The sequence below is a fragment of the Dioscorea cayenensis genome, chromosome 19 (genome assembly GCF_009730915.1).
Source record: "Dioscorea cayenensis subsp. rotundata cultivar TDr96_F1 chromosome 19, TDr96_F1_v2_PseudoChromosome.rev07_lg8_w22 25.fasta, whole genome shotgun sequence".
Lineage (NCBI taxonomy): Eukaryota > Viridiplantae > Streptophyta > Magnoliopsida > Dioscoreales > Dioscoreaceae > Dioscorea > Dioscorea cayenensis.
This window is the reverse complement of record NC_052489.1, coordinates 22,416,655-22,486,973: the sequence shown is the minus strand read 5'-3', so window position 1 is coordinate 22,486,973 and position 70,319 is coordinate 22,416,655. Positions and strand designations below refer to the sequence as shown.

Genomic DNA, 70,319 nt, shown 5'->3' with positions numbered 1-70,319 from the left:
GTTGATATTTCTCCTTGTCAGATTATTTCTCTCTCTATTTCTCAAATTAGATCCTTTTAAAATAAATCTTTTTAATATTATTAATCAAATACATAGAATTAGGCTTAGAGTAATTTAGGTAGCTTATACTCTCTTATCATTATTTTTTTTTGTTCACTATAGCGTGTACTTGCATTCAAAAAATCCCACAACATTCGTTAAAAAAAACTTGCCATCAAATAAAGAGAAATTAGTCGATACAAATGAGACATCTATCTTATATCCAAAGATAAATTTTAGGAGATTTTAAATGTTAAATTGCATTGGTTTCTCTAAATTTCTATGCTAGATCTAGAAATTGAGCTTGATTTAGACAGCTTTTTTTCTCTATAAGAAAATGAGCGCCTATAATTACTAGGTGCTAATTTTAATGTTATGTTTAGATTGAGGGTTGAGGAACGAAAGTAAAAAAAAAAAAACATTGGAGAGTTTAAGTAGAGTCAAAGTTAGCCATCCCTTTGTTTGGATAAATTTTTTACTTTTATGAAGAGAAAGGAAGCGTTAACTTTGATTCTCCGAATTCCAAAACCTCACTTTTTTTGGCCTCTCTATTTGGGGTGCTGGGGGAGGAAGAACCTCTTAAAAATTTTATAAGTTTTAGAAGAACCTTAATACCCGCAATTTTTTTGATTAATTATATAACATTACTTTATAAAGTTCTTCTTCCACTTTTTCAATATAATTTTATTGTAATTAAAGTTCACTAGGCACCAATCATCTTGTTTAGAAAGTAAGCTTGTTACATTGCATTTTCGATCCTTATTGTTAATTCAATATATCTTGCATCGATTTGATCTTGTGTTTTGATTTTTCTCTCTTTACTTATCAATGTAGATCACACATCTATATTGTCTTGAACATTGCTATATCACTAGATTTCTCTTTTTTAGGCAATCATTATTATATTGTTTTTGTTATTATGTGCTTTTTAATTGTTTATGGTCAGCATCACATCATTCTCATATGTTTTAGGACTTTTGTTTTACTTGTTAATATGCAAAATATCTTAAAGAAAATATATGCAATCATATATTTGTTTATTTGTTTATTCGCTTATTTTGTTTTTCAAGTCAAACAAAAAAAAAATATTACTCAATTAAAGATCCAACTCATCACCGCTTCTATATTATAAATATACAGTTATAAATAATCCTGCCGAAATAATAGAAATTAGACCTAAAACAATTCCAAATAGAAAAAACTTCACTCATTTTGAGTCTTTTTGTTTTGAGGAGGTAAAAATATATGTAAGATCTATCTCTAAATATTAATTGATAATTGATACGGAAAGGAATCATACATTACTCATAATTTTGGAGTAATAATTTCAATGTTTATAAAAAAAACTACTTAAAGTGTGAATTTGTTTAAGATATTGATAATGTATGTGTTTAAATATAAATAAGTAATTTTTATTTAATAACAAAGGTATAATTTGTAAATTACATTATTTTATATCTTTTCCTTTCCTTTCTCTTTCCCTCCTTAACCAAATTGACAAGGTGTACTTAACAACCTTTCTTTCCTTTCCCTTTGTAAAACTTGACTATCCAAATAAGGGCTCAACTCTTCTTTTCATTTTCCTTACTTTCCCTTCCTTTCTTTCTCTTTCTCTTCCTTTTCTGTCTTTTCTACTTTTGGATCCAAATGCTATGTAAGAATTAAAAATATAATAAATTCTGATGAATAAGCATTTTATTTACCTGTTTTAATTATAGTTTTTGTTTGCATCAAATACTACTTTATTCAATTACTTAGACAAGATTTTCTAAATAAATTGATTGACATAGAACATGTATTTGGAACTTGATATGAATTATTTCAAATGAAGGAGGGACATAGTGAGCCTCCTATGAAGGGTGAAAATATGACTATTATCAAGTTTTGGCGGGAGAAAACATGCACCGAGTTTGTCGAGTTGGATGTCTGACATGTCTTTTACCCTTAGTCATCTCAAAAATTATCCTCCATTACATCATCTAACTAGACTATTGATTAATCATAGGATGGTAGTTAGCACCTTAAGGGGAGTTTTGTTGCTATGGAGAAAAATTAGTACTCTTAGTAGAGTTGTTAGTAGAGTTGTCAATGGGCCTCAGCCCAGACGTGGAAACTTGCATGATTCCCCGCTCTATCGGGACAAGGGACGGGAATAATTTTTGGGGATTGAGGTCAGTGCCCGGTACGGAACATACTTCTCCCGGTACGGGATATAATTTAATTAAATTACTAATAATTAAATGAACATTACCAAAAAAAAAATTAAATAAAGTTGTAGCCTTATTTATCATGTATTGGTGTTGGGCCTTCAACATAAACACCATATAAGGAATGTGTATATTGGTGTTGGGCCTTTAACATATCCACTGCTAACATTTTCAAATGTATTTCTTGATTCAATTATCAAATATTTCTATGAGATTTTTACCACGTATTTTATAAATTTTATTTTAAATAATAATAATATTTTAGAAAATTAATCTAAATAAGGGAATCTCCGAATAAGGATAATCCCCTAGGAAGGAAATGGGAAAAAAAATTATCCCTGTATTCGGGTTTGGAGACGAATGGCCTTATAAATTCAGGACCATGGCAGGGGAATATATTCTCTGGTAAATCCCCGCAACATTAACTACCCTAAGTCTGAACAGATAGTACTTTAGATGCAAGCTATGACAAGTTTTGTTTTTGATTTGTTGATATTTCTTATTAAATAAATTTATTGGAATAAAAATTTGATATGTATATATGGATTAATGAATTGAAAAATTATTTTATTTTATTTTATTTTATATTTCTATAATCTTTAAAAGCAAATTAGAAACGAATTAATTAGAAACAGCTAATTAATTGTTTGAAAACCTTTTTTTTTTTGAAAAGTTTTTATATTTATAAATGGATTGGAAATAATTCTATTTGTATAGTTGAAATTGGATTTAAACAGCTACAATTGCATTTTTTTTTTTTTTTAATTGAAATTGTTTTCATTCCATTTCTATATTTTAAAATTGAATTATTTCTATTTCAAATCCATTTAAATTCTATAAATTAAATGATCAACTTGATTTTATTACAAATTGTATAAACAGAGTTAGAACAAAAATAATTCAAATCTAAATTTCACTCAAAATTTGTTTTCAAATTATTCAACTTTCACATTTCAAATATGGTCTAAATCCTGAAATGAATTACTATTTTTTATTCCATTATCAAGGATCTTCGTTAAAATGGATTTAAATAATATTGAAAGTTAAAATGGATTTAAATAATATTGAAACAAAAAATCCTGTCTAGCTACAATATTTATCTGACTCATTTGTACTCATTTAAATTCCAACCAAACTAGATTTTGGTTGCGTATATTATAATTCTAAATAAAACATTTACCACTGATAATTGCCAACAAATTTCAAAGATTTTTGTTAGCTTCTCTTAATTAATAAATCATTTTGTTTGTTTTCAAATTAAAATTATTTAAGTTTTTATTTTTACTCATTTCACACTTTTTATAGATGAGAGATAATTTAAAATTAAGTAGAGAGATATTTATGAAGAATGAAGTGTAATCCAGATTAAGCTACTCTGACTCCATCTTAGTAGCTTAATTCTGATTAAGAAATATAAGATTTTTTTTTTACCCTTTTCACATATATTTTTTTTATCCTGGTCTTTTTTCTTGTTTCAATTCTTACTTCACCATCAACAAAAGGCCCAAAATCAAAACATTAAATTAGAAGCTAGAGGTGGTAATGGGGATAAGAATCCCCAATCCCTGCGGGGACTCGACCCGACGGGGACGAGGATTCCCCGAGTCCCTAAACAAGGCCGGAGGCTGGGAATGCCCTCCCCACTCCGTAGGGATCCCCGACCCGATTAATACATATATATATATATATAATTTTTTTCAACGATAAAAAATTCAAAGGCCTAAATAATGATATAAAAAACTCTATATTAAATTTAATTAGACTAACCACATAAACTATTTATTTTAAACTATTAACAATTAAAATTAGATAGGAGAGGTTTTATATAAATTCAAAATTCTAAGTACATTTGTTAAGTCATTGTATTTGATTGTAATGGCATACTACCTACTTGTATGAATTCCAAATTTTATGTTTTGTTTTATATTAACAATCATTTGGAGAATTTTTTTAAGTTTTTAAATGTTGGTTTGACAAGTTTATTGAGCTCGTTGTTGAGTAGTTGATGTTATTATATTTTTATGTAAATATCTATGTAGAGTAGTTTTCATGTTCCAAAATGTAATAATATGTTTGCAAATAGAGAATCCACGTGGGAATCTCTGTGGGGAGAGGATCCCCGTGGGGATGGGGAAACAAATTTCCCCCATCTGGGAATCAGATATGGGGAATCCCCGTCCCCGCCAATGACGGGGATGGGGATGGGGATGGGGCGGGGCCTCCCCACCCCCACCCCGCCTCGTTACCATCCCTATTAGAAGCTCTTCAATCTTTGTGATTGATTGTTTATGAGTTTTTACTCTTTTATACCATTATTTTGTAATTTTTTTAATGTTTTCCAAAGTATTTCTTTTATGGTGAAAGAATGATAATTATGCAGATCAATCAAATATAAATAGAACCAATAGTCACAGTCTTCTTCTTGGAATATCAAAAATCAACAATTGCTATGATGTTTGTGTTTACAATTATTAAAAATATGAATTATATTAAGAATATATATGTTATAAATGTAAAAATAGTAATAAGAATAGAGAGCCAGAGTATTTACCAAACACCCAAAAACCCTGAAGAATTAGCTTCTTCTTCTTTCTTCTTTTATTTCTCTCTTTTCTTTCTCTTCTCTTTTCTATATCTCAAAATATACAAAATGAGGGGGTATTTATAGGGTTACAAGAGTTGAATGAACGGCCAGGATCGATTCGATCCGACGGTCCAAAATACCCTGGTTGGTGGAATAGTAACAGTACCGGCGGCTGCTACAGTACCACATGGGCGGCTGCTACAGTGTTGCGGCTGCTACAGTGATATCTAGAAGTTACTATAGTAATGCCGGCTGCTACAGTGATGAATTGCTACAGTAGGCATCCATTAAAATATTTGTTTATAACACTCCCCCTTGGATGCCTACGACCAAAGGATATGCCTCGTTAAAACCTTGCCAGGAAAAACCCAGTGGGATAAAAACCTAGCTAAGGAAAAAGAGTACACTATCCTTGGTACATTTGAGGGTTACTGCCTCATTAAAAACCTTGGCGAAGGGAAAAAAAAAGAGTACAGTCTCCCTCTCAAATAAATAGCTTTTAATTTATATCAGAAGTACTTACATCCTTAAGTCTTCTCATCCCGATTTTGTATATAAGTCTTTGGTGAATGCACTTAGGAAGTGATTTTGTGAATAGATCAGCTTGATTCTCACTGGATTGAATCTTTTGAACTTCTATAACGCCTTCTTTCTGGAGATCATGAGTGTAGAAAAATTTTGGTGATATATGCTTCGCTCGTCACCTTTAATATAACCTCCTTGTATTTGAGAAATACAAGCACTCGTTGTCTTCATAAATTCATCGTAGCATTTGTTGTTACTCGATGGTAATTTGCAGGATGATCAGATATGCCCAATCATAGATCGTAACCATTGGCATTCACGACTTGCTTCATGGAGAGCTAGAATTTCAAAGCATGATTTGATGAAGTAGTCGAAGAGTTTGTTTTTGTGGAACGCCATGAGATAGTCGTACCATTGTAAGAAAAACATGTATCCGATCCCGAGATCGCCCTTTGTGAGGATCGACGGATACCCAAAGATCAAGAAAAACCTGTGAGGTTGGATGAAGATTCTTGTCGATAGAATAAACCCAGATCTGTAGTTCCTCGTAAATAACGTAGCACATCTTTTATTCCTTTCCAGTGTCTTCGTGTCGGTGTAGAACTGTATCTTGCTAGAAGATTTACTGCAAAAGCTATATCTGGTCTCGTATTATTTGCAAGATACATTAATGCACCGATTGCACTTAAATATGGAGTTTCTGGACCAAGAATGATCTCTCCTTCTTCCGTGGGCGAAAATGGATCTTTCTCGAACATCAAGAGTTCTGGACGACCATCATGCGTACTCGATGGATAAGCCTTCTCCATATTGAATCTCTTCAAAGACCTTTTTCTCAGATAGGTTGATTGATGCACAAATATTCCCGAGGATAAGTGCTCGATTTAGTATACCCTAGACGTAATTTGGTCTTTCCCAAATCTTTCATTTCAAATTCTTTTTCTCGGATATGATCTGCATAGCTGCAATTTCGTAAGAAGTACCTACAAGATTTAAATCATCCACATATACTCGCTATCACAACAAAAACCGTTAGTATAACTTTTTAATAAACACACATGGACATATATTATCATTTTGGTACCCTTCTTTTTATAAGATATTCACTCGAGACGGTTATACCACATCCGTCCAGCATTGTTTTTAACCCATAAAGAGATCTCTCGTAATTTAATAGAGTATAAATGATGATTATTTGTAATGTTTGTTTTTTTCTATATCCTTCGTGGATTTTTCATATATATGTCATTTTTCAAGTAATCCATACAGATATGCTCGTGACAACATCCATCAACCGCATATCTAATTTATTACTTCTCGCCATGGCAATTAAAAAAATCTAAAAAGTAATTCCATCCATTACAGGAGAGTATGTCTCTTCATAATCAATACCATGCATTTGAGAAAAACCTTGAGCAACCAGTCTTGCTTTGTATCTCATAATTTGATTATTTTTCATTTCTTTTTCTCACAAACACCCATTTATAACCGATCGGTTTTATCCCTTCCGGTGTTGGCACTATCGGCCCAAACACCTCACGCTTTTGATAGGGAATTTAGCTCACCGGATAGCTTCTTTTCCATTTTGGCCAATCATTTCTTTGTCGACATTCTTCAATGGATCGTGGCTCGGATCATTATCGGTATTTATTTCTATATCTCGTAGCCACATTGTAGATGAATATATCATTTATTTCGGTCTCATGCCGATTCAATATTTGACCATCATCTACATAGCAAATTGAATTTTCAACATTTTCAGAAATATCATCCCCATTGATTCTTCATTAACTTGTTCGAGGGTTTTTATAATTTCCTCTCCCTTTTCACATGGGAGATCCTTATCTTTATTTTTTCTCGCTTCCTTTTTCTAGGAGTCGAATCTTTGGCACCAATTGGTCTTCCACGCTTTTTTTGTCGTGGTTTATTTTCTACTTGATTTTCTTTCAATGGATTCTTAGGAATCTCAATTCTTGCAGGAGCATTGGCAGCTGGTATATATGATTTGGTTACCATTTTAGTATCAGTGAATGCATCAGGTATTTCATTTGCAATAATTTTGCAATTTAATGATCCTTTGAACTTCAAGTTCACATTCATTGGTACGAGGATCATATGTATGTAATCGTGATGCATTCCAATCAATTTCTTTTTGGCTCATTTTTGAGTAATCATTTCTCCCCTAATGAAGGGAAGACAGATTCATCAAAATGACAATCTGAAAATTTTGCAGTAAATACTTCCCCCGTTAATGGTTCTAAATATCGTATAATCGAAGGGGAATCATAACCAACATATATACCAAGTCTGCGTTGTGGACCCATTTTTTGTACGATTTGGTGGTGGTATTGGCACATATACTGCGACAACCAAATATTCTTATATATGAAATATCAGGCTCTTTACCCATAACAAGTTGGTGTGGTGAATATGAATTACATGCAGTGGGTCGGATCCAGTATTAAAAGTCGCAGAGATGCAAAAATAGCATGACCCCACGCACTTATAGGCGCTTTCGTCCCTTAATAACATCGATCGGGCAATAACTGGAGTCTTTTAATTAATGACTCCGCTAACCCATTTTGGGTATGTACATGAGCTCACCGGATGCTCAACATGTATTCCAACCGCCATACAATAATCATAAAATGATTTTTGATGAAAATTCACCAAAGCATTATCAAGACGAATTGTCTTTATGGGATAATCTGAAATTGTGCTTTTAAGCCCCGATAATTTGTGCCAATAACCTTGCAAATGCTACATTCCTTGTAGACGTAGTGAAATATGGGACCATCTAGTCGATGCATCGATTAAAACCATAAAATACCTAAATGGTCCACATGATGGATGTATTGGTCCACAAATGTCTCCTTGTATTCTTTCTAAAAAAATTTAGGAGATTCACCAGATCACCTTTGTTATAGAAGGTCCCGGTTATTAGCTTTTCCCATCGAACATCGCCGAACATGCATATTCATTATGTGTTAGGATTTTTATAATCCTTCAGATAGGGTGTCCATGAGAACTAGTAATAATCCGGCAGCAACATAATAGCACCCTGGATGTCCAAGTCTTTCATGCCATATTTTAAATATCTCTCGGGTCATTAACCTTCCCGGGTTAATACCGTATGTGATTCCATCACTTTAATACGTGTAAAATATAATCCTGAGGATATACAGGGAAAACTTTCAAGTACACGTTTTTGGCATGAAATAACTTGTGTAATATAAAGATATTCTTTTTCCTTCCTTATCAACCGCCTCTAAATGATATCCATTGAGACGTATATCTTTAAAGCTTAAAAAGGTTCCTTCTAGACTTAGGGGAATAGAGAGCATTTTTTTCATCCGCAAGGATGTTCCATTTGGCAACATCAATGCCGCTTCTCCGTAACCTTCAACCGTGTCCGATGACCCTCGCTATTGTGGCTATATATGCCTTTTCTCATTGATAAGGATATAAAAATATTTTTTTCTTGTCAAAAATAGTATGTGTTGTCCCGCAATCAATAATGCATTCATCATCACCATATTCTAACAAAAACAAAAAGAAAAACATAATTTAATAAAAACATAAAGACATATTACAAACTAGTCTATAAGGAAATCGACATATCTAAATATGTATTTTTCAGCTACATTTAAATTATTTATGGAATTATCCTCAATTGGATCAACTATGGGGTTGTCAGCAAAATTTGTCTCAATATCTTTACCTTTCTTATTTTTAAGTGATTCTTGGTAAAGTTGGACAAAAATGTTTAGGGGTCCCGCAAATTTCGGACCAACGACCTTCCGTGCCACAACGATAGCATGTATCTTTCTTTGTCTCTAACCCCATCTTGTGGCTTTTGTTGCTTCGCTGATGTACATCAATTCATATCGCTGGTCCGATATTATTTCGCCCCCCACCACGACCGCAGTAGTCCTCGACCACCATAATTTCCTCGCCCACCGCGGTTTTTTAAAACTAGCACCGCGACCACGCCCATCTTCTTTGCCCAAAAATTAATTTCCGCGCAAAGGTGCCGATCCGTATGGTCGAGATTGATGATTCTCGCATCAACAATTCATTGTTTTTGCTCCGCCACAAGGAGACAAGAAATTAATTCGGAGAATTTTTGTAAAAATTCTTTTCTCTATATTGTTGTTGTAATATAACATTTCGTGCGTGAAATGTTGTAAATGTTTTCTCGAGCATCATTCCTTCTCACATCGCTTTCTCCACGAGACGTAAGCATCGAAAACAATTTTTAAATAGCTCGGAATTATATTCTCGCACGCTTTTAAAATCTTGAAAACCCCGAGGCTTGACCAATCATTGCGTGCTTTTGGGCAAGTAGACCATTCCGAGATGTTCAAATCTCTCTTCGTGGATAACCACAATTCCCTCGTGGATCCTCAATGGTCAAGTATTCATTCTTCGTGCCATCATCAATATGATGCCTTATAAATATTAAGGCCTTCGCCTTTATTATCACTAGGCTCATTGTTATTAGCCCTCAATAGTTTTTACTCGTGTTTCTTGCTTTCGATGGAGCTTGATATCGAGGCTCCGGGATATATAATCGCTCCCCGAGATTTCAAGGGCCTCAAATTCTCTTTTTGCAATATTTGCCATTTTTTTCTTCAAAAAAATAATAATATAGCATGTAATTAGAATAGAGAGTATAGAATAAAATATAAAAGCATCTATACTCGCTCATATATACTAGTACTCGCTCATGTATAACACTATTCATATATACAGTACTGTTCATGTACGATACTATTCATGTATACTAGATCTTGTTCATACACCGCAATTATCGCAAAGATTGGGAATTAAAAATTTGTTTGAAAGTGATTATAAGTTAAAAAGGGAAGAAGAAGTAAAAAAATAGTGGAGAGAAGAAAAATAGGAGGCCGACGGAGAAAAGTCGGCCCGAGTTGTCGACGGAGAAAAAGCCGCCGAGTTGCCGACGGAGAAACCTCAAGGGGCGTGGAGTAGAGAGAAGGGCTGAGAAGAGAAAAAGGGCCCGACAGTGTTTTTTACCCTGACTTTTGTCAACGATCGCTGGATCGGAGGGTCGCCGCTAAGAAGATGATGCTTGCTAATTTGGATTTGATGGAAAAACCTCATTGTAATAATAATATTATTGTTTTTTTCTTGTTTATTTTTAAAATGTATCGGGCAATATTAGCCTTAGTGGCTTTTAGTACTCGTATGTTTTTTTATGTATGCTTCTAAGAAAATCTTATGTATTGTTGACTGAATAAAATGTATGGTTTGGTAGTATTATATTATCTCGTCGATCCTTCCCCGCATTCAAGTAGTTAGAAATGGATTCCACATATATAACATATATATTAGATGAGTCAAAGAAAAATTAAAATCATATGAGCAAATTCGGTACGATAACGTATTAAGAATATATATGTTATAAATGTAAAAAATAGTAATAAGAATAGAGAGCCAGAGTATTTACCAAACACCCAAAAACCCTGAAGAATTAGCTTCTTCTTCTTTCTTCTTTTATTTTCTCTTTTCTTTCTCTCTTTTCTATATCTCAAAAATATACAAAAATGAGGGGTATTTATAGGGTTACAAGAGTTGAATGAACGCCGCGATCGATTCGATCCGACGGTCCAAAAAATACTCGTTGGTGGAATAGTAATGAAAGACGTGCGTCGCTCATGATTACCACATGGGCGGTCACTACATGTTGCGTACTGCCATGTATGATATCTAGAAGTTACTATAGTAATGCCGGCTGCTACAGTGAATTGCTACAGTAGGCATCCATTAAAATATTTGTTTATAACAAATTATAATATGTTTTGATGAACTTTTCAAACGATTTACGAAAAACCCAAACTCATCTTTCTTTTGGGCAGTCGGTAGACCAAGCTGAACTCTATTATAACTATAACTTATCTTTCTGTTTGCTTTCTCTAAGCTGTTTTTTCTAATCCTCTTTATCGTGTCTCCTATTGCATTTACCAAACCCGACATAAGAGGATTATAATTTTTTGAGGAAAAATTATTCTAAACTATCATGTGGTTTATCTTTTTCTTAAATTCGTACCTGGAGTAGTTTGATTGTTAACACTTTAATACCCTATGGTTTTAACCTTTTTTAAAAAGATACAAAAACATTTAACCCCGTTAATTTTTGCTGATGTGGCATTTAAAAATACATAAATTTACTTTTTTATCCTTATAAGTTTATTATTAAAAACCCAAGATCTATTTTGAAAGATTTATTATTTAAACCTATAATGATAAAAAAAATAAATTCATGTGTTTTAAATGCCACATCAGTAATAATTGACTGAGTTAAGTGTTTTGTCATGTTTTTATAAACAATTAAAACCATATGGTACTAAAATATTTTATAAACAATTATAATAATTAAATCACAGATACTGAATTAAAAAAAAAAAAAAGACAAACTACATGGTAGTTTTGGATAATTTCGTTTTTTTATTAATCCCATTATTTGCAATAGAATGATGTAGAATGAAGGGTAAAAATATTAAATTTAAATGGAAATCCTTAATCCAAATCCCCTCTCATTCCTTTTCCAATCATATATATATTTCCGTACTTTGTCTTATTTCTTCTGTCTATAGAGCTAATGGTTAAAGTTTTTTAGTGTTTAATCCAATCCACCAATAACCACGCAAATTTAACTTATTAAATCATTAAAAGAAAAAAAAAAGTTAAAATGGCATGCTGTGGACTAATCCTATAATATATCTATTATTTTATTATTTATTTTATTTACATAATTCTTGTGACATGGAGACAAATTAGGGCTAGTCTTCATCATCAAATCCTTAATGGTGCCAAAACGGGAGATTTGTCAAATGTTCTCATTCACCTAAAATTTTGTTTTCACTACCTAATATATATACATCCCAAATAATTAGAAACATGAGTTTTGATAAAGTTAGGATCATTTAAATTTATAACGATGTTTTATTAAATAATCAAGCAGATCTCATGTACAAATAGCTTAATGTGTGTGGATGACCAACAAACAAAGACTAATCCACTGCTTTAAAATGATAATAAAGTCCCTTCCAATTATTATGATTTAATTACATTTGTATTGTTAGTTTAACAATAGATCAAGCTCATATCATTATATATATATATATATATATATGGAGAGAGAGAGAGAGAGAAGCAGAAGGAGGGGCTAAGGAAAATTTCTTAAAATTGCATCAATTCTCATCCTAAATTAAATTTTTGAGTTATTTCCCTCTATGATCCCTATATTTTATTTTATTATCACAATGACTTTATAGCCATTATATTTGTTAAAATGGCCCGAGAGCCATTAAATTATGGCCTAAACAGCACATGAGCGTTGACTAAGCTTTTGACTAGGTATTTTAAAAATAAAAAAATAATAATTTTTTGCATTTTAATCCTTCGTTTTTTTTAATTATTAAAATAGTTTATTTATGGTTTTTTAATTGAATTTAAAAAAATATATTATTTTTTCTAAAATTTATTATCTTTTAAAACCATTTATTTTTAAAATAATAATATACTATTAAAATCTATTATTGATATTATTTTATAAATTGTAAATAGATTATCTATTAAAATAATCTATTTATAATTTATAAAAATAATATCAATAATAGTTCATTTAATTTTAAAATATTTATGTATGCATATGATAGGGATGCATGTGTACGTGTTGATCGCGTAATAAAATGTGTATAAGTGCAGAGTATCGGTCCACAAAGAAAGAGGTGAATACTAGTAATGACTCTAGACCCAAAAAATAGCCTAAATGATCGAGTGGTGTGTGTGTGAATAAAAGTAAATGAACATAAGAAAATACGGGAAGTAATAGGAGAGAAATCAAAAGCGATGTCCTGCATAACATCCCTCTAGGGTTATGTTATGAGGCACAAGACAATGGTTGTCTAAACATGTGATCCTATTTCACTACAAGAAAATTATAGTTTAAAAACAACATTTTTCGTTTCTAATCTATTGCTAATGCCATTTAGAAATGGGTTTAAAACGGAATTTATTTGTTTCAAAACCCCTTGTTTCTAATTTAAATAGAAACAGTAAACTGTTCCGTTTCTAAATTTAACAACGGACTAGAAACATAAACCTAACCGTTCCTAACTTTTGAAATTTAAAACGGAATAATTATGTTTGTAATCCGTTTCTAAATGCCGTTATAATTTCATTTCTGAATTTAGAAACATATTTGAAACAAAACTGTTACCGTTACAAAAATTAGGAACAGATTTCAAACGGAATATTTTTTGTTTTATTTTTGTTATGCTGCTTTGAAAACATAACCAATTTTGTTTCTAATCCGTTTCTAAAATTATTTTTTTAAAAAAAAATATTAAAACAAATTAATCCCTTTTTAATATGTTTCTAAAATTCAAGCATAATAAAAAAAATAAAATAAAAATTATATCCCTGTAAATTATACAAAAACCTGCTATGTAAATTTTCTAAAATTAAAAAGACCTACTTACACTACCCAATCTACACCATTTCTAGCAAACACAGATGAAATCGAGGTGTCCGAGTCCATTGAAAGATATGGCACCAGGCCAACAATGACAATAGACACCATCATATATAGTAAGTAGCAAATGGTCAGTGCAATTCCAATACCCAGTGTTAGCAATATCATTGCATGCCTTTAGAAAAAATCTCCAGTAATATACACGGAACTGGAGTTTAACTCAAATATTGCGAATGGAGGCTAGAGTTCAGTGTGCAAATATTTTAGTCTACAAGCGATACCAATAGCTATTTTCATTCGTCTTAGCCAAGAGAATTGGCATCCTCCACCATCTATAATGAATCCACACATATTATTGTTGAGATGATAAAAAGTATCAGTCACTAAAGCAACCATAACAGAATACTCACAGTGAAGATGCTCATATAATGTTCCATTTGATGCATATTCAAAAACAAACATCTTTGAAAATGATTCACTTTCTCTGCAATACCCCAATAACTTGCCTATGTTCTCATTATTCAACCTTGAAAAATTTGCAACCTAAATTAAAGTTCCCTCACACAATGATCAATTTATTTTTTTCTTGCAGAAACGTGTTAAGAAATAATTACCTCATTTTGAAAGCTAAAAATATGTTGTCCATTGAATCTCTGAAATACTAAGTGATTGAACAACAATTTCATAGCTTTCATTGGTTGTTTGGCTTTCACAGAGTAACCTAAAGACAAAAACGAAGGCTGTTAATCAGAGTATAGTTAAAAAAAAATTGAAGAATGACAAGAAATCCTAACAAAAGGCACCCTACATTGCTCAGTAGAACGCAGCTTGATGGACTCTTTATCTTGAAAACAATTCCCCCGAATGTTGAGTCTGTACAAATGATCCAGTAAAACTGAAGAAAGTTTAGTGAAAACAAGCTTAAATTTAAATTGATTTAACACATTGTACCTTGGCAGATACTTAAGACAAGGAGATATCTTCCCAACAAAAAAGTTGCATGAAAATCAGCAAATTTCAATGAAGTTTACCCACATAAACCAATCTGATTATCATAGGAGGGAGTCCTGTCATAGAAATGCACAATATGAAAAAAAAAAGAAAAGAAAAGAAAAAAAGCTAAAATAGATAAATATGGCATACAAACAGATTAAAAGCATCAATATGTTCTAACATTAATGCAGTGTCATCTGCTTCAATGTTCATCATGCACTATCATTAGATTTAATTAAACCATATCAATTCCTACTCACAATTATACTAGTTATCAACAAAAAGCATATTCCTCATCATAAACCATCATAACCAATAGAATAACCTCAAAACTTTTTTCCCTATTCTTCTATTAATGCAATCATGAATTTTCAACTCAAAAGTTAAATAGTTTGAACTGAAAGAAAATCAATTGTGGCCTGGCCTTGCCTCGGTAGTAAATTAAGATTAAAATACACACACACACACACACACACACACACACACACACACACATATATACATATCAATTATTCAGGAGCTAAGGCACAAGAAAGAATTAGTAGTTATTCCACGATCTTCAAAAATACCAACAATAACATGAAGGATCTATCACCATGATCTTCCAAAAAGACGATGCATCTCACAGTTTTCAAATTAAGTGCAATCTAAACAGTTTGGTATTCATGGAAAATTGGCATGAAGATTTGGTAGACCGGCATGAAGATCCAAGCCATTTGAGTAGTTGAAAACCAAAACAAATTTGTCACAATCTATAACCCAAATCAGTCAATCTAATAAACACAATAATTTTGCTTGCGCTTCTAAAAAATGCCAAACAAAATATACAGAAAGAAAGGAAAAAAAACATAGGGAAGAAGGAAGTGTTGAAATTTTACTAGTAAAGCAAGCAAAAAATCCACCTAGCAAAAATCTTTGACGGCCCTAAAAAGCAAAGCATAAATGTCACGATACATTTTTGATGGGTTATCTGAAGATTAAAATGAAAACCTATCCCTAATGCTCTCACTGAAGCTTATAAATCCGATGTTGAACTTGCAATGCCAATTATCAACCAGAACTAGGTATTGGCACACATTAACTAAATAAAGTCGATGAAAACAACGCTAACTCCTAAAAAATATGCATCATCACCGTTAAAAGAACATCCAAAACCCTAGAATTTCAGCAGACACCGGATCGCAGCAACTAATAGCATCAATTGTCAAGGAAAAATATGTTAAAAAAAACTATAAGGATTGTTCTCTAGAAACAAAGGGCATGACATATGCAAGCATCAAAGGAAATAGGGAAATCAAACTAGGGTACCTCGGCGGAGTGGTCGATGGCCACAGAGCTACCGATGATGGGGATTCGACCGGCATCTGTGCAGTACCACCAGATCTTGTAGATGGACTCGAGGAGGAAGCAAGGGGCGACGAGAGGGAGAGGAGACGAAAGGATCGGTTGAGCTAGGTTGTGTAGTCGAGACGGATGTGATCGCTCTCGCTGTGGACTTTATCGAGGGCTAGGAAGCGGTAGAGGCCGTAACGACGGATGAAACGTGAGAGGGTGAGTGACGCTGTGGAGATAAGGTTGAGGACTTGTTTAGTCTAAGAATGCCCAAGTCAACAACATAATGAAAATCTAAATCCTGTTTAGTCTAAGAATGCCTAGGAATTTAGAGGGAAAACAAAGAACACATCAATTTTATTTCAATCCAAAGCTACCTTCATAGCCCGAAAGCTTACAAATAAATAGACCAACAAGAAAACACTAAAAGAGAAATAAATCAGAAATTTTTCAAAAATAGAAAATTCTCGATTGACATCATAGAATTAAAATTAAAAACCAAACATAGTGAATACCAAAAATAACGTCTCAATCAGAGATCCACAGCCCAAGATATGGATGGAGAAAATCTTTCCATAAACTACAAAATTGCTGTTTTCGAGGCCCAGATGATGGAATTTGGCCGAAAAAGGGTGTGACTCATGAGCTTGCATAGCAAGCTCTTGACTTGTGTTTGTTGACCCGTTTTCCATCTAATGGGGTTCTCTGATCACCAAAATTAGCCAATCAAGAAAATTACAAAAATGACCCCGCCTAGGTCATCGCGTCCCACTTGTCCATGTAGGCGCAAGCTAGCTCATCAATCTAGTCCGCATCAGTAAGGTAGGAGAGGGTGGAGGTAGCGATGAGAGAGAGCCCGATGATGGTGTCGAAGGAGCGGCGGGTTGGGGAATAAGAGAGGAGGAAGTGGGAGATCACGGGGACGATGAGGAAGAGGATAAAAAATAGATCCCATGATGTTAGGGTTCACCAAATGCCGCTGCCGGAGTTTTGGTAGAGGCAGAGGAAGTGGAGGCTGAGACAGAAGCTGCAGAGGTCGTCGTAGGTGGATTGAGAGTGGGATTGGGATTGGCTTGGTTTTCTTCTTGGCAGAAGCGGTGCCGATCGAAGGTGGTCCGCCATTGTTAGGGTTTCTAGGGTTTGGAGTGGGAGAACGTTTTGATGGTGAAAAGGCGGTTGGAATAAAATATGAATTTTATTCATATTTTATATTTAAATAAAATATGAATTTTTAAATCCATTTCTAGTCCCTTTCAATTTGAAACAAAGTAGAAACGGATATTTTATAATATTAATAATATTTAAATAAAATCTAAATTTTTAAATCCGTTTTTAGTCCGTTTATAATAGAAAGGGGCTAGAAACGGATATTTAATGATATTTAAATAAAATATGAATTTTTAAATCCGTTTCTAGTCCGTTTTGAATAGAAAGGGACAAGAAATGAATATTTTATAATATTTAAATAAAATATGAATTTTGAAATCCTTTGCTAATCCTTTTATATTTGAAATGGACTAAAACGGATATTTTATAATATTTAATAATATTTAAATAAAATATGAATTTTGAAATCCGTTTCAAATTTCTTTGTATTTCAAACGAACTAGAAACGGTTATTTTATAATATTTAATAATATTTAAATAAAATATGAATTTTTAAATCCATTTTTAGTCCCTTTCTAATAGAAACGGACTAGAAATGGATATTTTATAATATTTAGTAATATTTAAATAAAATATGAATTTTTAAATCTGTTTCAAATCCCTTTGTATTTGAAATGGACTGGAAACATATATTTTATAATATTTAATAATATTTAAATAAAATATGAATTTTGAAATCCGTTTCTAGTCCCTTTGTATTAGAAACGGACTAGAAACAAATATTTATTATATTTAATAATATTTAAATAAAATATAAATTTTTTAAATCCGTTTATAGTCCCTTTTGATTAGCAACGGATTAGAAACGGATAATTAGTAATATTTTAATAAATTAGAAATTGTCGTTTCTAATCCGTTGTTATTAGTAACACATTGAAAACAACATAGTGTTCATTTTTTAAATTAGAAAGGGAGATTTATTCTGTTTCTAATCGGTTGCAATTAAAAAGGGAAGAAATTCCGTTTCTAATGTTGTGTTTCTAAATATGCATGTTCTTGTAGTGTTTGAACTGAAAGGTTTCCAGAAATATACAAACCTTGATTTCTTAGGCGAAGTGTAACTAAATAGGTGCAGAACTGATACAGACATCCACACAATCGTATTAAAACTCTTGAAACCTTATCGTAGACTAATGATAATCTCTTAAGTAGATAATCTCTCCCAATTAGAGAGATTGCCCTTAATCCAAATATATAGCAAAAATCCAATTTCTCCTAAAATCCGCTCCATATAATTGCAAAGAGCACGGAAATTATCATCAATTTACTATGAAGGATTATGGGATACAAAGTCTCCTAGATACATTAACCAAAGGCGTACCCCACTATCTTCTCGAATTGCAGTAAATCTATGCTATGTGAGAATTTCTTCTCGTCACATAGCAATACCAAGTATGATTGCTAGGGCTTTCGCCTCTTTAGCAATCGAATATTCAATCACACAATTAGACTCAAATAGATATGATTGCAACTAAGAAATCAATTAATTAAGTATAGAAGATCCAACAACCAAAGTCAAGAAAATAAACTCTTGAGTTCAAATATACTCAAACATCTACAAATTAGCCTCCATTAATGGAGGGCAAGCATACAAGACAAATAATGGAGGAAAATATGAAAGCATTGAAAACCCCCTTTTCAATCCTCATAATGAAGAATCGTTAGAGAAGCTTCCACGCACGCCGCCAAGATGAGCTCGACAGCTACGATCTTCAATCCCCTTTAATGTAGATCTGAATCCCTATCCAAATCGCTTCTTAGGTGCTAGAGATTCGTCTCTTTTCTTTCTCGACCTCGCCTCCAAGAATCAGCCGCAAAGAATATAAAGATTAAATAGAGAATGCCTTAAAAATCCTCATAAGTTCAATTTATACTCGACTACTTACGGGATGCTTACGGGCATAAGGGCTAGGCCATAAGAGAGCTGGAGAAGATAATCACGAGCCTTACGGGAACTCTTACGGCCGTAAGTCGCGTTCGTAAGGTCTTCTGTATGTGTTGCGGTCCATCTTACGCCCTTAAGCTGCTGAACAATAAGCTTCATTATTCTGCTTCTTGCGGCCGCCCTTACAGGCGTATGTTGTAAACATAAGCTCTTTTGAATGGTCCTTATGGGCATCTTTACGGGCGTAAGCCTTGCTCGTAAGGTCCTCATAAGTATGCCCGCAATGTCTTCTGGAATTGACTTACGGCCATAAGGTCGACCGTAAGCTGCTTGTAAGCCATCCAGTTTGCCTTGTCTGTTATAATGATGACGAGAGAGCTCCAACTTCATTGTTTAAGGTCTGAAATGCTTCTTTCGACTTTCTCTCATCTTTAAACGTTGCCCTAAGTCTGTTAATGCACAACACACTTTATTTAGTATCGAATTCCACAATAAGCTATTTTAATAATTATAAAAAATAAAAGGTCAAAATACAAAAAATTATTATTTTTTAATTTTAAAAATGTCTAATTAGCGGCCCGGGCAATTAGCACATAGATGCTGACTAGACATGATTTAATGGCCCTAGAGTTATTGTTACAATAAAATAAAATGTGGGGTCATATAATTAAGGAAATAGCACTAAATTTTTTTAAAAGATATAAAGCACAATTATTAATTTTAATTTTAATAATTAACGAGGTTCTATAATTTATTAGAAATGAATATATATTAATTTACTACTGCCACTACGTAGTATTATTATTATTAGTAGTAGTAGTAGTAGTTTTACTTTTTCAGAGGCCATAACCAACATAGGTTGAGTTTTATAGCCCAATAGGGGCTCAAACCAATAGAAAACCACATGGACCACAATACCTATTATAAATAAAATTATATATATATATATAAGTCAGTCTATATATATGCTAAAACAATTATATGACAAAAGCTTTGCATACTATATGACTAGGTGCAATGGTGCATGCATGGGTACTTCCAAACTGAGCAGCAAAAGGAGTTCAAGGGATCAGTATCTCTTAGCTGGCTTAAACCCTTTAAACAGTTAAGGTTTGGGTCCTTTTAAAAGGGCCAGGTGCACTGCCATCTCACCATCATGATCATGATGATCATCTTCTGCTCTAGTACTCATCCATTGAGTTGCATGCATGTGGACTTGCATGCCTTCTGGGAGACCACCCATGCATGCTCACCTTCTCCATCATTCTGGCCACCCTTTTGGGAACCTCCTTTACGTGAAAGCTTGGATCAACTTGAGATTCTACTGAGCCACCAACAACATGCAGCCAATTCTCCTTGTCTACACACTGTTATCACTTGTGTTTCATCCGGGCCCAAGCCTGTTTGGCTTGTTTCAACTCTTTCATTATTCTCCTAAATTATCACCCACAAATTTCGGGCCCGGGCTTTTTATATGGTTTTTTTTTGGGTTTGTGCAATAGTCTGTTTTCCAAGTTTTCAGTAAAGTCTTTGTACTGAAAGTGACGCATGATTAGTGTTGTACCTGGATATTTATCTTTCTTGTTTGAATTATAGATCACTTCTTTTAGGGCCTGTGTGTTTGTCTGGTTATGAGGTTTGAGTAATACCTTGTTGAAAGTGATACCATGACCGACTTTGTTTCTTGATGCATATATACTTATTTACATAAACATAATTATAAAATTTTAGTTTTTACACTAACTTTTTTTTTCGGTAAATATTTAAATCTTGTTGTTTCTAGTATATTCATCTAAAGGCTTCTAGGATCTTCTAATTCGAATGTCATCACTTTTAACGTTTTGTACACTTGTTGCTTTTAATTATTTAAACAAACTAAGATAGAAAATGACATACCATTGTTTTTTTTTCTTATGGTTTTGTGTTAAAGTTTATAATTTTTACCCTTTATAACTTCAATCGATCAGTTTCAACCATCACAATCATTTCTAGTGTCTTCTATCGACTTCCATATTTATAGATTTAATTCTTTTAAAATAATTAATTAATTTTTTTTTAAAAAAAAAAAGCATAATGACAGAGCCTAGCTAGCCCGGCCCGTTGGACAATGTTTGAACTAAGTTTGAGTTTCTTGTGTAGACATTGATGGTTATAGTCAAGGTCACACTTATCAGCTGTCTTAACTGTTTGATAGTTCAAGTAATGCCAATTTCAGGTTCAGTTTGGCTTGAATCATTTTGTGGCTTTGGTCATGCACCTACCAGACATGAATTGATGTAATCCAAACCTTTGGCTTGTTTTATTGTATAATATGGCTCCATGTTGAGTTCAATCCATTGATTACTAATCAATCTTCAGTACTTCATTCACTCATTCCATCCAAGTTCTCTTAACTCCATATATATATATATACATAAATATATATGTATGAATATATGTATATATATATATAACAATAGTTTCAATAGTGTCTCTCATTTCATTTTCTAAAATGAACTATTTCAAATGGTTGAAGTATTGTGCATGTGGCCGTTCTTTCAATGCACCTAATTTAATGAGAGGCAGTTGTTATAGTTCAACTATATATCACTTTTACGTTCATAGCACCATTCCTCTACTCATTACCTAATTCAAAACTTGTAAAGGCTAATCTCTACCAAGCCTACTACATATTGTTAATGTTCTAGGAATAAATATATAGTTAATAAAAAGTGATGCTCTTGTATAAATAATGCATAGTAAATAGTACGCGTAAGACCATGTTAAAAAACATTTTTTTATGAAGTTCCATAGATAGTAATCAAGCTAGTGGCACTAGGACTGATAACTTGAGAAAAGAGTTGAGCTAAAAAGCAAGCATCTTCAACCACACATGAGATTACATCAAGAAAAGCAAAAGCTTCACTCTTAGCCTTGTCTCCCTAGCTATAAATTAATTATAGAAATCACTCTTGTTAATCAACATTTAATTAACTGATAAACCATAATATACTCATCATCACAGTTATAAAACATTTTATAGAATTCTCTAATTAGCAAGCAAATAAAATTGCACTGGATCTTTATATTAGCATTACATTAATTAACTCTGCTTCAATTAATTGGAGATTACGTACATGAAATAATGGCAGGCTTGTGGCAAAGTCAAGGCTGTGATTAACTAAGCATCAAATGGGGATTCAAAGCATGCATGCGTACGTACACAGTATTACAAAGTACTTGAAGAGAAGAGAAAGAGAGAGACACAATGATCATCACCTTATTGCTTATCCAGAGGTGGTGATCAGTTTGTTTAAATCTCCATTAATATTTTATGTAGTATATATAATAAATATAAGGGATGGAATTAAGAAGAGAGATAAGTACAAAAGTCACAGCTTCACATGTGAGAGCAACACCAAACACCATCCATCCACCACAATTATTGGAGTGTTTTTTGTCCACAATGTGGCCCCAGGAATCAAAGTCATTTATATATATATATATATATATAGTGTTAATTTTTAACAGTTGTGGGGATTTAAGAGAAATCATATGTGTGTATATATGTATGTATGAATACATACAGCTGCATCTAAAGGATAATGCTTCACATGTTTTCCAGCTTGGAAATTCTCTCAATCTTATTATCATGTATGTACTTTTTTTTTAAAAAAAAATTTTATTAGAAGGTGTGGAAGTTTTGGAGGGAAGTGATCCATGGAAGTCTACTGAAGTAAAATATACGAATCAGTCTTCAATGAAAACAGTTGAAAACTATGACTTTAATAAGAAATCACAGAACTTTATTTTTCAAGAAAGTTAAAATGCTGAAATGGGAGGTTTCGAAAGTTAGATTTCCTGGCTACTTCCAAAAACCAAATGTACGGAAGTGACACTTTGGTCCCCGCCGGCCGGAGGCAATTGAGCACCACTGTCACTGAATGAAGAACTCAAGGAAGGGCAAGGGAAGAGGGTGGGAGATTATAAGGCCGGCCTTGTCTCACCTGGGGCTGGAAATCAGGGATGGAAGTCAAGGAAGTCAAGGAAAGAGAGTGGTGATCTTGAGGCCTTCTCTGTCAGTGGTGAGATCAAAAGATAGCAAAAGGACAAGGGATTCAGATTGACTTCTGTGCAGGGCTCTTATGTTTATTTATTTTTCTTTATTTTTAAAATAAAGTGAACAAGCACTCACAACTCACAAGTCACAACAACCAATGCTGTGAGAATAAAAAAGTTATCCCTTAACCTACGTACTATTTAGCTCTAATTTATTTTTAAAAAAAAATCATAAAACACACACACACACACACATATATATATATATATACACATATCCCGTAATGTTTTTTTTAACAAATAACTAGATGACAAATAGACTGTATTTAAAGGAATATACACAAACATTCATGAAGCACAATCATAAATTCAATAAACACAAGACTCAATTCCAATAAATAAAAAATAGTTAATTAATATAATATTTTTAATTTCAACATAGTGTGTTTCTAATAAATAAAAATCATATTTTATTGTTGTCCAAATCAAACTTTGGATTTAAATGCTTGACTTACCCACATTTTCAAAATAAAAAATCATATATATATATATATATAGTTTATATATATATATAGATCAGATGGTATGTATATAGATTATTGCAGTGAAATATTAAATTGTTTTATTTTTTTATCATAATTTAATAATTTAATAAATTATAACTTAAAATGTTAAAAATTGCACAGGTAAATGATATCGATCACTTCAGATATATTTCACTTGTCGTTTTCTTTATTATTAAATAATAATATGTAGTTGAGTGGACTTAAAAAGGACTATATACATATATGAACAAAAGTGTATCAAACAGCAGAGTTTTGACAAGCATAGTGTTTTTGGTTTGTCTAAACTTATTTGAAGGTGTTTGAACAGTGAATTATGGCATGTAAAGAGAGACACATGATCTATATCAGAATTATTATTAATTTATTATAGTACTAAATTTTAGGTTATTGTTTGAATTGGATATGAGAATTATTTGGATGCTGATAAATTCACTTAATATTTGCATATTATTGACAAGACTTGAATAGAATCTTCTTTTTTAATTTTTTTTGAACTGTATCATATGGGAAATAATTGATAAAAGACAGATCCCATTATTAGTATGTCTCAGTGTTTTTAATTTTTTTAATAATTATTTATTAAGCCTTCCTAATAGATTTACCTTAATTACTAAAATTATATATGGTTGTAATTGAGCTGGTCTTGATGGGGTCAAAGATGATTAAAATTAGTATCTTTTATAGATGCTTCTATGAAAATTTTCCATTTTGCTAAGAACTCTATGATTTTTACTATAATTTCATATATTTGAAATATTTCCAATTTTTTATTTATTTATTTACTGGAAATGAACAAAAAAATCCCTCCAAAGTTCAGGTATTCACAAAAAAACCCCATGACTTTGAGTATTCCCAAAAGATCCTTTCTTTTTCTGACAGGTTATTTTTCAGACCTTTCTGACATAAAGGTGATTGACGTTGACATAAAATAACAGATATTAACTGGGCTGACTCTCAGTTTTTTAAGCGAAAATACCAAATTTTAAGCGAAAACCCATAATTTTAAACAGAAAAGTCAAATTTTAAACGTAAATGTGTTATATGTTAAGTGAAAACTTATGTAGTTAAGTGAAAACACCAAATTTTAAGTGGAAACTAATAATTTTAAGTGGGATGTACATGTTGTAAAATAGAATAAACTAACAGAGTAAGCTGCATTAATTGAAAAGTACATTGTCATGATTGAAAAATAAGCTGTCAAAAAAAGAAGGGACTGTCTGGCAAATTCAAATGTCAGAGGGTCTGTCTGGGATGTTTTGAAACTTTCAGGAACTAAAAAATAATTTTATCATTTATTTATTATCAGATAATAATCTCATTATGTCACATGCTTATTTAAAAACTAATCTATAATTAACCATAAGCTGAGAGCACCAAATGATTTAAAAGAGGTTGTTGGAATAACAATAAATATTTCATGTGCAATAAAAAAATAAATACAAAATAATATAATATGGGAAAACCATTAAAAGTAAATATTATTCTGTCAATCAACAATTAGAATCGCAAACTTATATTAATCAAACATAAAAAAATCATAAAGTTTGGCACAACCAAGACTTATTCCTATAACTAATCTTTAAATCTTTAATCAAGAATCCAAATCTAAAAAACCAAAAAGAAAATCTCTAACACTCATAATAAACCTCACACCAACCCAATCATCTCAACAACAAGACCAAACTTTAACAAAAGAGGAAACAAGAACAAACAACAGCAAAACCATGAACATCAAGATGAACAAAATCAAAAGAAAAGCTAAAAAAAAAAAAAGAAAGAAAATTTAGACAAACATGTCCCTCTTCAAAGCAGAGAAAGAGAAAGAGAAAGAGAAAGAGAAAGAGAGAGAGGATTATGACAAACCTGAGAAACGACATCATTAATCCAAGGGCCTGATCTCAAGAGAGCTAACAAAAGCAGACAACCACTGCATTACTGAAGCACACGTGCTCCACTCTCTTTCTTTATACTATATACTTTTTCTTATATACACTTCATTGTTTATAGTTTTTATAGTTTATACACATACACACATCATCAGTATCAGTATGACAGTATCAGTATCAGTATATCACCTTCTAAACTCTTAGTCTTTCTCTCTCTCTCTCTCTCTCTCTTTCCACTGTGTCTTTGTCTTTGTGTTTGTGTTTGCACGAGAAACAAGAAGAGGTGTGTACAGAGAGAAGGAGGAGGAGGAGGAGTTGTGAACTGAAGTCTAGAGAGAGAGAGAGAGAGAGAGAGAGAGAGAGGAGGAGGAGAGTACGAAAACAATAAAGGAAAAGGGAGGAGCAGGACTGGAAACAGAAAGGAAAAGAAGAGGAGAGGGGGGCCTAAGGCACACCTCTACTTTGGGAAACAAAACGGGAGAAATAAAGAAAGGAAATCTCTATTGATTGAATTCCATTCTTTGTTCCTCTGTCTCTCCATAGTTTTTCTTTCTTTCCTTCTCTGCATTCCTTGTCTGCTTTTTGCTACTTTCCTTCTTTTCTTCTTCTTCTTCTTCTTCTTCTGCTCCTTGTGTTGTTGTTGTTTTTGTTTGAATGAGAGCACATGAAAGAGAAGAAATGGCTGAGAGATGTGTGAGGACTGCTCCTTCTGATAGAGGTGTTGAAAAGGTGTGTTTTTTGTATTTTAATTTTTTTAATTTTTAATTTTTTTAATTTTTGTGTTACTACTCTGTTTTTCATATAAGATTTTTGGGTGTTCAGAGAACAGAGGTTTTTTTTTCATGTTGATGTTAAAATGAGATCTAATGGGCTTAGATTTTCAAAATGGTGAACAAATAGTATCCTTTCAGTGTGCTAGCATTGTTAAACCTTGGTAAGTAATGGAAATCAGAGATGGTGTGTCTGTGCCCACTGATTTTTTTTTTTTATATCTTGAAAAGGCTCTTGTTGCTCTGAAGAAAGGTGCTCATCTTCTGAAATGTGGGAGGAGAGGCAAGCCCAAGTTCTGTCCTTTCAGACTTTCTTCGGTATGCATACTAAATTTTTTTATGCCAAAAAGTAAATGTAAACCAAATGTTGATATTTTCCCCTTTTTTGTGTGGCTTTTGGCTGTTAATCTTTCTTCCTTCCTTCCTTTTGTTTTTTGGTGAATTTTCATTTGAGATAAAAGGTTTACACATGCCTTATGGACAGAACACAAACATTCTTGTGGAAAAAATGTAAAAAAAAAATTTAAAACAGTTCCATTGCAATTTGTGATGTCAAAAAAGGTGTTTAATGATGTTGGTGGTAGTTACATGTTACTTGAAGCAGGCTGGTTAATTGGTCATTCTTGTTTTCAGGATGAGAAACTTCTAATTTGGTACTCAGGAGAAAAGGAAAAACACTTGAAGTTGAGTGCTGTCTCCAAGACTGTATTTGGCCAAAAAACTGTATGTGCAACTTGAATTAGTGAATATTGATTTGATTGTCATTTGGTTTTTATGTTTTCATCAGATGAATTGCTTAATTCTGCAGATAAATTTTCTAAGGCAGCCTCAACCAGGAAAGGAATCTCAATCCTTTTCATTAATATACCTAAATGGCCAACAATCACTTGACCTGGTAATTTTCAATTAATAATCGAACATCTATTTTATGCACTTTTATTTACTGTTATATTAATTTACTTCAATCTTGTTATCCTCTTACTTAGATTTGCAAAGATAAGGAACAAGCTGAAACTTGGTTTCTAGGCTTAACAGCATTGGTGTCTTGTTTTCATCACCCTAGACCTTTGATGAGTCTAAGAAATGCAAGAGATGCACAGAGTTGCATTAATAGCCCAATGGGCTATTCCCGGAGGAAGAACAATCTTGGACTCTTGCAAGATCCACCGAAGCTCTCAAAGGTGTAGAAGAAATTTTTTGCAATTATTTTTTTCAGTAAATCCTGGAAGAATTATTATCATGGACTTTCACCATGTTTTAGTACTGATTTACATTCTCTGCAATAATCTTTTGGTAATTTTCCTTTGAAGGTGCGCAGTCTCTATGGGAGTCCTCCTCGGTCGATACTAGAAAGATACATTTCTGATAGAGTATTGGATTCTCCTGATATCTTTCATTCTTCACGACAAAAATCTTTATCGGATATGCAATTGATTGTGGAAAAAATGGTGCCTCAATCACCTCTTTTGGTCTCAACCAATTTTAAGGATCACAGAGATTTTAGTATTGTCAGAAAACAGAGAATGTCGAGTTCTAGAATACAGGTAATTGATAGTGAATCTAATGCGGCAGAAGACACTGATGTATTGAAAGATGTTTTCATGTGGGGTGAAGGAGTAGGAGGAATTCTGGGTGGTGGATTAAATGGCTTTGAAACCAATGACTCAAATTGTGATTCTGTATTGCCGAAATTAATGGAATCAACCAGAATGCTTGATGTGATGAACATTTCTTGTGGACAAAAACATGCTGCATTGGTTACCAGACAAGGTGAAGTCTTCTGCTGGGGTGAAGAGAATGGTGGGAGATTAGGCCACAAGATCAACATGGGTGTTCCTTCTCCTAAAGTTGTTGAATCACTAAGCAATGTCAATGTGAATTCAATTGCATGTGGAGCTCGACACACTTGTGCATTGACAAATTCAGGTGAAGTTTATGTTTGGGGAGACATCGGTCATGGCATTGGCCTTTCAGGTGAAGGATGCTCAAGAAGCCGGTGGTTACCTCAAAGAATGGCCGGTTTATTGGATGGTATACATGTATCAAAGGTTTCGTGTGGAGAATGGCACACAGCTATTGTTTCTTCGTCCGGGCAGTTATTCACATATGGAGACGGAACATTTGGAGTTCTTGGGCATGGGAATCTACAGAGTTTTCTTGAACCGAAAGAAGTCCAGTCATTGAAAGGATTGCGTGTTAAGGCTGTCGCTTGTGGACCCTGGCATACTGCTGCTATTGTAGAAGTCATGGCTAGTCATTACAAGAGTAATGCTCTCGGTGGCAAGCTATTCACTTGGGGAGATGGCGATAAAGGGAAATTAGGACATGGTGATATGGAGAGAAAGCTTCTTCCAACATGCGTGGCTTCGCTTGTGGATTGTGATTTTCTTCAAGTATCCTGTGGAAGAACGTTAACTGTTGCACTCACTGTTACTGGCATTGTTTTTACTATGGGAAGTGCAATGAATGGACAGTTAGGTAATCCTCAGGTTGAAGATAGATCCATTGCAACTGTTGGAGGTCTTCTAAAAGCTGAATTTGTCAAGGAAATCTCCGCTGGTTCATTTCACGTTGCGGCATTGACAACAAAAGGAAAAGTTTACACTTGGGGTAAAGGTGCAAATGGAAGACTTGGGCTAGGTGATGTTAATGACAGAAATTCTCCGGCTTTGGTGGAAGCATTGGAAGATCGGTATGTGCGGAGTATAGCGTGCGGGTCCAGTTTCACTGCTGCGATATGCTCTCACAAATCGATGTCTAGTAAAGACCAATCCATCTGCAGTGGATGCAAAATGGATTTTGGATTCACTAGAAAGAAACATAATTGCTACAACTGTGGATTTGCTTTCTGCCATGCTTGTAGCAGTAAGAAAGCTATGAACGCATCTTTAGCTCCGAATAAGAGCAAATCCTGCCGTGTTTGTGATCCATGCTTTGTTCAGCTGACAAAAGTACCATATCTTAAATCAAGAACTGAACTTGCAAGCCCAAGATTACCATTTTTATCGAGAAAGGGATTGTCTGAATCAAAGGTAATCAGGCAAGAAACACTATTCTCAGGGCCAAATAGATCGAAAACCAAATCAAATGAAGAAGAAGCAATGAGAACACAAGGCAGCAACAAGCATGATCAAGGTCCAGTTGCACTGTTCATTAGTAGTACTGAAAGATGGGGGCAGGTCCCATGCCCTCCACAATTCAATGAACACAATGGCATCATACCATTTTCTGATAAAGAGATATCTGACATTTCTCATGTTCATGCATGGGGAAGCCCGCTTTCGGTGGAATCTTTTCCTCCAAATGCTACTTCCTTGAAACAAGATTTGAACGTTTTAGATAAGATGCTCACCGAAGAAATTAAGCGACTGAATGCTGAGGTAATCCATAAACAATTCCCGTATACACTATAGCTATAACTTCTTGATACTTTTGATGCTCTTTCATTGTCTTAATGAATTCAGCCATCATTGTGCCATCAAACATTATCCAATATATGTTTTAAAACTAATAGATACCTGATGCTTCTTTGCTAGGCAACGGTGCTTGAACAACAATGCCAATATAGAAGTCAGAAGCTTCAACATTATAAGCGCAGAATTGAGGAGACATGGTTGCTATCAAAAGATGAAGCTGCAAAGTGCAAAGCAGCAAAAGATGTTATCAAAGTCCTCACACATCAGGTTGGTCCTAATTGCTTATCTAATTCATATTTTACATAGAAGGATTATCGCTTTTGTTGTGCTTGTCTGTTTTGTTATCAACATGAATGCTATTGGTATACTTTCACCTTCAACCATTCTTTCTAGCCTTTAATTCTATAAGAAGGCATTATGCCGTAAAAATATTTTAAGGAAGTTTCCATCTAGTCATCATATTTCATTTTGTAGTGATTCTTTAACAAGTCTCTTTATTAAAGTGGATCAACAACATTCACTGAGTTAAAAAATTTTCCAATACAGAGAATACAGAGGAAACCCATTAACATTTACCCTTGTTTTAATTTGTTCAGATGAATGTGCTATCAGAAAAGGCTTCGACAGCACAACCAACAAACAACATAAGATCTGAACCTGATGAAAACATTCACCCAACAGAACTCTCAGAAACAGGCAATTCCAAGACGATTCTCGTTGGTTCTCATTTGTCACATGATGCTAGGATTATGGAAGGAAGGCAAATGGAAGGTTCAGTTCGACCATCATCTAATGGTTTAACAGGAGCCGGCAGTGTGGTAAAGTCTCAGCATGAAACAAGATCAACTGATGGTACATTAGTAACCAAGGCTGATAGAAGAACGAATGAAATCAATGGATCTAAAGAAGAATGGGTTGAACAAGATGAGATTGGTGTTTACATTACATTCATTGCATTGCCAAGTGGTCAGAGAGGTCTGAAACGCGTCCGATTTAGGTAATCCACAGTTAATTCTCTTATGATGTACATTTTTGTGTAAAAATTGTGATTAACATGTCATCTAACATGATATTTTCTGATTCTTTGCACAGCCGGAAGCATTTTAGTGAGAAGCAAGCAGAACGATGGTGGAAGGAGAATGAGACTAGAATATACACAAAGTACAATGTTGAGCAGATTTTGACCTCAGGAAGAAACAGGACAGTGCGTTAGTTTCATTTCATCATCCACCATTACAGGATGTCGATAATGGAGTGTTCCTGCAGATTACATACACAACAGAAAACCAAATCACCAAGCAATTCATTGGGAGTCTGCCGAGAATTTACAGTGTGAAGCCAAAACCCAATTTCCTTCCAAACATTTTATCAGATTGCAGTGTGAAGCTGAAATCATATCGTCTTTCTGGTTGGTTTCGACTTTCAAGATGACATTGGCCCTCTTCAGGTGTATACAAGAGGTTCAATACTTATCACACTTATATACTTGTGAAGAATGCAATAAATTCAGTGTATATTTTTAGCTTTTTGAATATAAGAAAACTATGGCTTCTTTCTTGAAAATGTCTTCTTTTTTTTTTTCTGAAGAACAGCTTCATTTTGAACTTGCATAGTTTCTGAAGTCTCAATTGAAAATTAGAAAACACAAAGATTGTCAAATTCGTTGATTATACATGAAAGATGGTCCATCCACACAATTTGTACAAATGTGGAATGGTTGGCCATGAAAACAAAAAACATCAGTCTCTCTAAACTGCTTCTCTGGAACAACACATACAAAACCTCTAATCAATTGAGAAACAATCCTGGAGGAGCCTTGAACCTTTACTCCATTCATTAGCTAGCTTTTATATGGTACAAACCCCGTGGTTGTTGCATCAATTCCATGTGTTGCTGCTTCCTCTTTGTCATGTGTTTCCATTTCAGTGTCAGAGGAGGTGTTAGAACCAGTGTTAGAACACTCTTCTTGTCCTGCCTGTTCACAAGAAATAATGTTTTGGTGATGGCTGAAAGGAAATGGGAAGTTCAAAGGATACATGAACCACGGCATGGGAATTTTAGTATTTCCATGAGGCAAACTATATAACATTGATGGAAAGCTAGCTGGCCAATAGCTCCATTCAATTTTCATTTGATCACCATGACAGTCTCCATGGTCCAAAGCTTCAGATGGAACACTAATTTGATTCTGCAAATCCTTGCTTGCACTTTGGTGTTTGGTTTTGTCTCCGAAATTAGAAGATGTTGTGCCATGTGATTCTGTGACCAGAACTGTCCTTCCAAACAGCCTAAGACTCACAACTTGTGTCTCGACGGATGAACATTCTTTTGAGGTTGCTGCATGATCAGGACTCACATCCAATTCCTAGACATGTTCAATAATGAATCAAACAATAATGTAAAAGCAGTAGCAGACTAATGCAATCCAAGCAAGTTTGAATGCTTAGATGTGGATTACCACAGGGCACTTTTGTGCATCCAAACCAGTTGTGTCCTGGTCTCCATCTTCTTGTTCATGGGCTGATGAAACCTGCATCCCAATGGTATCAGACAAGACTGATGTCGGTGATTGATTATCTGGTCCACAGGCCAATGAGATTGGAGATGATGAAGTCTGCAATGGCTCCAGGATAGTTCTTTCTTGTATACTATGGGACTTCCGAGGGTATGGATGCATGGGTTTCTTTTTTGGACGAGGAGGAGGGATGTCAATGAGCTTCAGACTGCCATCGCCACCACTGGCTGACTCCTTCACCACCTACAACCATTGTAAGCAAACAAGAGTCACAGAAGGAGCCTAAAAACAAATGTCCATAGAGAAGATACCATTAGAAAATGGCACTCTTAGATTAATATATTTAATGGTGTACTCTATGCATTAAGTATGAACATGAATGAAGATTTTTATGATACAAGAAATAATTTTTAAGGCAGTAAACCTTGGAGAAGAACTTCTGCGCATGGCTTCGAATTTGGACTGCAGTTTTAGTCCTTATGTGCTCTGCAAGAAAATCCTATCACAAGTTATGTTAAGCAAGGAAAAGACTACTTATTTTTACATCTCACAAATATCAATCAAGCTATGTTCATTTTCATCCCTATCAAAATTTTCAACTAGACACAACAAGAAAGGCTCAAATATTTCTATAAATCAAGCCAGAGAAGGTGAACACTAGATTGAGATTTGTTTTCAAAAGGACAAACAAAAAAGATTAATTCTACACTGGATTTTCATAATCAGAGGGAAAAACTTCAAGCTATCAAGTTAAGCCAAAGAAGAGAGAATTTAAACAAATGCATCAAGTAATTGGGGCAAAGTAATTGGCCCAAAATATTCTACACCCAAACATTTTGCTTTTCTCTCGACGGGAACAGGATTAACCACAATAAATTAAAACAAGACAAGACAAGACAAACTAGACTATGTAAACAGGTTTATGATAAGAAAGACAAGACAACAGAGAAGATGCAGTCAGTTGATGGAACACCTTGGATACGGCGCCAAGCACGGCCATGCAGGCTCAGGGCCTCAAGGAACCTCTGATGCTCTTCAGTAGTCCACCTCTCTCTTGGCCTAGTAATAGTATAAGGCTTCCTCTCCCTCAAGTCTAGAATGGATGAGCTTCCCTCTTCACCAGACATCTTGTCCTTGAAAGTACAAAAAGCAATTCATGATAAATCATAACTTACAGTGACAATATGGACCAAAAACAGAGTGTCAAAAGATAGGATGTGTCACCTCAATATCCATGGCCATTGAAAGATGATTTTAGCTTGAAGAACCTCACACAAAAAAAAAGCTAAGGAGTCCTTGAAGAAGAGTTCACCTCTCTTCTCTAAGGATCACAAGAAAGACTAAAAGATGAAGAGAGAGAGAGAGAGGTCTTTGACAGAAGAGAAACAATGGGAGCCACGTAGGAAGGGTGTTATTTTAATACATTGAAATGGAGAGAAGTCCAGAAACAGGTCAGTTCTTGTGGCTGGAGTTTCACAAGGTCCTATACACGTGGCAGGCCCGGCCATCAGCAGCAACTAGGACGTAAACGAGTCGGATCACACACCTGAGACCCTGCCCGAAAGCCAATGAGAGAGTTTTCAAATATATATTAGGATGAACAATAAAAGTGTTATTAGACAAAACATTGATGGCAATCTTTTCAAGAAATCAATCAAACGATTCAAATCTGAATGCAGTAATTACATTTGTCTTGTTATTTACAAAAGTTTTTTTTTGAATTATTTATTTATTTTTCTATATCTGGGGGACAAAAAGAGCTGAAAATATCTAGAGCCTCTAAAATTGAGAACCAAGCTCAACCATAGGATGTGGATTAAAAGTGTCAACCATAGGATGTGGATTAAAAGTGCTGCACTTTTCGCCACGTCAGCATCACTCCGCCGCCACACCAATAGACTAATGCCTCGTGTTCTGCTTCTAAATTGATGTCTAAACAGAATAATTGAAATATAAAAAAAATGTAAAAATGATAATATTTAAGTAAAAAATAAGAGCCACATGTTTATGGTTCTCGTTCTTTCTTTGTCTCCCATCCATTAATGGCTCCCTCAACGACACCATTAATGGACACAATAATAAAGTTCAAGTGAGGAAATTCACCTAATTTTTTTTTTTACAAGTAAACGATAAATAGCTTCATTTAAAAGTAGTTAGAAATATAGACTGATGTGGGTTAATAATTTTATAAATTTATGATTTCACTTTGAGTGAGTTTTAAAGTTCAATTTCAGATCATCTCCAAAATAAATAACTCGGTGCTAATTGGTTAAAAAGACATTTGTATTCTTATAATATTATCCAAATATTCATAGAAACATTTTAGTTATAAAAAATAATTTATTTGTTTTCCCTCCTTGAAGGGCACATCAAAACAGGCCCTACATGTTGGCAAATCTAGTGTCACCACCTAAAGAGAAAACCTCATATAAATACTTAGCCACTATTTAGATGACATGTGTCACAGACAGGAGAGCCTCATCCAAAAGAAGATTGTGGGCAAAGAAGATGAGAGTCCAAATACAATACCTAAGGAGGAGAAATCTATTTTCATTCATTTTGTATGGTGGTAGACCAGACAGCATGTGTAGTTTCGGTGCCAGCCTATTTGGTCTGGAATTGATTCTCAGCCATTAGTTTCAGGCTTGAGACTAATGCACCTTTCTGATGCTTGTCCTTGAAGAGGATAAGACCTCACAGATTTCAATATCCGAAAAGTAGTAAGAGACAAACAAGTTTGCCTAATAGAGCTCCCCACCTTTTGGCTAAAGATCAAGTTTTGTAGCAAGATACAGAAGTGTGTGAAACTAAAATGATTAGAGCAGGAGCAACTTGATTTAGCACTCTTACTTGCATATGCGGCTTGATCTCTCATGCAAAATTGTCATTGCTTCAAGTACAAAATACTTCCAGCTATGATCCACCATCTTCATATAGTGTACAAATATCATGGCCACTGTGAGAAGGCAAATAAGTAGGACCTCTGTTACCAAAATCATCTCCATACTGCATCAAAACATGTACATCTATTAGCAGAGTTTCAACACAAAAAGAATTTAATAGTTCAACAATGAATTTGAGTCAATTTTTTTATTACCAAATCATGTTTGCAGAAGTTATCTGTTGGATAACAATGATCATAACAGATATCAGAAACAGAGAAGAAAATGTCCTGGAACGATTCTAGATGAAAGCCTCCACTTCACATTCCCTATGCTCCATACAATGCTGAAAATTCTCAGAAAAATTGCTTTTCGTCGCCTGTTTTCCTGACAGAAATGATTTGCGCTATCTTCTTGTGATTGAGGATTCAGACATTTGAAGGGAATCCTCCATAGGACGCTATTTTTTTAATAAAATTAAGAATTAAAGTGGGATTTTGAGGGTTATAACATGCAAAATGACAGCATTAAATCATGCAAGTACTTGTCTCAGCGAATATCTCTAAACAAAATGCTTTCTTGAAACATATCTAAACGCTAAACAAATCAGTAAATTTAGATTTCAATCCTTATTCAGCTCTCCCCAAGAATCAAAACTGTCCACTGAGAATTTTAACACAAGCTCAACTTTCTATTTGTTATTCATTTATATAATGCAGGAGAATTTTAACAATAATTAGAACTATTTCAGATGGTTACATAATGTAGAAATGAAGATTGAAAACCATGTGCGAAAATCAGAGTGGTTTCTTATAAAGTACCTGCAAAAGTATATCATATGATAGGTTTTTCAGAACTATATTCAAAAGACTAACTAAATTCAATCAAAATCAGATGCTTCTGGAGTAAGTTTTTCATATAAGTATTGTATTATTGTCACTCAATGAACTTGTCAGAAATATAACCACCTGCGAAGTTCATTTTTTTGTTAGCTTTGATATATCAAAGGGAGCATCTTTTCATAGTCCCTGGAGAGATAATTCTCTGATAAACCAATGGATAACTACTTCTACTCATTTGCATACACATCATGAATGTTTGATGTACATATTATCCAATGAAAAATTGCACATTGGTTACATTATGACTAACTTGCACAATTTCTGTCAGTGTATTGATATAATATTTTGATCAAAAAAATATAACAAAATTAGCTAGATTAGAGATGGTTCTCTACCAGAGAAAAATGGCACGCAGTGTGATCCTCCATAAATTGGATAGCAATCAACAGGACCAAGCAAGCCGTTGATGTTTCTCTCTGTCACATTGCTTCAACAGCTATGTTCAGTTTCATACCACAATTTCGTCCTTCTTTCAACATCTACAGTTTGGTTCATGCAGGCCAACTCAGGTAAATCTCGAACAACCTAATGATGGTTACTGAATGATATCTTCATAATTCACAACAAAGTACAGCAGAAAGGTATCCTCATCCAATATGTACACTTGGATTAAACTTCGAATACAAGGGTTTCAGTTGTAAAGCCAAATCACCCCTGGTCATACTATGTAGGTCCTTCATAACCTTAATATAGATAGAAAAATTGGGTTTCAGTCCCTTCTCCATCATCTCATGAAGTACCCTTGCTGCTTCTACAACCTTCCCAGACATGCGAAAAAGACTAGCAAGTAAACTGTAATTCATGTTGCTCGAGCATTGATCTCTCACACTCATATCTACAACATAATTATATGCATCCTCAACTCGTTCAGACAAGAAGTAACCCTTAATGAATGCCGCATGCATAGCGTATCTTGGCTTAATCCCTTCCACCAACATCCGGTTAAGGAACTCCATTGCTACATCCATCCTGTTGTCCTTGCACGCATGAAAAGCAATCACTTCAAAAGTCAATGGATTTGGACAGTAACCGAACTCTTCCATCCTCTGAAGCAATTCACAACCCTCAACAAATCTCTTGTTTTTGAAGAGGCTCCCGAGCAAGTAGTTATAGGAACTAGTACTAGGCTCACAACCAAACCTTCTCATTTCATCAAACATATTGTGAACATCTTGGAAACTACCATATCTACATTTTGCTGCAATAAGCAAATTGTAGTAAGATGTACATTTAGATGTTTCCTCCATCACAAACATCGCAAGATCAAAAGATCTCGACAAGCAAAACAATTTAATCAACGAGTAAATCCCAGAACCTCGACAAGACCTTCCCACTCTATTTAGAATTTCAATAACTCTTCCCGTAGATTCCTTGACATCAAAATCGCCTCTTTCTTGGAGAAAAGCGAAGGCTTTTTCGGTCAAGCAATGCCCATTTGAAGAAAGCTCATTCAGCAAGACATCCATAGTACCATAATCACCCAAACGACCGAGATTATCCACAATTTGGTTATACATTGCCGCGCTGGGCTTGAAATCAGGGTGAGATTTGAAGACCCAAATGAAGAAACGCAATACAGGGATGCGACGAGCACTGGAAATACGAAGAATCTCGGAGACAAGAGCATCGGAGAGCCTCAAACGCATACCATTTAGCTTGGATTCAGCGTCGGCAACGTCTCTTCCAATCAATTCAACGATTTCACTCACTTCTTCCCGATCAATGCCCGCACTAATGGATTGCCGACCAGGTGTTCGACGGAATTTCTGAGAGAAACTTGAGAGAAATCGGGAGCAATATTTGGGGGGGTTTCGAGATCTGATCATTACACAGAGAGAGCTAGAACTAGGGTTTTGGGAGCAAGATGGTGGAGATGGAGATTGGAGGTGAAACGAGCGCTCCCATCTCCAATGGTTGGAAGAGCAAGGTAGAACTTGGGTTAGAGTTTTGCAAGCAACGAGACATTTCCGCGCCGCAAGCAACCTCGAATCCATGGAGCGCGGGAAACAAATCTAAGTTTCTGGATCTTAGCCTCATATCATTGTGCTCGATGGTGTCGTATATTTATAAGGCATGTTTAGGTTGGCTCTTTTAAAGTCCAAAAGTGTTTTTTTATAAGTTAATCACTTCTGTATTTTAAAAACCATGTTTGTGTTGGCTTTTGGACAAAAGCTCTGCTCAACTGTAACAGTCGGTGTTTTTTTAGTGTGTAAAATAGGTTTGTAACTGTAGCAATAGTAGTTTTACTGTTGAAGAGCATGCTTGTAATTAATGGGTTAGGTAAGTGTCATGTTTACTACATGACAATTAGGAATGTATCTTGTAAGCTATAGTTAAGTTTGGTATGTGTCTTGTCACAAATAGTTGGGTCTTGGAGCCTATATAAGGCCCCTTAGTTTGTAAAGGGAAAAACACATCCTTGGGACTTACACACAAGACACCCACATATCCTTAAGGTCTCATCCCTTCCCTTGTATCCACCATCTAAGTCTATGGAATAAATAAAGAGTCCCTTTTGTGAATACATCTTTTGTCTCTTGTCTCTCTTGCTTCTAGTTCTCATGCTCTCTTCTCTCTAACTCTTCTTAGCTTCCGCCCTAACCGTTACTTCACCCGGATGACCCCCGAGTAAGTTGAACGGCATCCCCAACGTCCTCATCTCAGTCCCCTAGGAGGAGCAGGCGCCCCGTAGGATCTATTTTTGAGAAAAGCACTTTTCAAAAGCTATTTTGTGGGTTATGAAATTACTATATTAACCCTGTTCTTTTCTAAAATTTCCCCATCTCTAGACCTAACATCAGCCGATTCCTCTCACTTCTTCCCTGCCTCGACGCCATCCTCTTATCTCCTCTTCGTGCCTTCCCTGGATCTTCCCCTTCCTCCGGCAACAACACTGGTGTGGTTGGTGACTCTTGCAAGCACTTGAAGGACTTGTCTAAATGCTGCCATGCTCTCAGGTTCCATCTCTCTTCACTTCATCTGAGGCTCATGTCCAAAACTGAGATTGGCATCAAAGTCTCTGAACTAAAGAAGAAGATTTCATTCTTAGCCAATGAAGCAGTGGATTCATGTCTCTCTTTCATCTTTCAGTCTTTGTTTTCTTGTTTTCTTTAGTTTGTTGTTGTTGTTGTTGTTGTTGTTCAGTGCAAAGGAAGAACAAGATAAATAAGCAAAATCAAAGCAAGTCACTCACTGCACACTGTTCACAGGATTTTGAAAAGGCTAAAATTGAAAAGAAATCAGATTTTTAAAACATTGAAGAAGTCCCTTGGTGGAAATTTTGGTCCAAGAAGCATATAGTTTCAAAGGTTAATTGCATGTTGTTATTCAAACTTTATTTTTTAGTGTTTGAAGTTTGAACAACTTATTACTATGACTAATATTTAGCTCCTTATGATTATTAAATGAAGTATATACCATTGACTTCCGCTGTGATTATGAATTAAAAATTTCCAGAAAGGAAAGCCCTTTCTGGATGAGGTGGACAATGTGCAGATAGTCTCTCTTGTCAATAATAGGTAGATGAAAATGTTTGGATCTTTAATCGGGTACTTTTACATATATGGTGAGGTGGTCATACCGTGTTTTCCTGTATTTTTATGAACTTGATGCATTTCTCTAATTTTTCATTCATTTCATGATTCATGTTTTAAAATCAATAGTATTAAACTTCTCTAATATCTTATTTCCTGTACTTTATGTGCTGTAAACATCTTAGAGTTTACAACTGATTTAAGATGTCATATAGACCCTGCTCAACCATAACACATGGACTAGTGGAAGTATGCTATATTTCATTCAAGCATAAGCAATGGCTGTTTATGAAATATGCATGCTTACATAAGTTTGGTATGATCGATCTAGTTTTGCTTTTTTTAGGGGATTTGATTTTTCGAACTTAGTCCCGCAAACGTAGGTACAGTATGTTGACTATGTTCATTCTTCGTGGATGTGTACTCTTGGTACTTAATAATTGATAAATTAATAATAATCCACAACTCATAACCTAACTGACAATATATATAGGATTCAATGTTGATCATGAATATATAAAGTTCATTATTAAGTATAAGTTTTTTCTATGGTTGAGAGAATAGTGGTTACTGTTTAAGTGATAATATCATTAATAAAAGCTGGATATTTGTGAAGATTGTGATACATTATAAGAAAAGCAACTCCGTAGCAATGATGCATTCATTAGAAAGAGACTGAAGAAAATGAGACGTTGAATATTAGACAATTATGGGGTCTTATTAACTTTAAAAATCTATACGACTTGAAGCAATACAAAGGAACATAAATCATGCAAAACGTTGCCTGATTCAGTCAATAGTCCATGAGTTTAATATGTTGATAATCACCACTTAAAGTGGGTTGTTGATTTTAGAGGCCAGCTTGACTACAGAACCGAGCTGCAATTAATAATAAATTACTAACTAGATATCTTCTAAAGTTATTGTTAATAATAATAAATATCTAATCTTTCTGAAGATAGATAAGCAAATGATATCATGAATCGAAATTAAGCTAAGGTAATATATGCTATGTCACCAAAGTCTGTAATCTTACACTAAGCATATGCTGTGAGCTTCCAAATCTTATAACAAACAAAGGCTAGATGAGTTTGACCAATTGAACATCTTGTAAATTTCAGTAAACTCTCTTGGTCAGTTAGTTAACAAATTATTAATCAATACAACATGAGTGAAACAAATTACTACTTTGTTTGAACAACATAACACAAAAAGCAACACAATCAAGATAAGCCTGTAAATATTGCATTCTATTCATTTCTCTTGTTTGCAATACAAATGATATATCTAAATGTAAATATATACTTTTCAATACTTTTGTCATAGTAAGTTTATAGTGACACACAAACCACAAACCACATTAGGATTCTTATTTTATTTTTTTTTAGAGATTGTTGTGTGCTATTTTTTTTTTACTAAACAATGATTTCACTATGTTATTTTTTATTAAGGGCTCAACATCCTAGTATTTTTTGAACATGGCTTCAAAACTACCATTCAAAAGAATTACACAAGGGACAAATGTGGGTGATGTGAATGTGGTTGCAAGTGAGAGTACTCCAAAAGCAAGATGGGATGACACAAATACTGAAATATTCTTAAAAATATGTGTCGACGAGGTCCAAATTGGTAATAGACCACACACACACTTTACAAAAGAAGGTTGGAAAATGTAATTTCAAAGTTTGCTACGAGAACAAGGATGAGTTACAACTACAAACAACTAAAAAATAGGTGGGACTATCTCAAGAAAGAGTTCGACATATGGGCAAAGCTAGTGGAGCACCAAACAGGGCTTGGTTGGGCCCCTATTAAGAGGATAATTTTAGCAAGTGATGATTGGTGGGAGAGAAAAGGGCAAGTAAGCCTGCGAATCCATATTATATATAATAATGTAATCATTCATTTATTTTGCAATTTTTATTTCAAATAAATAATAACACATTATCTGCTTTTTCTTATTTAATTGAAACAGGAAAACCCAGAATATCTGAAATGGAGAAATGAAGGTCCAAAGTTCTTAGACATGATGGAGGTATTCTTCAAAGATGTGGTGACAGGCTACATGGCATTGGTACCATATGCAGAACCATCATCAGAGAATGAAGTGTCTAATAACAATGCTTATGCTCGGATGAATGACGAAGACATAGAGGTTGAAAACTTTGAAGATGATGGTGACAGTCCTCAATAAAAACAATAATGCCACAGGGGGAGAAACCAGTACAACACAAGCTAGAAAAAGACAAAGAACATCTCAAAGAGAAAAGAAAAAAAGTGCAAAAGAGAAACTACAAGAATCATTTGACTGCCTACTCTCTGGGATGGATAACATGTCACGTACAAGTAATGCAAGAATTGAGAACGATGATCGTTGCAGTATAACCAGATGTGTAGATTTGTTGGATACAGTCCCGGGGATGGAACGAGGAAGTCAACATTACTTTCTCATGGTGAGGTTGTTTGCAAAAAAATATCATAGGGAGACTTTTGTGGCACTAGTGGAAAAGGATCCATCACTTGCTATCGGTTGGTGTCACACTTTCAGTGTGGATGACCTCACTCGACTTTGAATTCAACGGATGATCATTTATCTATGATTGTTATGCCTTTGCTTTATGTGTTGAGTTTATGACTTTGCTGTATCTTTGCTTTATGTGTTGAGTTTATGTCTTTGTTTTTTAAACTTGATTGTTATGTCTTTGCCTCGTGTGTTAAGTTTATGTATCGAAGATTGTCTCGAACTTTTCACATGTTGCGCTCTCAGCATTAAAATATTTTCTAGACTTTTATCATGCCTTTGTTTTATGCCAAATTTTTGTATGGTATTTGAGAAATGTTTATTCGTACCTTTGTATTGAGTATTTTTTTTCATATATTCTATATGGCATTAAACATTTGATATTATTTATGTAGGGTGTAAAATCAAAATGGAGTTCTTATCTGATTCAGATACAGAATCAAAAGAACCAATGTCTGATTCAGAAGAAGAGGCTAACAATATGCATATGGATGACTACATTGGACGAATGTATGCATGTGCTGCAACTGCACAATACCAGTTTATGAAGTCAATGTTGAAGGGAGAGAAGAGGAGATCTTCATTAACTGGCCATAGGTGGGTTCATGAAATACTAAATGGATCAAACAGTCGTTTCTTTGAGCAAGTCCGGATGAATAAAACTATATTTAGAAGATTGGTGGATGAGCTTACTCAAAAGTATGGTTTACAACATACGAGATATGTTACTGTAGAAGAATCAGTGATAATGTTTTTGTATATACTTGGCCAATGAGCTACTTATAGAAATGTGGAGGAGAGATTTCAACATTCTGGAGAAACAGTACACAGACAATTTCATCGAGTGCTAAAAGTTGTCCACAAACTTGGAAATGATATTATCAAACCGGTAGATGAAAATTTCAAAGATGTGGAGGATTACATCCATGGTGATGTTCGATATTGGCCTTACTTTAAAGACTAATTTGGTGCAATAGATGGAACATATGTGGCCATTCTTGTCCCTGCTGAGAAACAAGTTCCATTTATGAACAGGAAAGGGTACACCTCAACAAATATTCTAGCCGCATGTGACTTCAATATGTGCTTCACATTTGCACTTATTGGTTGGGAGGGTTCGGCACATGACAAATGTATATTAATGGAGGCTTTGAGAAATCCTTCTTTGAAGTTTCCTCACTACTCGAAGGTTCACATTTATTTGAAATTAATTGTATTATCTATGTTTTTATTTTTTTATTTTTTTATTGTATTATATTTTTTTGTAGGAAAAATACTACCTTGTGGATTCCGGGTATCCTACAATGAAAGGATTTTTGGGGCCATACAAGAGTGCAAGATATCACATACCACAATTTAGGTTGTTGTTGTTGTTGTTGTTGTTGTTGTTGTTGTTATTGTTATAACTATTGTTATAACTATTGTTGTTGTTGTTGTAGTTGTTGTTGTCGTTGTCGTTGTTGTTGTTCCAATCAATACTATTGTTGTTGTTATCATGGGGTTTAAAATTCAAGTCTTAAGGTTTTTTTTTGTGCTTATTAAACAAGCACAACAATCACGACAATAATAATAATAATAATAATAATAATAATAATAATAATAATAATAATGATGATGATGACGATGATAATTAATAATAATTATTATTCTAATCATAATACATTAAGTTATAATAATAATGACGATGATGATGATAGTTAATAATAATTATTATTCTAATCATAATACATTAAGTTATAATAATAATAACAATAATAATAATGATAATTAATAATAATTATTATTAGAAACAGTATAAAAAACTTGTACTTACTCCGAAAACTTGTTATTAGAGTTGTTGTTTGATTTTTATTAGCTTTGCAGGGTGTTTACTAGAAATCATGTTACAATGAATGGTTTAGATCAAATGACTGTGGAGGATTTCTAGCCATTGAATTTAAATCCAATCGCTGAAAAAAAAAAAGTTATGAAAATCCAATTCTATGAACGTGCGTAGAAGACATGGCTCATATATATATGAGGATGCATTATATTTGGGACGTCCGCAAATTTTAAATCTTTGGATATCTTTGGAGCCTATTAGATCATCATCCAAACAGCCCTATGTCTCCTCCTTCAAGCATTTTTCTCTAAATCCCAACCCCTTCCATCTTTCTCAACTTCTCTCTCTTGTTTTTCATTATATGAAAACTTTTCCCATGTATATACATACATTCTAACGCATGAGAACACATTTTTTAGAATCTTAGGGACGCCCAATAATGGGTGCTAGATTTTAATCTAACGTCCATTGATGCTTAATATCTAATAGTAGTTAATAGCATTTAACAATACTTAATAGCATTCAGCATAGCAATTTTGTACATCATCTAAACAAATAGCAATTTTGTACATCATCTAAACAAACAATTATTAAATCATGATCCAACATCACAAGCTTAGGATATATATTACTTAAAGAAAGAATCTTTATCAGTGGCTTTAAATAAATTAAGGGTGGTTAAATTGAGTTATTTGTGTTCGATAGATTACTACATAAGCTTGTGATTTTGCAATTGGAAAAAAAACTCTAATAAATTAGATTTCTTTAAAAATTTAGGCAATTTTTCAGAATCACTAAAATAGAAAAAGAATTATTCAAAAATATTTCTATAAGATAAATTTTTTTTGCAAATAAAAAAAAAATCTCAATTCACTAGCCGCTGATAATTCTTTTTTTTTTTTAATGAAAAAACCAACTCGCTACATGCTGCAATGGACTAACAGTAATTAATGTTGTAATACATTTAAAAACTTAATTTTAGGTTTTATCGTTCATATATAATTATGTATTCATTGATTTTCATAACAAAATTTGATGCTAGTAAATATTTTTCATCGATGAGATATTTCTTATGAGTAATATATTATTAAATTTTATAAATAATTTTAAAATAAAAATTATTGTGTAAAAAACCTTTTATTCTTGGAAAATGCAGCACCTCTCATTAAGAGGTCATCTAACCCTGGTGAAATTTAGTATTGTCTGCACTGCCAACTTATTGGATGTCCGTCTTTAGACTATCGCAATGGGTTATCAAAGAAATTGATCGTATCAGGAGAGATTTCATGTGGTTAGGTCCGGATATTGATCATCCAGGGTGTCGATTGGTCTGCTGGAAGAATCCATGTCGGTCTCGGGACTAGGGGTTGGGGCATATTGGATTTATACAATTTCAATCTAGCCTTCTTTGGGAAGTTTTGGTGAAAGTTTGTGATGGATCCCAACTAGTGTGGGGCAACAATGATTCAATTCAATTATGGTTTTTCCCGTTGGAATCTGTTCCCTAGATTGACAGGCGGGGTCTCCTTTTTCTGGAAAGGGGTTTCCAGCTGTTTACTGGCCCTTAGAAGATGTATTTTGCATGGCATTAACTCGGGTGATTCGACCCTTTTTTGGAAAGACCGTTGGTTTAACCAATGTGCACCCATGTATCTGTGGGAAACAGAGTTTTGCAATAGTCAATACCCTAATGGCATTATGCAGGATCTGGCCTTTCTTTTAGAGGAAGCCCCGCTTTCTTCAAACTTCGATTCCTTATCTTTCAGGAATCGTCTGCAGGCCCTGGTGGGGGAGGCGGGGGACAAGAAATGGTGGATGCTTTATGGGGAATGGTGTCTTCACAGTAAAATTCTTTTACAATTTCCTAAATGATGGTGGGTTGCGCTGCTCGGTGGTGAGGTTCTTTAGGCATAATAGTTACCCAAGGAAAATCAATCTCCTCAACTGACTGGTGTGGAAAAATAAAATTCTGTCCTTGGAGAATCTGGAGAAAAGAAGGTGCAACAGACTTCCAATCGCAATTTGTGTGTTGTGTTACTCAGGGATTGAATCTTTTGATCATCTCTTCATCTACTGTCTGTTTGTGAGACAAATTTGGGATTATTTTGCTAGACTTCTTTAGCTTCCTGAGCCGCCTTCCTCGATGTGCAATCTTTGGGACTCTTGGAGGGTGCTAATTTAACCTTCTATGAGGGTATTAGGCGATTTATTTGTGAACCCTTGTGTGAAATATTTGGCTTGCTAGAAACGATGATATTTTTAATGCTAAAGTCTTTCTTGTACATGCTCTTGTTTTGAAAATTAATTGAATGCTATTGTCCTGCTTCTCAAATTGCGTAGAGGATGTCAAAGAGAAGCTTGATGATTCTATGAAGACCATTGGTCGCAGCCTGGAGTTTCAGGGACCACATATTGATGCTGCGAGTGAGGATCCGTCGGCCGAGGAGGCACAACACTTGAGTACGGGCTAGTTTTCCTCTGATGTTGGCTTTTGAGGAAACCTTTGTTCCTCTTTTTTTTCTCTGTACTGTTATTTTTCCTGCTTTTGAGCTGTTATACCACATCTAGTGTTATGATGCTCCCTTTTGTATTTTCCCTTACTGTTTGGGGGTGGTTTGCTGTATCTTTTCGTTTTTTTCTTTAATGGTAGTAGTTTATCCACATTTTCTTTTTAAAAACCTTTTATTCACCCAATATTATCCATATACAAATGTATATCGATAAGACAATACATAAATTATAAAATATCATGTAAATGTTTGCTTCCTAGGGATATTATTAATCACATTAGAATCTAAATAAACATACAAGTGCTACAGATGAACCATTTTCCTAGAGTCCACTAAACTATGGTGTATTTTACGGGCTCTTTTATTTTTCTCTCATTTGCAGTAGATAAACTACACTGCAAATAAAAAAAGAGCGATGCTATTTTTACCGAATAAAATTTACCGAATATGTTTCCCGTGGATGCCTAACTTGTCATCCACATCGTCATCCACGTCATTATTTTTTTTTATATAAACTTTAAATTTGAACCTTAAAAATTCTTAAATACTTAAAATTTTTAAAAAAATTTATAAAACTATATCTAAAATCATAAACCCAAATACTACAAAATCTATACCCTAAAATCTAAAAAATTTAAACCCTAAATAATAAATATTAAACCCTAAGCCCTAAACCCTAAATCCTATGCCCTAAACCCTAAACAAGAAATCACAAACCCCCGGGGGTTTGTGATTTTTGTTTAGGGTTTAGGGAGGGGTTTTTGGTTTATCATTTACATGTTTATCTTTTACGATTAAATGTTTAAATTTAGGATTTAGTTAATAAAGAGAAATTAATTTTTTTAAAAAAAAAATATAAAGAAAGAATGACATAGATGTTGATATGGATACCAACTTAACATCCACATCATTCGGGAAATATATTCGGGAAATCTATTCGGTAAAAATATCATTATTCATAAAAAAAAAATTACTCCTTTAAATAGTATGTGATTGAAATTTTTTAATTTGTTTATACTTGAAATTCAAAATAATTGTTTTCTCAAATTAAACCTATTCTAAAACAACAATCACAACCGTTGAACTACTACTCCAAGATATGCACAAGTAACCATACACAGAAGGAGTTCAACTTGGTTTGATAACCAGGCAAGTCCCTGATTTTGGTCTATCAGAGGCTGTCACATGTCTATTTATTTATTTTATTGTAATTAATTTTTCTATGTAGACACTTGGCATTTTATGATAGGTGAGAATTAGGGATTTGTCTGGTTCTCAAACCAGACAAGTTGAGTTCACACAGAAGCATTACACATCCCAACACGTCGATCTAGTGTGAATCTCGATGTCAGTTTGATGCTTACCCCCTTCGAAATCTCAAAATTCAATAAACGTTTCCAAAAATAATTCTCACACTCCTTAAGGCTGTACATATAAAATAAGCAAAGCAAGGACTTTTACGGAATATTTGACACGCAAGAGGCAAAATGTAATTTAGAAGTGAAAAAAAAAAGCGCAAAACTGCGCACTCAATAGGTTTCATTGGCTTATTGAAGGGGCGATGATCAAGACGACGTTCTCATCGCCCCCTTCTTCTCTTCTTCTCTTCCCTCCTCGTCGGAGACTCGCCGGAAATTTCCCCACCGTTTCCTTATCTTCCCCGGCTTTCAGGTTGATCCCTCTTTCTGTATATATATATATCGTTATCCTTCCATTCGTTCCTTTTTTGCTTTTACTGGAGTTCGTTCTCTTTTCTGAATCTCTCTGATGATCCAGACGAAGTGTTGTAACGATGTCTGTTAGTGAGGCCGCAATTCATGGCTCTTCGGTTGGATCCATGGCGGTAAAGCCGCCGTCTCATCCCACCTACGACATCAAGACCGTGATCAAACTCGCCCTTGCTGAGGATGCGGGCGACCGAGGTGTGTTTCTGCTGCTCTGATCCAATTCTTCGCTTGTTATAAAAATTCCGATTGGTGCTGTTTTGTGGCTCTGCTGCAACTGGTGGTTGCTGTCAAGGACTATGAAACTATAACTATCAGAATGCTTCTTTTGAAACCGTTTTAAGTTTGGGGATTTTGTTCTGCAGTCTGAAATTTTAATTTTTCAGGGGAAAAATTATGAATTTTTTTGCTGAATTAATAATGTTATTGAGGTTCAGTTGTCAATTTAGTGAATGTTTCGCATTTAGAAAATATCTGATTCATGTATGAAATGCAGGCATCTTTATTTTGTTTCTAGTAAGGTGAAGCATGCATGGCCTGTGCCATCATTTTTTGTCTTTAACTTCTTCCTATAGCCGACAGCAAATGCTGGATCCTGGCGGTTTTTGGTGAAGAAAAACTGATTCAGATGACAAAGAAAACCACAGAAGAACTTGCTAAAATATGATTGATTATTATTTAGTTAAAAATGTCATCTGAATCTAATTCATACAATATTTGAGGTCTATGTGTCTGATGAACCATTCTCTTATTCAATTAGAGCTGTATCTGAAGTATTGACCCATTTTTATGAATTAGCTGTTGATAGTTATATGCCATGCATTCTCTACCCTTATTGCAGGGGATGTTACTTGTTTGGCCACTGTTCCATCTGATATGGAGGTAGAAGCTTACTTTATTGCAAAAGAAGATGGTGTCATTGCAGGGATTGCTCTTGCAGAAATGATTTTCAGCGAGGTGGATCCTTTGATTAAGGTATGGCCTATTGGCAGAAGCCATGTTCTACTAATAGTAACGTTACCATTTCACTATTAGTGTGATGACCTTATAGGTTGAATGGTCAAACAAAGATGGAGATTATGTTCACAAAGGCACGCAGTTTGGCAAGGTGCATGGTAATTATCTCAGGATATCGCTGCTTAATTTTTAATCTTATTAATAATAATGCTTGCTCGTTTTTTTTCCTTTTTTATGTTTAGGACGTGCACACAATATTGTTGTGGCTGAAAGGGTTGTGCTCAATTTTATGCAAAGAATGAGTGGAATAGCAACACTAACTAAGGTGCATCATCAATGTAGTTTTAAAGGAACTTCATATTATTTGAGATGGTTCATAGTAATACCTCAAAAAGATTTATGTTCGTATGAACAATTGATGTTGTGTTATGTGAATTCTAGGCTCGAGCCTCATGAGAAAAAGTTTAGAGTGCTGTGTTCTCAGTCTTTGTGTTAATTGATGGCATCCTTTGCCCGCAAGGGAAAGGTTTTTTAATCATATTTTTTTTTAATTTGGTTTTATTGGTCTATTCTCACTATCCATGGGATTATTTGACTGGGAAAAGCCGCCTTCATGATCCACAAGGTTGCAACCATTTTTCTATGAGAATTCCTACCATAATTGCTTTTACTAGATGTCTTCTGGTCTGCTAGATTTGGCTACTGCAAAGCTAATTTTCCCATTAACGTGTTTTTTAAATGGAAGTAAAGATAATCATCTTTATTATACTTTTTTATGTAACCTAGATTTGTAAAAAAAGCATTCTTACTTTGGTGGTTGACTTGTTGATTAAAATCGGCCTATATCATGTATTCTCCTCATCTAGTATTTTTGATGGGTCACTTCTATCTTTGAACAGTCGAGGACTTTTGGTTTATATCTGTGAATTTCTTTTTCCAAGTTTTGCCTTCCAAGTTCCAACAACCTCTTCAGGTATAAATCTAGATGCCATCTGCCTTTACTTGGTAGATATTTAAGGGGGTGTTTGTTTGGCATTAAAAGTGTGGGATTTAGGGAATCTTTTCAAATATTGGGTTGGAAAAGAAATTTTTATCAAAGCTGACCAAACTTCAACTTAATTATTACTAATCAAAGTTAAATATTTTTAAATTTTTTTTCTAAATAATAATTTTTTTTTATCAATATTAATAATTTTTTAATATAATTATTAAATATATCTATTTAAATGATTAAATCATGTGAAAAAAGTTATAATATGTTTGGTTACTGGGGGATTATATTGTCATTTCAAAGAATTTCCTTGATATGGCAGCCAATTGTCAAATTAGAGAGTAAGCAAGAGCTGTTTTTTATTGGTGTCTCTTTCTATAACCATGAGCTTCTTTGTTGTCTTCAACTGTTTTCTGCAGTCTATGGCTGATGCTGCACGTCCTGCATTCATTTTAGAGACAAGAAAAACTGCTCCAGGTTTACGTTTGATGGATAAGTGGGCGGTCTTGATCATTCTCATACTCAATTTACTATTCTGTGTTTTTATTGTTTTCCTCTTATTGAATTTTTCAGCAATATTTGGATAACAGGTGCTTATTGGTGGAGGAAAGAACCATAGAATGGGTCTCTTTGATATGGTGATGATAAAAGATAATCATATTTCAATAGCTGGTGGTGTTACAAATGCTATCAAGTCAGTGGACCATTTTTTGGAGCAAAACAACCTTGAAATGGCTGTTGAGGTATATTATTGGAAAGTGGACTTGCAACTTGCAAAGAAATATTCCATTATTAAATGATCTTTTTTATCTTAGGAAAGAATTTTATGCTGTAATTCTTGGTATGGTCTGAGGTTGTGATGATTTGTTATTGACAGGTCTTTTTATTTCACCTCCATGTGTTAGAGTTGTACTGTGGTTTTGGTTTCTGTTGTTATTCTGAAATTTTTTTGTTTGCTTGGTTTGGATAGTAAACCATTTATTATTCAGGTTGAGACAAGAACCCTAGAAGAAGTGAAGGAGGTATTGCAATATACAAACCAATATAAAACCTCATTGACTCGGATAATGTTGGATAATATGGTTGTGCCTTTGCCTGATGGTGGTGTTGATGTTTCGATGCTTAAAGAAGCAGTTGAGTTGATAAATGGTACATTCGAGACTGAGGTATCTTCTTTGGTTCTTGATATGTTAGGTCTTTTATGAGAATGTGTGAAATCTTCATCTCCGTGTGATAAGGCTCGTTTAACCATGTGTTAGTACTTTCATATTTCTACTTAAGGCTTTAATGGATATAGCTCATGGCAACAGGCATCTGGAAATGTTACCCTTGAGACAGTGAAAAAGATTGGTGAAACTGGAGTAACCTATATTTCTAGGTAATTCTTATCCCCAAATAATCAGTGGTTTCAGTTATATCAGACATTATTTTGTTCAATTGTTTCTCACATGTTTCCTATTAATAATTGAATATAGAAAATTTGTTCTAAGCTTCATGCCATTATATTAAAAGATATTGTTAGTGTTTTATCTTTATTTTATATTCACCATTTTATTATTCACTTAAGAATTAAATGGCTGTAAGAATTTGTAAGATCCATCATGCTAGTGTGAATCTCCTTAAATAAGAGCTGATGCAGCTGCCAATGATACATGAGGAACTTAAGTTGCTTGTAATAATAGTTCTCTTCCATGTAACATTCCCAGATACAAACTTTCTTAGCTACTATCCTAGCACTCACTTCTTGAATGCAGAATGCTAGGCTGAAAACCTTCCTAATACTTAGCTCGCTGCATGTGCTCAGCCATAAATTCTCTTATACCAATAGATTCCATCTTAAATTTGAGGAATACAATACTTACTAAACAGGTTCACTGAAGAGCTTTACCAAATGTTCGGAAGTCATCCGAACCACCTCAGGATGACAAAGTTGGTCATGCTGATGAGAAGAAACTACTGCCTGTCAATCATCTGGCAAATTAAGATTTTGTTGTATGTTTGTAATGCTTGATTGTGTTGTTGTTTTGCAGTGGGGCGCTGACACATTCAGTGAAGGCTATTGACATTTCACTCAAGATCGACACGGAGCTCGCTCTTCTGGTCGGAAGGCGGACAAACAGAGCATAACCAGGAATTCAGCTGCTGAAACTGGCATCACTCTATGTAGTACTCTAATGTTGAAACGATTCAAGGATTAACTGTTGTTTTCTTCTTGATTTTACATGTAATGGTGTTTGACCAGGAATACATGAATAACATTCTGATTGCTGAGGTCATAGACCCTCATCAGAATTAAAGAATATATAATAATATTGGAAAAATTCGGGTGTTTGGTGCAAAATTTTGCTTCGACTTGTATGATTTCATGAATGTTTGGGTGTTTACTGAAAAAAAAAAAAAAATTTAACAATTATGCATAGAGAGATCATCGTGGATAACGATCCAGTGACGATTGGGTCCACGTGGCTGATTTATATACTGCCACGTCAGTCAATGGAGAGGTGGTAAACCGCGTTTCTTCTTCGTCCCCAGAAGAGGCATCGATTGCGGGAAAATGGTGCTCGTGGCTTCGAAGCTAGGGTTCCAAATCCTCTCATTCTCCCCCAATCCATCGCCATTCATTCGCCCCAAATCCATTAAACCGTATCCGAGATCCAACCGAAAGAGTCCTCCATCGATTTCATCGTCTGTCGTGGAGCAGCAGGACATCTCCTTCACTGATTCAGAGTCCTGCCTCATCGAGGCACTTCTCGGCGTCCAGGGCAGAGGCAGGGCGGCGACTCCCCAACAGCTTAAGGCAAGTCCTCTTCCTGCCTTTTTTTCTATGGTTCTTGAGGTTCTTTGATTTTTGTTGAGCTTGTTGTTCTTGGTTTGGTTTATGTAGGATGTTGAGGATGCTGTTCAAGCCCTGGAGGCCATGAAAGGCGTGCTTGATCCTGTGAGCTTCTCTCTTCGCTTGTTAAGATGCCATTACTTGAATGTAGTTTTGGGATTCTCTCCTCTTTTGATCTTTCTGCCTTTCAAATTTTGCATGTACAATGCTTCTCTCTTATTGATCCATTTGTTAGGGAATCGGGGTAACTTCCCTTACAATAAACAAATATAGTAAATAAATAGTACCATATGTATGAATAGTATTGTATCAAATATTATCCTATTATAAACATAAATAAGCCAGCAAATATCATAACTCAACAGTGAGTTTAAATGCTAAAAGAAAATAGTGAGGATCAAACACCAGAATTTTATGAGGTTCGGCAATTTGCCTACTTCTCGTGCATTATGGCGGGACACCTCTACATTAACTCCAAAACTTACAAATTTTGATAATTTTTCAATTACCTACAAATGGGAAGCTCTACTTAAAGGTCTTCCACCAATATTGAAGAAGACGGATTTATACTTTGATAATTCAAAACAAATACCTTAAGCCTTTATTTATAGGAGAAGTTTTCGATTCTTAGGTAGTTTTACTGTAAACCTAATTAGTTCGTCAGGAAATTTTTACATGCCACGACGATCCATATACATATAGAAGGGAAGTTTTGTTGATGGATCCCTGTAGGCTTACTTCCCACACCAAAACCTTCATCTTCCAATGTGGGACTAAACAAAAGCCATTGTAAACTTTTCATACTCACCCACAAATAAGCCAAAATTATCACAATATCCACCTTGGCTTGTTTGTCAACTCTTCGTCGATTTCTAGATCATATTGGAGAAATAGCCTGTTTCACGAAATGCAGTCGTCGATGGCATACACTCGAAGGTGTTCAAACATGCAGGATATTTAACAAGTCCTAACAATGTTTGTATTTGTTTGCTGATATCACCTTAGTTATCATATCTGCAGGGTTTTCTTCAGTACGAATCTTCTCGGAAAGTATCTCACCTTCTTCAAGAATCTTCCGCACAAAATGATATTGAACATTAATGTGCTTTGTTCTTGCATGAAAAACATGGTTCTTTGCTAAACAAATAGCGCTCTAACTGTCATAATGCACCATAATGTGCTTTTGACCAACTCCCAAGTCTTCTAGCATTCCTTGAAGCCATATCGCTTCTTTAACAGCTTCTGTAATTGCCATGTACTTTGCTTCTGTTGTAGTTAATGCCGCTGTTGACTGTAAATTGGATTTCTAGTTGACTGGTGCTCTAGCTAAAGTGAATAAATAGCCAGTAGTCGATTGTCGTTTGTCTAAATCTCCTGCGTAGTCAGAATCACAATATCCAACTGCATATAGACTATCATCATGCTCAAACAACAAACTAACATCTACGGTGTTCAAAATATATTGTAGAATTTTTTTCACAGCTTGCAAATGTTCTTTACCAGTATGATGTAGGGCTGTAAATGAGCTGAGCCGAGCCGAGCCGAGTATCACCAGGCTCGAGCTCCGCTCGAGTATAGTATTCGAAGGATTGAGCTCGGCTCGAGCTCGTTCGAGCTATTTTTTTTGTGCTCGAGCTCGGCTCACTGAAAAGCTCAAGTAGCTCAAGCTTGGCTCGTTTAAGCTCGATTAGCTTGTATACATAAGTATTTTTGTAATTTTATATAGTTTATATAATTATGTATTTTTATAATTTATATATAAATAATTTAATATTTTATATATAAATGCTCGTTTAGGCTCGCGAGCCTCACGAGCTGAGTATTTTTGGGTTTGAGCTCGGCTCGTCAACATAAACGAGCAGCTCGAGCTCGGCTCGGCTCATGAAAAATCGAATCGAATTCGAGCATTAACCGAGTCGATCTCGAGTAGCTCACGAGTAGCTTGGCTCATTTACACCCCTAGCATCATGCATATATCTGCTCACCACTCCAACTGCATATGAGAGATCAGGCCTTCTACACACCATAGTATACATCAAGCTATCCACCGCATTAGCATATGACACAACTTGGTTATCTCTGACTCCTTATCTTCTTTTGAAACGGTTGTTGCTGTTCCAATAACCATACTATCTTGATAGTAATACATGTTATTTCTTCTAATACCTTTTAATACCACGAGTGCGGTTGACGTAGCCTTTACACCTCCATCTTTTATTGTCACAACTAAGCCTTTAGATTCCAAGGCTCCCAAAGAGATGAGGTTCTTCTTCAAGCTCAGTACATATCGAACTTCTATCAGGGTCTTAGTTGATCCGTCATGGTTCTTTAGTTGAACTAAGCCTATACTAGTCGTCTTACAGGTGTTGTCATTGCCCATGTAAACAACTCCTTTGTCTACTTCTTCAAAATCAAAGAACCACTCTCCAATTGGGAGTCATGTGGTAAGTGAAGCCGGAATCCAAAATCCATTCATGTAAATGGATTGCTAAGGGTGAAGCAACTAGCGAGAGTTTTGCATCACTCTCGTATTTAGCTACATTTGCGTATGGGGCAACCTTTTCCTTCTTCTTCAGCTTGGGGCAGTCTTTCTTCTAGTGTCTTTTCTCATGACAGAAAGCACACTCATCTCTACCAAGTCTGGTCTTCGAGTGAGATCTCCCTCTTCTTCTAGATTTTTGGCTTTGTGAACGACCTCTTGCTACCATTGCTTCTGCTGCTACATCCTTTCACTCTTTCTTATCTTTTTTTCTTAATTCATAATTGTACAAGGAAGCACAAACTTCATCAAAAGATACCTTATCCTTCCCATGAAGTAAGGCAGTCTCAAGGTATTCAAATTCATCCGGTTAAGAAGAAGGAAAAGGCTGCCCAGACACAAATGTAACTGAATACGAGAGATGCAGAATTCTCGTTGGTTGCTTTCATTTAAATGAATGGATTATGGATTCTGGCTGCACTTACCATATGACTCCCAATAGGGAATGGTACTTTGATTTGGAAGAACTAGACGAAGGAGTTGTCTACATGGACAATGACAACACTTATAAGACTGCTGGTATAGGCTCAGTTCGACTAAAGAACCATGACGGATCAACCAGGACCCTTGACAAAAGTTTGATATGTATCGAGGTTAAAGAACCTCATCTCTTTTGGAGCCTTGGAATCTAAAGGTTTAGTTGTGACAAAAAAAGATGGAGGTCTAAAGGCTACGTCAGGCGCACTCGTGGTATTAAAAAGTGTTAGAAGAAATAACCTGTGTTACTATCAAGGTAGTACGGTTATTGGAACAGCAACAACTGTTTTAGAAGAGGATAAGGAGTGAGAGATAATCAAGTTGTGCCATATGCTAATGCGGTCGGTAGCTTGATGTATGCTATGGTGTGTACAAGGCCTGATCTCTCACATGTAGTTGGAGTGATGAACAGATATATGCATGATGCTGATAAAGAACATTGGCAAGCTATGAAAAGAATTCTACGATATATTCTAAACACCGTAGATGTTGGTTTGTTGTTTGAGCAGGATGATAGTCTACATGCAGTTGGATATTGTGATTTTGACTATGCAGGAGATTTAGACAAACGACGATTGACTATTGGCTATTTATTCACTTTAGCTAGAGCACCAATCAGTTGAAAATCCAATTTACAGTCAACAATGACATTGACTACAACAGAAGCAAAGTACATGGTAGTTACAGAAGCTGTTAAAGAAGCGATATGGCTTCAAGGAATGCTAGAAGACTTGGGAGTTGGTCAAAAACACATTATGGTGCATTGACAGTCAAAGCGCTATTTGTTTAGCAAAGAACCAAATCTTTCATGCAAGAACAAAACACATTAATGTTCGATATCATTTTGCGTGCGAGATTCTTGAAGAAAGTGAGGTACCTCTCGAGAAGATTCGTATTGAAGAAAACCCTACAGATATGATGACTAAGGTGTATCAGCAAACAAGTTCAAATATTGTTTGGACTTGTTAAAAATCCTGCATGTTTGAACATCTTCGGGTGTATGGCTGCATTTAGTGACACAGGCTGCTTCTACAATATGATCTGGAAATTGAAGAGGAGTTGACAAACATGCCAAGGTGGATATTGTGATAATTTTGGCTTATTTGTGGGTGAGTATGAAAAGTTTACAATGGCTTTTGTTTAGTCCCACATTGGAAGATGAAGGCTTTGGTGTGGGAAGTAAGCCTACAGGAATCCATCAACAAAACTTCCCTTCTATATGTATATGGATTGTCGTGGCATGTAAAAATTTCCTAACGAACTGATTAGGTTAACTGGGACTTCCCACACCAAAGCCTTCATCATCCAATATGGGACTAAACAAAAGCCATTGTAAACTTTTCATACTCACCCCACAAATAAGCCAAAATTATCACACCATTGCATGTACAAAGACTGAGGTTTTGATCAATATTGCTTCTATACACTTGATATTTTGGTTCATTCATACACTTTCACAGATCAATTTTGCTTGTATCTATGCTTAGGAACTAAGATTATGCGCACATGAAGTACTTTGATTTGTAATGATTGTCTCACTGTCATTTTAATTAGTGAGGTAAATGTATAGTTTGTTGGCTATAGATTTGATAGGATGATGATGGGTGTAATGGATAATTTATTTGTGGATCATTTGTGCAGACAAGCACTGGTTTGATTGAAGGTCGTTGGCAACTTATTTTTACTACAAGACCAGGAACAGCATCACCAATTCAAGTAAGCTGGCATAAGTTACCGATGCATATTTGCAATTTTTTTTTTCCAATATTTGTTGTTTCCATGAACTTTTGATTTAGTTGGTTAATTTTATTAACATGTCATGTATTTATTTTTCCAAGTGCAATGGTTGTTTCTGATCACTGAGAATTGTAGTGCAGACTGTAAATGGAAATATAGTTTATTAAAAGTTCCTTCATTCCGTACTCTGTGAGCTTCTCCCTTTCCTTTGTGATCAGGTTTTAGAAGTTGTCTACTCATAGTATAATTATATTTGTTTCATTACAAACCAGATTTTTTTTTTTGCCTTACCTGTATGCATGACATTTCTAAATTTTACTGTGAACTTTCTGCTTCACTGAAGTTATGATGGCTGTTTCAAATGTTCTTCATGCTGTCAGAGAACCTTTGTTGGAGTTGACTTCTTCAAAATCTTTCAAGAGGTCTACCTGAGAACAGATGATCCAAGAGTATCCAATGTTGTAATATTCTCTGATGCAATAGGCGAACTGAAAGTTGAGGTGGGTCACTAATGCCGTTATTTGAGAACTATATCCTGAGACTACCTTTATTTGGGTTTAACAAAAAAGGCCATAATTTGATTTACTCATTAGGAGAACACCCTGAAACCATGATTCACTTCATAATATATTAGAATCCTTATAGTAATAGGTAAATAAAAAACTTGCCCATAATACCTCTTATTTTGATCCCATGGGAAAGCAGAAGTTGTCATATGCTTTACATATCTTAATAGTTGAACCTGAAATCAGGTTTTTATCTAGACGACCTATCATGGTTCTGCCATTTTATTCAGAATATGATAAGTGAAGATAATTTCCAGAACCAATAGTAGAAAGCGGCTGTAATGAAAAGAATGTTGCAGAAAATGACCAAGGATTATAAATTGAAGTATGATTCTGATAGTCAGTTCATTAATCAACTATTTTAGAACTTTAATGTACGAGAAGTTTATTAGTGATTGCCACAGTATGTATTGCATGCTGTAAATTTTTTATTTTTTTATTCACAGGCAGAAGCAAAAATCGAAGATGGAAAACGGATTCTCTTCAAGTTTGACAGAGCTGCCTTCTCCTTCAAATTCTTACCTTTCAAGGTTCCATATCCCGTGCCATTTAAACTTCTTGGCGATGAAGCCAAAGGATGGCTGGACACAACATATCTTTCTCAAAATGGAAATATACGTATTTCAAGAGGGAGTAAGGTGTGGTGTAACATCCATGTATATTTGGCACTTCTGCTTATGAATACTTCTCCCTCTTGCTGGAAACACATTTAGATAAACTAAACTACAATTTGCAGATGGATGCCATCCAGTTATTTGGACTAACAATCCAAGAGAAATTATAGTGCAGGGAACAACATTTGTGCTGCAAAAAAAGATTGAACCAAGGCAAAAGCTACTGTCTGCAATATCTGTTGGGACAGGAATAAGAGAGGTTTGATCCTAGAACTTAAATATTTGAACTATTAGGCAACCTGCATAGGATGGCCTTCTGATACTTATCATGCTAATTGTCTATACCATTTGAATAACAGGCAATAGATGAACTTGTCTCCCTGAATTGGAACAAAGTTGATCAAGAATCTGAAACTCTAGAAGGGGAATGGCAATTACTATGGGCTTCACAGGTTTTTCTCAGACAATTAAATAACATTACTGATGCTTTGGTTATGTGCTTTCTAAACTTTGGTCAATTTAGACTTAGGTTGCGTTTAGAATAGGGAATAGATGGAAACAAAACAAACAACCACTTCGTTAAAGCGTTTGATGTATATAGAACAGAGCTAAAAGCCAATCTTTATTATATTCCATCGGACATGATCGAATGGGATTTTTACCCAACGCTCAATGTCCCCACTGAGAACAAGGAGTTGATTTATCAATTATACCCTTCATCATTTAAATAAATTAGCATTATCATATCTAAAACAACGCTATGATTTAAATTAGTCTATCAATATGTGATAATTTTTTTTCCAGTAATCATAATAATCTTTGCCATTGACCTAATTTCTATTAGATATTCATTATCTTTATTTAAATTTTGATATGGTCCAAATCTTGATGTGATAATATTATTTAAAAAAATAATAATTCAAACATAAATTTAGTATAATGTTTTTTTAATTTAAAGCAAAAATACGAGAGAACAATGAATTTTGAAATATGTGAAAGTATTTAAAATATTATTGGTTTAATTAGTGATATTGGTATATATATCAAGTACATATTTGTATATAAATGGTAGTAAAATTTAGCAAAAAAGACTTGTAAGTCCTTGATAAATTTTAGAAGGACTTGGAGATCCCTATAAATTTTTTAATACCTGAAACATGCAAGTTTTTTTGATAAATGTTGACAGGATTCGCAGATCCCTATAATTTTCTTAATACCCAAAATCTCTTTCAAGAAAATTATACCTCAAAAATTCTTATTTTTGAGCAATTATGATTGTCTCTTTTGTTTTTTTTTTCCCTTCAATTGTCCTCCTAGACAAGCTCTCTAGGCAAGGTCTCTAGGGTTGCACAAACTCGATGGGGCTAGGGCCGGGGTGATCCCTGCTAGCCTCTCATGTGAGGCTAGGCAAGCTTTTTGAGGTGTGAGCTTGCATAGACCCCAGCCATGCGTTGGGCTTGAAGTAAACTGACCTAGTCGTGTGCTAACTTACTGGGGTCGGAGCTAGAGTGAGCTCTTAGCCATGCACAAGCTTGCATGCACCCTCGTGAAGTTGCTAGGGCCATATGGGACGTGGAAGACAAGGATTTTTAAGGGTATTAGAAATTTTTGAAACACATGATTTTTAAGGGTATTAGAGAAGTTGGAGGGATTTTTTAGGTGCTAGGACCATATGGATGGGACTTGAAAGGTAGAGTTTGGATGGTGGAATGGGGATGAGAATGCGAAAGAAAACTTTAGAGAGGGGAGATAGGAATAAAAACTTTGGGAAGAGAATGTGAATGAAAATTTTGTTTGGTTGGAGTGGAAATTTAATGGGAATGTAAAAAATTAGAAGAAAATATATGAGAAGATTACTATTATACCCTTAATCTAAACTTATCTATGTAGTTGAGAGTGAAAAGCGATTTGAAAGTTTTTTCTTAAAACTTATCTATGTAAATATTTTTCTTTATGTGAAGTTCAGTTATGAACAACATGCATTTTCATTAAGGGTGTTGATGTAAAATACCCTATTATAGTTTTGTGATTAAATTACCAAACACTAGTCTCTTTTATGGAGTTGTTCAATATTTTTACCACGTGCTTTTTTTTGGAGGGATGAAAAACAGTGGGTTTAGGGGATATTTTTTTATAATATTGAGTTGTTGGGAAATTTTTTGTTTGAGCCCGATGAAAATGTAATACTAATTATAATTAAATATATTAATATTAATTTTTTTCTCCCCACCCCTAAATAATAATAAATATGTATTAATAGTAACAATTTTTTAAATTAACTGTTAAATATATTTATTGTAAAAATTTAATTTTTATGTAAATATGTAAATGATTATTTCAACTTGTTTATCATTTGCCCAACCAAAATGTTAGTATTCATCCATTGACGTATATTTTATCAATAATAATTTGTTTAATAATGTTGTTTTCTTGGTTGAAAACAGACTACTCCTTGATCGCGCTATGAACCAGTTTGCACTTTTTTTATAATTGTAGATGTGGCTTTATATTAAAAAACTTTTCACCCTCTCCTGATGCCACGCTGATCTTGATCTGCCTGTTGCAGTTGGAAGATGAAAGCTGGTCATCCATTGTTGCTAATGGTCTTAAAGGTTTTCAGGTCAGCTATATATATGAGCTTGCTTCAAATTCATTTGAAATCTGCAAATTAATTGTAATACAATGAGGTTTGACATCTTAGGACTCATTTTGTCAAAATGTTCCGACTTAGATTGTGAAGAATGGTGGACAATTGGAGAATCAGGTTGATGTTTTCCCAAGTGTCAAGTTACAAGCAATGGGAAATCTCATGTGAGTCTCCAGACTCTTTTCATGGTACTTTCTTAATGCATTTCATTTGTTGGAACACAAAGTTATTGATTATTCTGCCTTCTTGCAGAAAAGAACCAGAAAACAATTCATACAGTGGGATAATACATAATGGAGCTATTTCAGTAGGCTCATTGAAGTTTCCACTGAATATACACAATAAGTTCAACATTGACCTGCTGTAAGCTCTCTTTGCGTTTTTGAGCTTCAGCTGTTCAGTTGCCTTTTTATTATTATTATTATTATTATTATTATTATTTATTTATTAATTTTTATTTTTATTTTTTTTTTAATTTTGCTAGAAATAACTTATTCTCATCGTGATTCAAATGCCTTTTTCCCTGATAAATTCTTGTTGTAGTACATATAGAAGTTCTGTGAAAATGACCAGGAAATAACATACAAAGATATTATTTTACTGCAGTTATATTGATGAGAAGATCAGAATAACTCGAGGAAGCAATGAGATTTTGTTTGTCCACTTGAGGCTGACAAAGAATTAGGAAGAAACTCAGTGTACTAGCAACCATGGTGATACTGCATGCTGTATGTAACATATATATATATATATTATATATATATATTTTTTATTTGAAGAACAATGAGGCTCTTCTATGATGGAATTTGTTCAAAAGAGTACTTGATAAAGAACATACGCCAACTGGAAATGTATTACATACGTAGAAATAATAAGGAAAAAAAAAAAAAGGAAAAATCCTTGTCAGATGGAAGACCAGGTAAATAATGTCTGGAGCTTGTCTCATAGAATGATATCAGTTACAGAAAAAAAGATTCAAAGGCTTCGGTACTGCCTTTCTTTTGTTGATGTATTGAACAATACTGAAATTTCACCATATTGTTATTTCATAAAAGTATACATATCTCTTGGAAGGGACCAAACCGCATAAAATTAACATAACAAATGGTCGCTCGATGAGCTCTGATGCTAGGAGCTCTGGAGCTAGCATCGCTTAACTTGAATCATTGAGACAACATCACTAGATAACAAATTTTATCCCATTTCCCCGGCTTTCAGTTTAGCTTGCAGTTAAGTTATCACACAGTAACTTGTATGCGTTGCTGCAACGCTTGAATCTCTCCTCTGCTGCTACCTGCTAATCAAGCAATAAGTTTTACATTCAAATTCAAGACTTCAGTCAGATCATGCTACTTGTTCCCAAACTTATTTGTATCAAACATGCACAAACTACTGGAACAGGGAACAGACATATATTGAGTGGTTGTTCTGAAGACAACTCCTCACTACCATTCCGATTGTTATGATCACTGGCTTATTGTATGCCAACGGTTCTCCATTCAGGTATAGAGCATTAAGGTGCTGCATAAATCCAAACAAGAAACAGAGACAGCCAACAAAATCCTTACCTTAGAAGAACCTTGGTGTCGATCAGGATGCCACCTTAGAGCACAGGCTCGATATCTGAAAGATGTAATTTGAAACAATAAAAATGACCTTGATTTTGCGTTATAATGTTTAAAACATGTAAAATACTGGCAGCGGCATTACAAGGAAATTAAATTGTAGGAGAAGTTTATGCTTACGCGCTTTTAACTTCTTCAATTTTAAGAGGACCAGAAGGACTCAACCCAAGAACTCGTCGCTCAGAAGCTAACTCTGGAACTTGAGTGCTAATTTCACCATCTGTTTCATTCTCATCATCTGTTTGATAACTCCATTCCCATGAGAATCTCCAATTACCACTGTTGGACGAATTTCTCCGACTAAAATTCTCAGTGTTGGTGAAAGACCAATGGAAGAACCCCTCGCCTCCAAATGCTGAGCGGAATATGGTCTCAGCATCATCATCATCATCACTAGTGCAAAATTCAATGCCTCCTTTCCCTGCAAGATTCACTTCAGTTTAAGAACCAAATTCCAAATTCAATTTTATTATGAGCCATGAATAACGGGTCCTGGATTTCAATATTTCACACCTAAACAGTAGTCTGTAGCTATTAAGCAGAAAAAGAAATGGCTTGGAGGTTAGTGTTAATATTTAATAAACAACATTGAATGCATCAGGAGAGAGAAGTAACAGTATCAAATCTTAAAAGAAGCTCACATGGATATCTTACAAGAAACCATTTAAAGTTACAATAGGATATATTGTCCTTACTTTTGTTCCTGTAGGTTCCCCACCTAAAAGCAGCAGAACCATCCTTGTTCGCTCCCTTAGACCCATATTGTTTTTGGAACCAATTATATTGATCATCTCTCCAGCTCTGGAACCTCAACATAAAACCACATATATATCAGAACTAAAGAAAAAAATGATATTACTAATAAGAACATTTTTCAGGAAATAGCAACTCATTATTGAATAAAGGAACAGAACATGGACATACGGAAACGAAAACAATTTTAGCAATTTCTACCCCTAAGTTCATGAATCCTAAAATAACTCCTTGTTACACAGATAATAATCATCAAGATGAACCATAAACATTCTGTTTCTGCGACAGTAGTATATCGCTGCATGCCATTATCTACTTGTCTTTTCTTGTACAAATCTGCCTACATGAATCATGAAGGTTATTGCCACCCATTTTGGATTGCTTCAATATTCATTTCCAAACCTCTAGTCAGTGCATACGGTATACAACTAATTTGAGCCCATTGATGATAGCTGAAATGGTTTTGGTAGACTTATTCTTGTTGGAACACCTCTATCACTTAACATTGCAGATGCTAGTACAAAATGCAAATTTATATTTAATAATAATAAAAAAAACTAGAAGCTCAGAAACTAACCTGAAAAAGGTGCTCTGCATAATTGGATATATTACATAACAATGTTCTTTTTGATTCCATCTTTCTCATTCTCTTTGAATAGTTATTGAATCTCTAATGGAAACCAAAATAAAAAAAATAAAAACATAAAAAAATAATAATAATAATAAATAATTTTTTTTTTTTTTTTAAAAAAACTGCTCAAGAGTAGACATCAGTTTCTTCTCATGCTGGAAGCTTCTAAAGCAATAAGGCATGATTTCATTGTTTGGTCATAAAAAAGAGTAGGCTACGCCATCGTACCCTTGAACTAAAGTTGCCGAATGCCTGCAGAAACAAATAAAATACATCATAACCAATTTCAAGAAAGCAAAAGGATAAACAGCATTTCCAGGGATAAAATTTAGCCATTCCATTAAAAAAAAAATCACCAAAGAGGTGACTAAGATTAAATAGATGGATCCAAAAGTGTGAAGAACATAAGACTAAAACTGCCTTAGTAAATCAAATACCAAATGACAGTCAAGTTACAATTATGAACAAACAACGCGATCATTTTGGGTTGTCATCAAACGCTCATTAAATGTCCAACATTGATGTGTGAGGTTAACTAATAGCCAGCTAAAAACTCATTTTCACTATATTTTGAAGCAACATCAACATAAATCTCCGGGCTAACATGCAGATTCATCAAATGTTGAAACACACAGGAAGTGAAATTCTCATGAGATGATGAAGAAAAATGCATATTTTTTACATAACCAATCCACATACCTCCACTGAATTTGAGATTTGTAGGCCATCATATATTTAGCATACATTTGAGCTTCATCTTTCTTCAACTTCATCTGATATTTTCCAAAGAAAACCTTTCATAACACAATCTTCTTTCCTAACATTCAGAAGCAATTTTTCATTTGCACCCCATCCGAAGTTATCAGCAAAAGTTTGGCTCAAAATTTTAATAGGTGCTATCTGAATGCGAAGTTTGTGACAATTGTGGGGAAACACAACATCTAAAATAGCTCGTCACAATCTTCTTTCCTAACATTCAGAAGCAATTTTTCATTTGCACTATCATCCGAAGTTATCAGCAAAAGTTCGGCTCAAAATTTTAATAGGTGCTATCTGAATGCGAAGTTTGTGGCAATTGTGGGGAAACACAGCATCTAAAATAGCTCGTCACAATACAACTATCTAGACCAATCTACATAATAACCACTTGATTGGTAAACAACATTTCTTCTTATTCTTTTGCTTCTCTTATGATCCTCAGCATTGTGCCATGTTGTCTCCCGTTTCATGTTTCACCCTTTTACTCCATAATCATCACCCAACAACACCAATGAATGTTCTGTCAAGATATAACAGTATCACACCTACAATTTTTCTTTTTTTCATCATCAAAACCATTGAATCAACACCTCATATCTTCAAGTGATTTCGTATTTGGCTAAGGCACTGTAACTAGACAATGAATGTCCTTTCTCCCAAAATTACACTTCAAATCAGACTTCCCATATGCCATGAAAACTAAAACCATTTCTCAGAAATTACTCAAATAAGAAAATTAAAAGAAATGGAAACAAAAAATTCACAAAACCTAACTATGATGCAAACAAAACCCGATTAAACCAATTCCACTGAAAAGTGAAAACACAATTAGTGAAAACAATGAAAGAAGTGATTTTTATCCCAAAAAAACGGAGAAAGACGACGAATCCTTCAGAAGAACTTACGGAATCCCATCGTGTCCTCCTCTTTCGCTCGCAGACGGAAGTAGAGTGGAACAAAGAGACGGCTCCCAGAGAAGAACATGAAGAAGTCTTCTGAGGACCAAATACAGCAAATTTCATCAATTGATTCATGGATTTCTCGTCGGAGAAGCCGCGGCAGCGTATGATCGAGAGAAAAAGAGGCCAGACCTCGCGCTCATCGGCGCATTCGGTAATGGCCGAAGGCTCTGCGGAGGCAGTGGGAAAACAACCATCTTTTCCTACGATTACAACCGTTCATATTTGCCTCGCGATTAGAAATCATTTTTTTTAATTCTCACCCTGAGAAATACAGAAATTGCTTAAGTTCCTGTAATTATCATATTAAGTATGAGTCTTCTCGGGGAGCTGTGGAGTGGCAGACCCACGTCGGAGAAACTGCCGGTTCCGACGGCTAGCGAGGAAGGTGATCTTGCCAGGAAAAGTTTGACGTACTCTGAAGCACTAAGCTCTTCGTCAGATGGTAACCTTAGTCCGAAGGGTGGTAAGCAGAACTTAGCGAGCTCGCTTGCGGGAGTTAAACTTCCGCGTTCTCCAGGTGTGCAACCTTGTGGGCGATGCCTCAGAACGACACACAAAGCGTCGGAATGCCGACACCAGGTGGTCTGCATGCGATGTGCCGGTGTTGGCCACGTAGCGGCGAGATGTAGAATGGTGCCTCACCGTAGTCCTAAGCGGAAGAAGATGCATGTTCCGTCCAAGAGGTAGACGGTGCAGGGCGAGCAACAGACGGTGGCTGCGCCAGTTACACTGGTACCTGCACCTCCAGCTTCTCGTCTATCGCGGCCAACGCGTGCGACTTTATCCCTCCCACTTTCTCCAGAGATCGTAGTGGTGCGTGAGGAGCTGTCCAAGGTGGTAGTTTTGACGATTACTTCTAGTTTCGTGACTGTCTCCTCTCTGGAGGAGATCCTCCCTTCTATCATCAACCTCTCCCCTGCTGGGCCGCTGACCCCTCTGAACGATAATACCTTCCTTGTGCCTCTGTCGAACCGCGCTGAGGTGAAAGAGGTTTGTAAGGCGGGTGAGATAAAGTTCAAGGTGTTGAACGGGCTGTGCTTGGCTAGGCTTGCACCTTGGTCGGCGGAGCTTGGAGCTGTGGACAGGGCATCAGGGGACGGTATTTGGATATGTATCTGGAACCTTCCCTTGCATGGCTGGTGCTGGAGCGTTATTCTGGAGGTGTTGAAGACGGTGGGTGAGCTGGTGTCTTTGTCGCAGGAACTCAAGACTAATAAGTGTTTTGTCTCGGCGCTGGTTCGAAGGAGAAAAGGAGTGTCTCTACCCCTGGAAGTGGATTTAAGTTTGGGGATGCGCAGGTATTTAGTGATCTTAACAGAGGACAAAGGTGATCATCCGAGGTACCAGGCCAACCTCGGTCATTTTGTGCTCGCAGAGGGGAGTTCGGACATGGAGTTGGTCATCCCTTCGCCGAGACGGGCCATGCATGAGATCCCTTCTGAGGAAAAAGGTAAGATGCCTGATATGGTGTCAAACCGTAGGGGATCTGATAGGTCGGTTGAGCGAGGCTCCCACCTTGATGACGAGTCCAGCGGTGTTCATTCGAGCAAAGTGGCGGTTTCAGGCTCTCCGGAGCTTGGTCTGCCTCTTCAGGATGGTTCTGACAAGGTGCAGGAGTCAAGGGAGATTTCAATGATGGTTGAGCGTGGCTCCTGCATTGGCAGGTCCGGTGGGAGATTATCACATGGAAGGGATGTGGTTGAGCCCCCCGCTCCCATGTTGCCGGCGTTCTGGCGCAGCCAGCCCTGCCAGGGCAGGGACTGGTGGATCTTAGTGCGAAGCGGTCAATGTCCGTGGGTCGACTGGTTGATTGTACGGGTGATAAAATGCACGTCGCGCGGAAGTCTGAGCTTCGGGTTCATGGGCCGATGCAACGCGGTGTCGAGCGATGGTTGGTCCGTACAAAACGGGGATCATAGTTAAAAGTGGTGCGGCATTTAACTAATGAGAGGGTGTCCGAGGTTCAGAAAAAGGTGGGATGCCGCAAAGTTGGTTCTGATGTGGATGTAACTCACACGTGTGGCAAGGAGAAGGATCAGGGTCGCGTTCTTCTCATGTGAAGAATGTGGTTAACTATGTTGATCCACTTATGAGGGATGTTGGGCTGCGGCTAAAGGGGGGCCCAGGTCTCAATTCGATGGAGGAAGGAAATGCATTGGACCCGTTTATGCTTGGTGAAGTGGGTCATTCGCTGGGCGTGGCACCACATAATGTTGAGAGGGGCAGTCAACTATGCATTGAGCTGGGCTCAGGTATTGAGGCTATTGGGCCGGAGGATGGGCCGAGCAAACTTGTTGCTGTGGATCATGTGGATCTTGAAGGTGAAATGGGGGTGGCCGCTGATTCACCAGAAATGGTGGTCGATTTAGAGAAAGGGACAGTCAGTGAAGGGGGTGATACTGGTCATGCGAGGGTAACTGGATCATTACTAGATGGTGTGGATTTCTTGGATAGTAATGCGATACCTGCCTCTACTCCACCTGCAGGGTTTCAATGGAAATTTTTAATGAATGTGTGGGTCCTTGCTCCGGTTATTTTGCATAAGGAGGATTCTAACGGAGTCGAATGCAATGATACACATATGCCTGAGACGGGAGATCCTGATGAGGAGTTTGCCTAAGATGACTCTTTATATGACTTTGAAAGGTCATTAAGGGAGATGTTGCTAGGGATGAAGGAAGGAATCTCTTCCCCCCCTCCAGGGGTTCCGACGGGGGTTAGGAAGAGCGAAAGACAAAAGAAGCCGTCATCTCGATGGAATGAGGAGACAGGTTTTCTAGTTGAGCCGCCTAGATCGACGAAAAAGAAGGTGGTGCCTGATGAGCTCCCGGAAGGTATGCCTTCTAAACCCCTTCTTATTTCTGATTGGTCTACTGCGCAACTTGCTAGTTATTGTAATGCCTGTGGTATCTCTTTTAATGATTCTACTTTGAACATGAATGCATGCTTTGATTATATTCGTAAAGTAGAAAAAACCCGATCTTTGACATATGGTGTCTCCCATGTGGAGAGGGCGGAGACCTCTTCTGAGGCCCGCGAGATCTAGCCAGTTTGCCCATGAATATAATATCTTGGAATGTTAGAGGTATGGGAAGGCCAGCCAAATGCTTTTTAGTTAAGGATTTTTTGAACTTGCATTTCACGGACGTTTGCTGTTTACAAGAGTCCAAATTGGAGAATATCTCGGTGGTAACGTGGAGAGAGATTGGTGGACCGCGTTTAGACAAATTTGCTTTTACCCCCTCTGTGGGGGCGTCTGGGGCATCATCATTGGATGGAATAGCGTTCTTCTTAAGGGGGAGGTGGTGTTTCAGGGAAAATTTTACATGTCGGTTGATTTCTTTTCCATCGAGGACAACTTTGCTTGGCGTTGTACCTCGGTATATGGGCCAAATGCTCGGTAGCTTACGTGTGCCTTTTGGGAGGAAGTTAGGGGTTGTGGTGTTCCCCCAGCTGTCCCTTGGGTGTTATGCGGGGATTTTAATGCAATTTTTTCTTTGGAGAATAAGACAAAAGGGGAACCAAATTTAGCTGATATCTGTAGTGCTAACTCGCTTCTCCAAGACCTTTGCCTTTTTGAACCCCCTGCGGTTGGTCATCGGTTCACTTGGACGAACGGGCAAGCGGACCCAATCTGGGTGAAGCTCGACCGTTTTGTTGTCAACAGTGCTTTTAGTTCCCGGTTCCCTAGGTTGATCCAGAATTGTCTCCGAGATTGGGTTCAGACCATGTTCGTATCCGTTTGGAAGGGGGTATGCATTGTGCTAGCCCTAGACTATTTCGTTTTGAGCTTGCCTGGACCAAGGTTGAGGGTTTTCTGGATTTAGTGGCTCAGTGGTGGTCTGGCATCAATCCTGTGGGCTGTGGGGCTTTTATTTTGGCTAAAAAGTTGGCATGGCTCAGGGATC

At 35.3% G+C, this 70,319-nt stretch overlaps 7 protein-coding genes across 9 annotated transcripts; 4 read left to right on the top strand and 3 right to left on the bottom strand.

The window, feature by feature from the left end:
- Window positions 1-26,317: 26,317 nt before the first annotated feature.
- On the top strand, window positions 26,318-31,459 carry LOC120283900 (PH, RCC1 and FYVE domains-containing protein 1). Of its 2 annotated transcripts, XM_039290698.1 has the most exons (9): window positions 26,318-26,454; window positions 26,727-26,813; window positions 27,129-27,218; window positions 27,304-27,390; window positions 27,482-27,676; window positions 27,806-29,875; window positions 30,032-30,178; window positions 30,508-30,908; window positions 31,004-31,459. In XM_039290698.1, exons 1-9 carry the CDS (start codon window positions 26,380-26,382, stop codon window positions 31,122-31,124), a joined length of 3,273 nt encoding a protein of 1,090 aa, XP_039146632.1. In that variant the 5' UTR covers window positions 26,318-26,379; the 3' UTR covers window positions 31,125-31,459. The 2 variants fall into 2 exon arrangements, with proteins under 2 accessions (XP_039146632.1, XP_039146633.1); XM_039290699.1 differs by lacking the exons at window positions 26,318-26,454; window positions 26,727-26,813; window positions 27,129-27,218 and having other exon boundaries at window positions 27,814-29,875; window positions 31,004-31,458.
- A 98-nt stretch (window positions 31,460-31,557) lies between these two features.
- On the bottom strand, window positions 31,558-33,959 carry LOC120283902 (protein REVEILLE 2-like). 2 transcript variants are annotated; one of them, XM_039290702.1, is made up of 5 exons: window positions 33,651-33,959; window positions 33,400-33,559; window positions 32,851-32,925; window positions 32,370-32,669; window positions 31,558-32,276 (listed from the first exon to the last, which is right to left on the bottom strand). In XM_039290702.1, exons 2-5 carry the CDS (start codon window positions 33,424-33,426, stop codon window positions 31,752-31,754), a joined length of 927 nt encoding a protein of 308 aa, XP_039146636.1. In that variant the 5' UTR covers window positions 33,427-33,559; window positions 33,651-33,959; the 3' UTR covers window positions 31,558-31,751. The 2 variants fall into 2 exon arrangements, with proteins under 2 accessions (XP_039146636.1, XP_039146635.1); XM_039290701.1 differs by having other exon boundaries at window positions 31,559-32,276; window positions 32,851-32,912.
- A 1,783-nt stretch (window positions 33,960-35,742) lies between these two features.
- On the bottom strand, window positions 35,743-38,660 carry LOC120283901 (pentatricopeptide repeat-containing protein CRP1, chloroplastic-like). Its single transcript, XM_039290700.1, has 2 exons — window positions 36,546-38,660; window positions 35,743-35,768 (listed from the first exon to the last, which is right to left on the bottom strand). The coding sequence occupies exon 1, from the start codon at window positions 38,202-38,204 to the stop codon at window positions 36,798-36,800; it is 1,407 nt and encodes a 468-aa protein (XP_039146634.1). The 5' UTR covers window positions 38,205-38,660; the 3' UTR covers window positions 35,743-35,768; window positions 36,546-36,797.
- A 2,785-nt stretch (window positions 38,661-41,445) lies between these two features.
- Window positions 41,446-41,937, top strand: LOC120284160 (L10-interacting MYB domain-containing protein-like). Its single transcript, XM_039290954.1, has 2 exons — window positions 41,446-41,604; window positions 41,719-41,937. The coding sequence occupies exons 1-2, from the start codon at window positions 41,446-41,448 to the stop codon at window positions 41,935-41,937; spliced, it is 378 nt and encodes a 125-aa protein (XP_039146888.1).
- Window positions 41,938-48,082: 6,145 nt separating this feature from the next.
- Window positions 48,083-52,603, top strand: LOC120250213 (nicotinate-nucleotide pyrophosphorylase [carboxylating], chloroplastic). Its single transcript, XM_039259006.1, has 10 exons — window positions 48,083-48,267; window positions 48,373-48,518; window positions 49,162-49,295; window positions 49,372-49,435; window positions 49,520-49,602; window positions 50,688-50,771; window positions 50,859-51,011; window positions 51,258-51,434; window positions 51,579-51,646; window positions 52,299-52,603. The coding sequence occupies exons 1-10, from the start codon at window positions 48,158-48,160 to the stop codon at window positions 52,393-52,395; spliced, it is 1,116 nt and encodes a 371-aa protein (XP_039114940.1). The 5' UTR covers window positions 48,083-48,157; the 3' UTR covers window positions 52,396-52,603.
- Window positions 52,604-52,763: 160 nt separating this feature from the next.
- LOC120249679 (probable plastid-lipid-associated protein 12, chloroplastic) lies at window positions 52,764-62,558 on the top strand. Its single transcript, XM_039258273.1, has 11 exons — window positions 52,764-53,065; window positions 53,153-53,206; window positions 57,759-57,833; window positions 58,235-58,354; window positions 58,867-59,058; window positions 59,210-59,293; window positions 59,394-59,486; window positions 61,601-61,654; window positions 61,766-61,845; window positions 61,934-62,044; window positions 62,288-62,558. Exons 1-11 carry the CDS (start codon window positions 52,823-52,825, stop codon window positions 62,364-62,366), a joined length of 1,185 nt encoding a protein of 394 aa, XP_039114207.1. The 5' UTR covers window positions 52,764-52,822; the 3' UTR covers window positions 62,367-62,558.
- Window positions 62,559-62,601: 43 nt separating this feature from the next.
- LOC120249680 lies at window positions 62,602-66,587 on the bottom strand. Its single transcript, XM_039258274.1, has 7 exons — window positions 66,355-66,587; window positions 64,919-64,942; window positions 64,637-64,729; window positions 64,002-64,107; window positions 63,427-63,727; window positions 63,250-63,304; window positions 62,602-62,975 (listed from the first exon to the last, which is right to left on the bottom strand). Exons 1-7 carry the CDS (start codon window positions 66,481-66,483, stop codon window positions 62,901-62,903), a joined length of 783 nt encoding a protein of 260 aa, XP_039114208.1. The 5' UTR covers window positions 66,484-66,587; the 3' UTR covers window positions 62,602-62,900.
- Window positions 66,588-70,319: the final 3,732 nt, after the last annotated feature.

What these genes read in the sequence shown, in the direction of transcription:
- LOC120249680 (XM_039258274.1), bottom strand. Translation starts at nt 66,483, where the DNA reads ATGAATCAATTGATGAAATTTGCTGTATTTGGTCCTCAGAAGACTTCT. An exon ending in GGAGGACACGATGGGATTCC is followed by an intron (nt 64,943 to 66,354) that starts GTAAGTTCTTCT and finishes TTGTTTCTGCAG; the next exon opens with GCATTCGGCAACTTTAGTTC. An exon ending in GACACCAAGGTTCTTCTAAG is followed by an intron (nt 62,976 to 63,249) that starts GTAAGGATTTTG and finishes CTTGATTAGCAG; the next exon opens with GTAGCAGCAGAGGAGAGATT.
- LOC120249679 (XM_039258273.1), top strand. Translation starts at nt 52,823, where the DNA reads ATGGTGCTCGTGGCTTCGAAGCTAGGGTTCCAAATCCTCTCATTCTCC. An exon ending in TAGGCGAACTGAAAGTTGAG is followed by an intron (nt 58,355 to 58,866) that starts GTGGGTCACTAA and finishes TTTTATTCACAG; the next exon opens with GCAGAAGCAAAAATCGAAGA. An exon ending in AAGTTCAACATTGACCTGCT is followed by an intron (nt 62,045 to 62,287) that starts GTAAGCTCTCTT and finishes ATTTTACTGCAG; the next exon opens with TTATATTGATGAGAAGATCA.
- LOC120283901 (XM_039290700.1), bottom strand. Translation starts at nt 38,204, where the DNA reads ATGGATTCGAGGTTGCTTGCGGCGCGGAAATGTCTCGTTGCTTGCAAA.
- LOC120283900 (XM_039290698.1), top strand. Translation starts at nt 26,380, where the DNA reads ATGAGAGCACATGAAAGAGAAGAAATGGCTGAGAGATGTGTGAGGACT. An exon ending in GCCAACAATCACTTGACCTG is followed by an intron (nt 27,391 to 27,481) that starts GTAATTTTCAAT and finishes CCTCTTACTTAG; the next exon opens with ATTTGCAAAGATAAGGAACA. An exon ending in CTGAAACGCGTCCGATTTAG is followed by an intron (nt 30,909 to 31,003) that starts GTAATCCACAGT and finishes TTCTTTGCACAG; the next exon opens with CCGGAAGCATTTTAGTGAGA.
- LOC120284160 (XM_039290954.1), top strand. Translation starts at nt 41,446, where the DNA reads ATGAGTTACAACTACAAACAACTAAAAAATAGGTGGGACTATCTCAAG. An exon ending in GGTGGGAGAGAAAAGGGCAA is followed by an intron (nt 41,605 to 41,718) that starts GTAAGCCTGCGA and finishes TAATTGAAACAG; the next exon opens with GAAAACCCAGAATATCTGAA.
- LOC120250213 (XM_039259006.1), top strand. Translation starts at nt 48,158, where the DNA reads ATGATCAAGACGACGTTCTCATCGCCCCCTTCTTCTCTTCTTCTCTTC. An exon ending in TGAGGATGCGGGCGACCGAG is followed by an intron (nt 48,519 to 49,161) that starts GTGTGTTTCTGC and finishes CCCTTATTGCAG; the next exon opens with GGGATGTTACTTGTTTGGCC. An exon ending in GGAGTAACCTATATTTCTAG is followed by an intron (nt 51,647 to 52,298) that starts GTAATTCTTATC and finishes GTTGTTTTGCAG; the next exon opens with TGGGGCGCTGACACATTCAG.
- LOC120283902 (XM_039290701.1), bottom strand. An exon ending in TGCTTGGCGCCGTATCCAAG is followed by an intron (nt 32,913 to 33,399) that starts GTGTTCCATCAA and finishes ATTTTCTTGCAG; the next exon opens with AGCACATAAGGACTAAAACT. An exon ending in CGCAGAAGTTCTTCTCCAAG is followed by an intron (nt 32,670 to 32,850) that starts GTTTACTGCCTT and finishes CAATGGTTGTAG; the next exon opens with GTGGTGAAGGAGTCAGCCAG.